Here is a 72,089-nt window from a genome sequence, read left to right as displayed (position 1 = left end):
TGACGCTAAGGGGAAAATCAAATAGTGACTTCTAGAGGAATCTTGCTAATTTAACACAGTCAATCAACTAAACAGGTTTTATAGGGGAAACTTATAAATTTAAAATATATTCAAGGAGGAAATGTACAATGGTGTTACAAGGTAAATGCAGGGTCCTCAATGTCATGTTTTGTTTATAATTCAGGGAGTAGCATTTGCAGACGGAAACTGACAAGTTTGCAGGGGTGCTTAACCCTTCTCCCACCTATCAAATCCATATCCTCCAACATTTCCCCCTTGAAAATAGGGACATCCCATTCCATAATGATAATTTTACTATTTATACCCCACATCTCTTTCTGGGTTGCCCCAGCCTCTCTAGGCAGCTTCCGAAATATATAAAAACATAATAAAACATTAAACATTAAAAAAAACTTCCCTATACAATGGTACCTTGGTTCTTGAACTTAATCCATTCCAAGAGTCCGTTCGATTCTCGAAATGTTTGAAAACCAAGGTGTGGCTTCCAGTTGGCTGCAGGAGCTTCCTGCACTCAGGTGGAAGCCGTGTCGGATGTTCGACTTCCGAAAAATCTTCACAAACCAGAACACTTACTTCTGGGTTTGCGGCGTTCAGAAGCCGATTTGTTTGGGAGTCAAGTCATTCGAGTACCAAGGTACCACTGTACAGGATTGCCTTCAGATGGCTTGGGGGGGGGGTCAGATAACTCCATACCCTCCAGTGAAAATAGGGGCATCCAACCATACCCTCCAAGGGATGCGGGTGGCGCTGTGGGTTAAACCACAGAGCCTAGGGCTTGCTGATCAGAAGGTCGGTGGTTCGAATCCCCACGACAGGGGGAGTTCCCGTTGCTCGGTCCCTGCTCCTGCCAACCTAGCAGTTTGAAAGCATGCAGTGCAAGTAGATAAATAGGTACCACTCCAGCAGGAAGGTAAATGGTGTTTCCGTGCACTGCTCTGGTTCGCCAGAAGTGGTTTAGTCATGCTGGCAACATGACCCGGAAGCTGTCTGCGGACAAACGCCGGCTCCCTCAGCCAGTAAAGCGAGATGAGCGCCGCAACCCGAGAGCCAGCCACGACTGGACCTAACGGTCAGGGGTCCTTTTACCTTTACCATACCCTCCAGCATTTCTGCAATGGAAATAGGGACATCCTATGGAAAACCGGGATATTCCAGGATCAAATCAGAAACCAGGATGGCTTCTCTAAATCAGCGACGTTCCTGGAAAATAGGGACACTCGGAGGATCTGCAAATCTCCCCTGTAAATGTTGTTTCAAAACCAGGAAGGGGGACCTGTGCCCTTCCCTGTGTTGCTGGACTACAACTCCCATCATCCCTGACTCTTGGCCATGCTGGCTAAGACTGATGGGAGTTCGAGTCCAACAACATAGGGAAGGGCACAGCTTCCCCATCTCTTTTTCAAAAGTTTGGCTCCTCAGTTGAGCTCCAAAAATTGAAGTGAGTGCAACTAAGGGTGGAAAACATATCACAGGGTGGAGGGCACGGACATGCACACTGTCATGGAAAGCTAGGAGGATTTTGTAAGGGAAGCAAGTCTTGTTTGCTCACTGTAACCAAAGGAGAGACACTTCTGTACGGAGAGAGGAGATCAAAATGTGAAGGGGGTGGAGGAAACCATTCTTGAGTGTGTACATTTCTGGAGGAGGTGGGGGAATGCTGGGTGGAGGACTAAAAAATGTGCTTCAGATAGAAAACATCTGTTCGCAGGCAGCACCAAAAGTGCAGGGAAGTTGAAATGCAGTTGTAAATTTACTTTCCTGCATCACCATCAATCACTGGTAAAGAAGGCTATTTAAAATGGCGTATCTGTCTTTCACACATGCACACCAATAGCGGGAGAAAGGCTTGAAAGCTTTTAAAGTGGCACATATGAAATTGATCCCAGCCTATGTTATATCTGTGGGAATGTTCAGGGATGCAGGAGAGGATATATTGTTCGATTATAGCCTTTCCAACTTGTGTTAACAAGTTCACAATTTAGCAGAGTAACATTCCCCTTTTTAAACTTGCAGTGGATGCGTTTGCTCAGGCTCGCTAAAGCCTCTATAATAACTGTTCTGGTATTTTCCCCTTATTTCCTCATAAAAGATAAGACACGACACATTCTTCTATAAAAGTATAAAAAGGTTTACTCACACATCATTCTGTTCACAATAGGATCCCAGAAGGCAGACTTAGCTTAGAAAAGTAACATATACCTAGAAACTATCTCATAAGAAGACAGTCCCTTTGTCCTCACTTGGCTGAAAGCCAAGAGAGCATCTTTGGCTAAGGAGATGTTGCTTCTTCCATGCAAGTAGTCATAGAGAGAGAGAGAGATGGCTGCCCTGCCCTGTGCTTTTGTCATTACCTGCACAGGTGAGGCCACACCCACCTCTAGTCACATGCAGAGGAAGTCTTTCCCAGCCCTGAAGGAAACAAGAAATTTACCTGCTGGCTGGACAAACATTCCTCCCCATGTGTAAACATGTTCACTCTAGGAATGTTGTGCTTGACTGCTCTTGTGTTTCACCTCCCACAATATCCATTGGAACTGGAGGCCCCTCGACTGTCCTCGGGTCCAGTATTGGACCACTTTGACTGGATATCCCCAGCCAATGTGGACAGACTCCTCCGAGCTGGAAAGCCCACCACCTGTCCTCTTGACCCATGCCCGTCTTGGCTGATTAGAGCGTGTCCAGACGAGGTGCGGGCCCCCCTGGGTGATATCATCAATTTGTCCCTTGGCACCGGGATATTCCCAGGGGAACTGAAGGAGGCAGTGGTGCGTCCGCTCTTAAAGAAAACATCATTAGATCCCTTAGATCTATCCAATTACCGCCCGGTTTCGAATCTTCCATTCCTGGGTAAGGTGATTGAGAGAGCGGTTGCTGAACAGCTTGGTAGGTTTCTGGATGAAACATCAGCTCTCGATCCATTCCAGTCCGGCTTCCGCGCTGGTCATGGGACCGAGACAGCTCTGGTCACCCTAACAGATGATCTCCGCAGGCAGCTGGATCAAGGCGGGTCAGGGCTGCTGATTCTTCTAGACCTGTCAGCAGCCTTCAACATGGTCAATCACGAACTCCTAGACCACCGCCTTGCCGACGTGGGGATCCAGGGCACAGTCCTCCAATGGCTGCGCTCGTTTCTCTCTGGTCGGGGACAGAGGGTGGCGCTTGGGGGGAATTGTCATCGCGCCACTCCTTGGTGTGTGGAGTGCCTCAGGGTGCGATTCTCTCCCCGATGCTTTTTAACATCTTTATGCGCCCCCTCGCCCAGCTTGTCCGGAGTTTTGGGCTGGGTTGCCATCAGTATGCCGATGACACCCAACTCTATATGTTGATGGATGGCCATCCTGACTCGGCCCCAGACACACTGACCAGATGCCTGGAGGCTGTGGCTGGATGGTTACGTGGGAGCCGGTTGAAATTAAATCCTTCGAAGACAGAGGTCCTCTGGCTGGGACGGAGCGATATGGGATTGAGGGGGCAACTCCCATCTCTTGCGGGGGTGCAATTAGTGCCAGCATCGTCCGTTAAGAGTTTGGGTGTAATCTTCGATACCTCCCTCTCTATGGAGGTGCAGATTACAGCTATAACAAAGGCGGCATTTTTTCATCTCTGCCAAGCTAAGTAGTTGGCTCCTTACCTCTCTCACCCTGACCTAGCCACTGTGATCCACGCGACGGTCACCTCCAGTCTGGATTATTGTAACTCGCTCTACGTGGGGCTGCCCTTGAGACTGACCCAGAAACTCCAGTGGGTGCAGAATGCTACGGCGAGACTCCTTATGGGGTCTTCGCTGCGAGACCACATTCATCCGGTGCTATATCAGCTGCACTGGCTCCCGGTGGAGTACAGGATCAGGTTTAAGGTGCTGGTTTTAACCTTTAAAGCCCTATATGGCCTAGGACCCTCGTACCTACGGGACCGCCTCTCCTCGTATGTCCCACAGAGAAATTTACGGTCTGCAAATAAAAACATCCTGAAGATCCCAGGCCACAGAGAGGTTAGGCTGGCCTCAACTAGAGCCAGGGCTTTCTCGGCCGCGGCTCCAATCTGGTGGAACGCTCTGTCACAAGAGACTAGGGCCCTGCGGGACCTGACATCTTTCCACAGGGCCTGCAAGACAGAGCTGTTCCACCAGGCCTTTGGTCAGGGCGCAGCCTGACCCCCTCCTCTGGCAATCTGCACAGAATTTTGCTTAATGGTTGCCATCAATTTGATTTTAATTTGATTTTAATTAATTTTATAATGAATGTTTTTAGAATGTTGGATTATTTTGACTGTTGTTAGCCGCCCTGAGCCCAGCTTCGGCTGGGGAGGGCGGGATATAAATAAAATTTATTTTTTATTATTATTATATAGATGATTCAGATTCATTTATTCGTACCTACTCATCAGACCATAACAAAACAAAACAAAGTTTATAACAGTGTGAAAGTAGTACAAGGTGGCATCAGTTGATAGAGCATGAGACTTTTAATCTCAAGGTCGTGAGTTCGAGCCCCATGCTGGGTCATTTAGTCCAACCCCCTGCAATGCGGAAATCTTTTGCCCAATGTGGGGCTTGAACCCACAATTCTGAGCTTAAGAGTCTCATGCTTTACCAGTTGAGCTATTCCAGATGTTGTGTCCAGCTTCTTTAATAATAATAATAATAATAATAATAATAATAATAATAATAATTTATTATTTATACCCCGCCCATCTGGCCGGGTTTCCCCAGCCACTCTGGGTGGCTTCCAATAAAACATTAAAAGCTTCCCTAAACAGGGCTGCCTTCAGGTGTCTTCTAAAAGTCTGGTAGTTGTTTTTCTCTTTGACATCTGGTGGGAGGGCGTTCCACAGGGCAGGTGCCACCACCGAGAAGGCCCTCTGCCTGGTTCCCTGTAACTTGGCTTCTCGCCGCGAGGGAACCACCAGAAGGCCCTCGACACTATGAGACCCCCCCAAAAAAGCCTGTATTTCTCTCTCTCTGCCGCCACCACCATATCAGCTTCTCTCAATCAGACACCAAAGTCACACTGTGTAGGCCTTCCTATCTTACCACAAAGTTTAGGATAGTTCCCTTCATCACACCCTTAAAAATGCCAGTGTTTGCTTTTAAATGATGCAAGCTCCCCACCTTTCTGCTTAAGTGAGTGGTTGGGGCCGCTTGCCTTCATGGCCTCCCCTTCAGTAACATTGTGACATAACATGGTGACATATCCCACCACTTCTTTATGACTCATGGTGAGTCCTGTTGCTACGATAGCCAGGTGTCCTGCTTTGAAGAGGACAGCCTCCTGTTTTGATGGACTATCAGAGAACAGTTCTCTGAAGGTGTCCTCTGTTGGAGAGCTATTTATCCAGTCCAAGTCTGGTTTAGAGATAAAGAACCATTAAAAAAAGGAGAACGGGCTCCCACCGACAGTGAGTAGCACCTGGTGAGCACAAGGTCCAGGCAGAACTGGTCGCTAGGGCTGGGCAGTATCTGGTTTTCAACTTCATGATCAGGGCCGGATTTAGGTTTGATGAGGCCCTAAGCAACTGAAGGTAATGGGGCCCTTTATATGTGACATTTTAGGGAGCAGGCTAGCAGGCAGGGCCCATGACTTACATCATAGGAGCCTACACAACACAAAACGCTGTATGCAGGTTTTATTTTGTTTGTTTTGGGGTTTTTTGAAATGTACATCCAGTTTCTTTTTCCCTTTAAATTTTTTGGGGGCTCCCAAGAGAGTGGGGACCTAAGCTATAGCTTGTTTAGCTTATACGTAAATCCGGCACTGTTCATGACAGATCACCAGCTCAACATCCTGATATACTGATATATCACCATGTCTGAAATAAGGATGGAGATATGCAGATGGAGCTATGGATTGGCTGGCTTCAGTTTTTCACACATTGTGATTTTTGCATAGCGCGCGCACACACAGAGAGAGAGAGAGAGAGAGAGAGAGAGAGAGAGAGAGAGAGAGAGAGAACAGACATAGATTGATTCACAATATATTTCCAGGTCAAAAATTATTAAATTAATATCATGATATGGACTTGAAACTAGTTTTGGGTGATATATCGCCCAGCCCTCACACACCTCATGATTTGTGATATACAGTGGTACCTTGGGTTACATACACTTCAGGTTACATACGCTTCAGGTTGCAGACTCCGCTAACCCATAAATAGAACCTTGGGTTAAGAACTTTGCTTCAGGATGAGAACAGAAATTGTGCTCCGGCGGCGCGGCAGCAGTAGGAGGCCCCATTAGCTAAAGTGGTGCTTCAGGTTAAGAACAGTTTCAGGTTAAGAACGGACCTCCGGAACGAATTAAGTATTTAACCCGAGGTACCACTGTATTGCCAGGTCAAAATCTATGAAACCAATATCACAATATGGACTTTAAACCTGTTTTACTGGTCGCTTGGTGTTTTCTCCATTATGCTTTGCATTTATTTTTAAATTATTATACTTTTTTAAAATGTGTGTCCTTCCATGTAAATTACCACATGCAAATTGACCTCTTTTTTTGGCCACAGCCCCTACCTCTTGCTCCTCCTCCTTGCCTGTCCCACTCTGTAGCCATGAAGTCAGAGAACTGACTCCATCTCATGGTCTTAAATAAATGGTTCCCATTTGCTGTTTGCCATGATTGGCAAATTATTTCATTAGATTAAATTACAAAAAATACTGGCCTCCTGCAATTTGTATAATTTAACATGCTTGCTGCCAATTTGCTGAATGTAACCAATTAATTAAGCCTGACCGTTCAGCCTGATCTCGATGTTTCAAGGTGGGTTAGTACACAGAGAAGGAGGTATAAAGAACTTCTGGGAGGTAAGGAGTGTTGTAAGTCAGTGGGAAACCTAAATGTGAGTAGCCGGGGATGCTTAAAATTGTTTCATTTATTACATAACTATAAAGAAGTTTAATTAAATGACCAATACTTGACAGTAATAATCAGTCTGGATCTTGGAAGCCAGTAGCAGGTTTATTTCTTATCAAACAGCTGGATCAAAAACAACTTGCATGATTACACCCCACCCACCATCCATCTTCTGTCTTATCACGCTTTAAGTAAGAGGGCCATGCCTTGCTTTTCTTTTAATGGAAACTGAAAATGGAGGGAAGTGGAAGATCATTGCAAGTGTGAGGACAGCCCACATTCATCCATGCATGTGTGGAATTTCAGGGTTGGGTTAAAACTTTCCTACCCAAGGGAAAAGGGATGCAGGTGGCGCTGTGGGTTAAACCACAGAGCCTAGGACTTGCCGATCAGAAGGTCGGCGGTTTGAATCCCCGTGATGGGGTGAGCTCCCGTTGCTCAGTCCCTGCTCCTGCCAACCTAGCAGTTGAAAAGCACATCAAAGTGCAAGTAGATAAATAGCGGGAAGGTAAACGGCGTTTCGGTGCGCTGCTCTGGTTCGCCAGAAGCGGCTTAGTCATGCTGGCCACGTGACCCAGAAGCTGTACGCCAGCTCCCTCGGCCAATACACCAAGATGAGCACCGCAACCCCAGAGTCGGCCACGACTGGACCTAATGGTCAGGGGTCCCTTTACCTTTACCCAAGGGAAGTTCAGCTCCAATGATGGGGAGATTTGGGATGAAACTGCCTTTTGTCTTTGGCCTTTCAGGTGAGAGACCTTTGAATTTTGGTGGATACTAAAATGAGGTGCTCTCTGTGGGAATGTTCAGGGAGGCAGGAGAGGATATATTGTTTAATCATATCCTTTCCAACTTGCGTTAGCAAGTTCTATAATTTAGCAGAGTAACATTCCCCTTTTTAAATTTACACAGCGGATAAGTTTGCCAGACTTGTTAAGCCTCTAAAGTAAGTTTCCTGGTAATTCCCCTTTTATTCCCTCTTAAAAAGAATAGACACAACACAGTCTTGTATAAAAGTATAAAATACAGTGGTACCTCAAGTCAAGTACTTAATTCGTTTTGGAGGTCCGTTCTTAACCTGAAACTGTTCTTAATCTGAAACACCACTTTAGCTAATGGATGCTCCAGCTGCTGCCGTGCTGCTGGAGAACGATTTCTGTTTTCATCCTGAAGCAAAGTTCTTAAGCCGAGGTACTATTTCTGGGTTAGCGGAGTCTTTAACCTAAAGTGTATGTAACCTGAAGCGTATGTAACCCGAGGTACCACTGTAGTTTACTCACTCATTCTGTTCACAGATGGATCCCAGAAGGCAGACTTAAGTTACAAAATCTATACACCTGGAATCTATCCCAGAAGGAGATAGTTCCTTTGTCCTCTCTTGGCTGGAAGCCAAGAGCACATCTCAGGCTGATGCTTCTTCTACTAAAGCAAAATGGAGAAGAGAGAGATGTGGTGGCCAGTCCTGTGCTTTCGTTACCTGCACAGGTGAGGTCACGCCCACCTCTGGTCACATGTAGAGGAAGTTTGTCCCAGCACAGGAGGAAACAGGAAGTTTATCTACTGGCCTAACAAACACCCCTCTTCATGTCTAAACATGTCCACTCTAGGAATGTTGTATTTGACTGCTCGGTGTTTCATACCCTACACTCTCTACCCTTGTTTAGCTTAATAACTGTCTGTTCATCAAACTTAGAGGTGGGGAACTTTTTTCACTCTGAGGGCCGTATTCCATTCTGAGCAATGTTCTGGGGGCCACTGGGCAGTGATGAGTAAAGCCAGAAGGAAAATAGGATGGAGCCATGAGCATAAATTTGAGCATGTAGCACCAATACTGGCACAATTGCACTGACTGCCAATTAGTTTCCAGGCCCAATTCAAAGTGCTGGTATTGACCTATAAAGCCTTACATGGCTCAGGACCACAATACCTCAAGGATTGCCTCTCCCCATATGAACCAACCCAGACTCTGCATTTGTTATCTGAGGGCCTTCTCTATGTCCCTCATCCCAGAGAGGTTCGGAGGGTGGCAACAAGAGAACTGGCCTTTTCTGTGGTGTCTCCCTGATTGTGGAATGTTCTCCCCAGAGAGGCTCACCTGGTGCTACATATCTTTAGGCACCAGGCAAAAACATTCCTCTTTACCCTATGGCTGTTTAAATAATCTATGACCTGTGAAAATGTTGGGGAGAGGACAGTTAATATGATAACTACAGTGGTACCTCGGTTTTCAAACGTAATGCATTCCAGAAGACCCTTCGACTTCCAAAATATTTGAAAACCGAAGCATTTACTTACAAAACCTCAATACGGAAGCCATGTGGCACTTTCAACTTCTGAAAAGCAATTGAAAACCGAAGCAATTACTTCTGGGTTTTTGGCATTCGAAAACTGAAACATTCAACTTGCAAGTCATTCAAAAACTGAGGTAAAGGTAAAGGGACCCCTGACCATTAGGTCCAGTCGTGACCGACTCTGGGGTTGCAGCGCTCATCTCGCTTTATTGGCCAAGGGAGCCGGCATATAGCTTCAGGGTCATGTGGCCAGCATGACTAAGCCGCTTCTGGCGAACCAGAACAGCACACGGAAACAACGTTTACCTTACCACCAGAGCGGTACCTATTTATCTACTTGCACTTTGACGTGCTTTCAAACTGCTAGGTTGGCAGGAGCAGGGACTGAGCAACAAGAGCTCACCCCGTTGCAGGGATTCAAACCGCGGTACCACTGTATTTAATTATTAGGCTGTCAGTCAGTCAGCTTTTTATTATGTTTTCATTGTGTTTTTATTAATGATGTTCTGTAATGTGTTTTTAATGTTGTACGCCGCCTTGGGATCTTTTGATAAAGGGTGGTATATAAATTGAAATAATAGTAATAGAAATAGAAATTTTTACCTGTGTACGGTAAGCTAGTTTCTACCCACACTCACACACCCTTCTCCGTCCTCCATCTAGATGAGGAAGATCAGAGCTCCAGGACACAATTCAGGTAAGCAAAAACGCACGGCAAGAGTGCAAATCAGGGTTGGTGAGGTGTGTGGCTAGAGGAGAAGGGGTGTGGCTCGGGAGTGGATGTGGTCTGGGGAGAGTCCTGAGGGCCAGACTAAGAGGTAAAGTTCCTAACCAAATCATTACCTATGTGGGTTGGTGCCAGCAGCCAATTAGGTGAGGCAAGGGATGGAGAACACACAGAGTGATTATGTCACATCAAATGTTGTCTTATACAGAACCACACCAGGGGTAGGCAAACTAAGGCCCGGGGGCCAGATGCAGCCCAATCACCTTCTCAATCTGGCCCACGGACGGTCCAGGAATCAGTATGTTTTTACATGAGTAGAATGTGTCCTTTTATTTAAAATGTTATTTGTGGGGCATAGGAATTCGTTCATTTTTCCACCCAAAATATATTCCGGCCCACCACATGGTCTGAGGGACAGTGGACCGGCCCACAGCTGAAAAAGGTTGCTGACCCCTGAACCACACTTTACCTGAGAGAACAAATCTGGGAGCAGCGCTGGCTCCATGTTTGTTGGTAACATCTTTAGTTATGTCCTTAGATGTCAGGGTTATTTACCATAGCTCTCAACTTTTCCCTTTTCTTGCGAGGAATCCTATTCAGAATAAGGGAGTTTCCCTTAAAAAAAGGGAAACGTTGACAGCTATGTTATTTTCTAGTATTTGATTTATTTTCAAAAAATTCAGGTCGCCTTTGCCAAAGCGGCACACAATATTAAAACCATTCAAATAACAGGCCGTGAAACTAGAAAAACATAATCTAAAACACATTCGTATGCTGAAAAGGAATTAAAGCAATAGCACATAACACAGTAGCACCATAAAACAACATACATGTAAAACAAGAAGCAGATTTATTTATTTTTAAACCCAGCAGCAGTAAATCACCAGCGTAAATACAACTTGAACAAAGTTTGGAACAAAGTTTGGAACAAAGAGTTTACATAGCTCATTTCAAAACCAGGAGCAGGGTCCTCAAGGTATTGGACTCCAACTCCCATCTGCCCCAACCAGACTGGCCAATGGTCAGGGATTATGGGAGTTGTAGTCCAACAACAGACAAAGGGCTATAGGATGATGCCTGGCTGGCACAATTTGAACAGTTGAAGCCTTTTATAGTATGGAAACACAACTATGGGGAAAGTTTCACTTGTTAACAGTCTGTCTGTCAGACATCTTATTACTTGTGTGTGGCCCCTTGTTTACTTTTAAGCCCTATACTTTGACACAGCAGATTGTACCATTCCGAATACTGGTTTTTCATTTTTTATTGAAAGGATCAACTTTTTATGAACTAAAATGTTCATTTGCATGAACGTGAACTCATAGTTTGTTTTGGTAAGGGATGAACTCAAACTAGTTCCTTTTCAACAAACATTTCAAGCAGCAGAGGAAAGCCAAACTGATAACTGGGACATTTCAAGAGCACAAGGAACAACTGTAATTCAGAAATGGCTTCCAATGTGTTTTGATCCCTTTGTTGGGATGAATTGTTCAATGCATCTCCTTCTACTACTTATCCAGGCCTGAGTCTCCAAACATGCCTTTACAAACATGTAATTTAGGAGAAATTTGCAGTAAAATGCTGGTGAATTTTCAGGAGGACTTTTTAAAAAGATTGCCAAGTGACATGGAAACATGGAGAGTGAAAAATTTGGAAAATAAGAAATGGACAGCGGCTAGGTTCTACCGTACTTGCACTGTTGCAAGCAGCATGCCTCTGAACGTCAGTTGCCAGAAATCGCAAGCAGAGAGAGCACTGTTGCATCCAGAGTGCAGGTGGCGCTGTGGTCTAAACCACTGAGCCTCCTAGGCTTGCCAATTGGAAGGTCAGCAGTTTGAATCCCCACAACGGGGTGAGCTCCCGATGCTCTGTCCCAGCTCCTGCCAACCTAGCAGTTCGAAAGCACACCAGTGCAAGTAGATAAAGAGGTACCACTGTGGCGGGAAGGTAAACAGCATTTCCATGTGCTTTGGTTCCCGTCACACGAGAAGCGGTTTAGTCCTGCTGGTCACATGACCCGGAAAGCTGTCTGTGGACAAACAGCGCCTCCCTCTGCCTGAAAGCAAGATGAGCGCCACAACTCCATAGTCACCTTTGACCGGACTTAACTGTCCAGGGGTCCTTTACCTTTACCTTTCCCACCCTCTGGTGAAGATATCAGCTTCCCCGTCCCTTCCATCTCTGGACAAACAGCTTTCTTAATATTGGGAGCAAGGGCAGAATGCCGCAGCTGCAGCAACAAAAATAAAGATGGAAGAACCTTCATTAATTGCATAAGAGTGCCTGCAAGAATCTCCAGATGGGCTAGATGACGTGAGACCTGCCTGTGTGCTTTTTGCCCCACAGTATATAACACCACCATACTATGAACCCTTTGCCAGCACTAGGAAACCATGTTCTCCAACCTTAGGGCATTGGGAGTCAACCATGGGATTCGGCCCGTATGCGATCGTGTTTCTTTAACCAAAAAAAACCTTCCCATAGCTCATGCTATCCGCTTCTCTGGTCTATTTTACTCAATGAGCCAAGTTTCGTCAAGTTCTGAATGTGTACATCTTTGTGATAGGCCCCTGGAGCTCATTTTACATGAAGGCAACACAGGTTGATGTATTTTTAAATGGCTTGATTTTTATCACCTTGCTTAATGATTTGTCACATTATTTATTAGACGGTGGGATATCCGGAGGGATCCATCGCATTAACGTATAAATAATGTGGCAAATAGTTCAATAGAGCCATAAAAAAGTGATTTCAAAATAAATTGACCTATGTTAAGCTACATGTAAACTAAGGCTGTGAATGATAATGCATCCCATGCCCTTAAGTCTGAAAAATGGGGTCCAGGGAGGAAGGCAGCTAAAAAGTCCTCTAGAGAACAAAGGCTTTGGGCAAGCCACTAGTACTTAAATGGGGTGTAGAGAACCCTTAGCCTTACAGATGTTGCTCCAATGGGCCAGGGATGGTGGAAATTGTAGATCAGTAACATCTGGAAGGCCAAAGGTTCCCCAAGCCTGCACTAAAGCTTTCACTTCCTAACTGTGATAGGGAAATAGTAATATTGGCCAACCTTGCAGGGCTGTTGTCAGGATAAAATCATGAGAACATAAGAGCATCTATGGAATAATTAACAACAAGATCCACCCCTTCGCCTACCTCCTGCTTTTCCAAAATCAGTTTGGTCAAGACTATCCGGTGTTGTGTAGATCATCTCATACCTGACCAGCTGGGTTGCCCTTTTTTAACCTGACCAAGGTATGGCAACCCAGCCAGTCACCACATCAGTGGAGAAAAAATAAGCATTGTATCAAGATGCTTAATGTAACCAAGTACCTAATAACATTGTTTTATTTCAGTTATTAAGTGTGGAGCTGTGGAAACAGGTCCCTGACAGGTTGTTATAGCCCTTTATTGTTCTACATATCAATTTCAGTTCAGTGCATTATGCCCTTATTAGTCCATTCGACCAGCTGCCGCTGGGCCCTCCCTCGCCTTCCGCCTTCCAGACTCCACCAGCAGCTGAAGAAAGCTGCAGAAGAAGAAGCAGAGAAGCACTTTCTGAGGTTGCTGCTGTTCCTTTGACCCGTCTGTATTCTACACTTCTGTTACCTGCCTTTCCATTTCCTCCCTAGGAAAAGAGAGCCACTATGGTGTAGTGGTGAGAGTGCCTGATTAGGAGCTGGGAGACTGGGGTTCAAATCCCCACTGGTGGGGAAGCGGTGCTGGCATCCGTGCCAATTCTGGCAAGATCTTGCCGAAATTGCACAAGATACTGCAGAGCACTTTTATATGCCTGTTGTCTTTGTCCATGGAGTTTTCTTGGCAGGGATACTGGAGTGGCTTGCCGGTTCCTGCTCCAGGTGGATCACGTTTGGTCAAAACTCTCCACTATGACCTGTCCGTCCTGGGTGGCCCTGCACGGCATAGCTCATAGCTTCTCTGAGTTATTCAAGCCCCTTCGTCACGGCAAGGCAGTGATCCATGATCTGCTTAAAAAGCAGAGACATCACCTTGCCGACAAAGGTCCATATAGTTAAAGCTATGGTTTTCTCAGTAGTGATGTATGGAAGTGAGAGCTGGACCATAAAGAAGGCTGATCGCCAAAGAATTGATGCTTTTGAATTATGGTGTTGGAGGAGACTCTTAAGAGTCCCATGGACTGCAAGAAGATCAAACCTATCCATTCTGAAGGAAATCAGCCCTGAGTGCTCACTGGAAGGACAGATCCTGAAGCTGAGGCTCCAAGACTTTGGCCACTTCATGAGAAGAGAAGCATCCCTGGAAAAGACCCTGATGTTGGGAAAGATGGAGGGCACAAGGAGAAGGGGATGACAGAGGATGAGATGGTTGGACAGTGTTCTTGAAGCTACCAACATGAGTTTGACCCAACTGCGGGAGGCAGTGGAAGACAGGAATGCCAGGCATGCTCTGGTCCATGGGGTCACGAAGAGTCGGACACGACTAAACGACTAAACAAGAACAACTGCAGAGCACATGAGATTTAAGCTTGATCTTGCCTGGCACCACTTCTCCACCAGAGACGGAGACGGTGGGGTGCGGGTGGCACAGGCAGCAGCAGCAGCGACAAAGCAGTGAAACGGGACATGGTGAACCTTCCGCTTGACCATGAAGCTCAGTGGGTGACCTTGGGCCAGTCATTGCCTCTCAGGCTAACCTACCTCATAGGGTTGTTGTGGGGGTTCCATGAGGAGGGGGGAAGAACCTTGTGTTCCTTGGAGGAAAAGGTAAGATATAAATGCAATAAATAAGTAATAGCTAAAGGTGGGCTATACATACAAAAAAACAAGTACATGGATGGAGGAGTAGATGCCCTTTCAGGTGTTCATCCCTGCAGACTCCACCCCCAATCTTTGCACATTAAGGCAGACGGTCGGAAGGGAAATTCTTTGCACAAATTCTTAGAGTCCTCCCTGCAGTCAGGTATCCTGAGCACAGTTCCCGCACACGGGAAGGATTCTAAGCACTCTCAGGTGAACATTCTTTGAATCTCCCTCAGTGCTTCACAGATGAGTAGGAAATAATTATAATAATTCAGTAATAATAATAATAATAATAATAATAATAATAATAATAATAATACTTATACCCTGTCCATCTATCCCCAGCCACTCTGGGCGGCTTCCAACAGGATATTAAAAACACAATAAAACACCAAACATTAAAAACTTCCCTAAACAGGGTTGCCTTCAGATGTCTTCTAAAAGTCAGATACAGTGGTACCTCTGGATGTGAACGGGATCCGTTCTGGAGCCTCGTTCGCATCCTGAAGCGAACACAATCTGTGTCTGTGCGTGCACAGGTTGTGATTTGCCGCTTCTGAGCATGCGCATGACGTCATTTTGAGCATCTGCGCATGCACAAGTAGTGAAACCCAGAAGTAACGCGTTCCGTTACTTCCGGGTCGCCACAGAGCATAACCTGAAAACGCTCAAGCTGAAGCGACTTCAACCTGAGGTATGACTGTAGTTGTTTATTTCCTTGACATCTGATGGGAGGGCCTTCCACAGGGCGGGCGCCATTACCAAAAAGGCCCTCTGCCTGGTTCCCTGTAACCTCACTTCTCGCAGTTAGGGAGGGAATCGCCAGAAGGCCCTCAGAGCTGGACCTCAGTGTCCGGGTTGAACAATGGGGGTGGAGACACTCCTTCAGGTATACTGGGCCGAGGCCGTTTAGGGCTTTAAAGGTCAGCACCAACACTTTGAATTGTGCTCGGAAACATACTGAGAGCCAATGAAGGTCTTTCAGGACAGGTGTTATATGGTCTCGGCGGCCGCTCCCTGTCCCCAGTCTAGCTGCCGCTTTCTGGATTAATTGTAGTTTCTGGGTCACCTTCAAAGGTAGCCCCACATAGAGTGCATTGCAATAGTCCAAGTGGGAGATAACTAGTGTCTGTAACCCAAGGTACCACTGTATTTATTCACACATTGTGTGACATTTTATTCACACATTTTTTCATTACCTGAATAGGGATCGATAGATGGATGGACCAATAGATTCAGATTACAGTGGTACCTTGGGTTACATACGCTTCAGGTTACAGACGCTTCAGGTTACAGACTCCACTAACCCAGAAATATTACCTCAGGTTAAGAACTTTGCTTCAGGATGAGAACAGAAATCATGCTCCGGTGGTGTGGCGGCAGCAGGAGGCCCCATTAGCTAAAGTGGTGCTTCAGGTTAAGAACAGTTTCAGGTTAAGAACGGACCTCCGGAACGAATTAAGTACTTAACCCAAGGTACCACTGTACTATAGTGTGATTCCTGCTGTTATTTTATTCCTTTTTTTAAAAAAAAGAAACTAAAAAATGAATGACAATTTCTTCACATCCGAAGTGCTTTCATAAGAAAACAGGACGGGGGACCCAGAGAGCTCTTTAATGCTGACCTTTCATAGGAAGAAGCCATCGAGGAAGATTGAGAAATGACTATTCCAAAGAGGCTCTAGCCATCGCAATGGATATCAGCTCATCCTGCGCCTCCTTCTGCTCATGCCAGATATTTGATCTCCTCCAATGTTGCCAAATGATCTTATCCTCCAGCTGTAAGATGCATCTTGCATCTTTCTTTCTTTTTAGCTTTTACTATGTGCTACAGCTTAATTATTTAACACCACCGGGTTATGCAAGTTGATGCATATGTTTCCAAGGGACAGAGTGGGAGTGATTGATTGGCTGACTGACAGATGGAAATAAACAGCAGAGATGGGGAGGGCAGGGGGAGGAAAGAGGATGCTCCATTTTTATTGCAAGTGTCAAAGGGACACAGCAGAGAGGAAAGTTAAAAACCGGCTGCCTCGCAGTCTCAAAGCCCTCTTGGGTACTCATGCCAATGCACTCACTCCTTCCGCTCACTTGTCATTTGCTCAGAAATCATCCCTGCTCTGAAAATGATCTTACCAAGTCACGGACCGTCAGAAGACCAAGAACACGTTGCAGGAACCTATGTGCACGCCTGTCCAATTCTGCATTCAGGCTTTGCTTTGCTCAGGTTAAATGTTGAAGACAGAAGAAACCTGTGCAGCTCAAAACAGTGGGGTATTTTTCTTGTGGAAGTTGTAGAATCCCTATTATTGCAAGCATCTAAAAAACACCATTTGCATAATAGATAAGCAGCTACCCTGAGGTCCGCACACACACGGGATAAATTAATCCTGCCTCCCTTCAAAAGAAGGAATGAGATATCATACCTCTCAACTGCCCCAGTTAAATTGGGACATCCTGTTTTTGGGCGCTGTGGCCCTGAAAGACTTGGGGTTTGAGCTCAAGGTGCAATCTTGCATGGGTCATGTGACTTGTGCAGGAGCATGTCCCAGTTTTTCACAGTGACATCTTGGAGCATATAATAAGAATATAATAATAACAAATAATAAATTTTATTTATACACCGTCCTCCCTGGCCAGAGCCGGGCTCAGGGTGGCTAACAGTAAAAACATAATAAGAAAAAAACCAACACCAATTTAAAATACAGGTTAAAATGCAATTTAAAATGCAGCCTCATTTTAAAGTAGCCCATAGATCAAAGCCATAAGGGGAGGGAAACATAAGGGTCAGACTGAGTCCAAACCAAAGGCCAGGCGGAACAGCTCTGTCTTGCAGGCCCTGAGGAAAGATGTCAAGTCCCACAGGGCCCTAGTCTTTGTATGAGACATATTTCGTGATTCTTATCCTCACCTCTACAGGTTAAGCATAATGATTGTTGGTTGCTCAACTGTCTCAAGCATAGATATGACAAATGCAAAACTATCACCTTGTGTTGTTGAGCACCCTGTACAACATGGGTCGGCAAACCAAGGTCCACAGGCCAGATCAGGCCCAATTGCCTTCTAGATCCGGCCTGTGGACAGTCCAGGAATCGCTGCATGGATCGGCAGGGCGCACGTTCTTTCCCTCTCCCTCACATGGCAGCGCTTTTCTCCTCAGGGATGGAGCAATCTTGTCCCACGCCAGGCACCATCAACGGTGAGAGTCGGCTCACCCACCTGCCCACATCAACAGGGCGGCGCTGTGAAAGCGGCATGTGATGCAGGCTGCCGGCAGCTGCTGCTTTTTCCTCCTGCTCCTGCTCCTGCTCCTGCTCCTGCTCCTGCTCCTGCTCCTGCTCGCTCTCCCTCAGTCCGCCCTTCCTTCCTTCTCCACGCCCCTTTTCTGTGCCGCTTCCTCGTGCACTTTCTTCGTCGCCACCTGCCTCCTTCATTCCTCCCATGGCATTCAGGTGGGTTGTTGCAGTGGCCATGGCTGCCGCTTGCAGGTTGGTGGGCAGCTCTGTCTTCTCCACGGTGCCTCACGGGAAGCAGCAGCAGCAGGTGGTGGCTAAAAGCTCTGGTGACACCCTGGTTCCCCTACCTCCATCCATGGCTCCTCCGCCAGGGCTGCTGCATCTGTCTTCGCTGGCCAACACAGCCTCCTACCCCGCCTGGCTGGCTGGAGAAGCCCAACTGCGGCTATTGGGACGACAACTGGGACAGGTAAAGCGAAGCATCTTCAGGCCTCTTTGCGGGCGGGCGAAAATTGTTCATTATTTTTATTCTCAAAATATAGTCCGGCCCCCCACAAGGTCTGAGGTACAGTGGGCCGGCCCCCTGCTGTACAACATGGTGAGAAGAGGAATGGTGCACAATAAGGCAACACAATATGTGCTTGAGAGCTGGACCATAAAGAAGGCTGATCGCTGAAGAATCGATGCTTTTGAATTATGGTGCTGGAGGAGACTCTTGAGAGTCCCATGGACTGCAAGAAGATCAAACCTATCCATTCTTAAGGAAATCAGCCCTGAGTGCTCACTGGAAGGACAGATTGTGAAGCTGAGGCTCCAAGACTTTGGCCACCTCATGAGAAGAGAAGACTCCCTGGAAAAGACCCTGATGTTGGGAAAGATGGAGGGCATAAGGAGAAGGGGACGACAGAGGACGAGATGGTTGGACAGTGTTCTCAAAGCTACCAGCATGAGTTTGACCAAACTGCGGGAGGAAGTGGAAGACAGGAGTGCCTGGCGTGCTCTGGTCCATGGGGTCACGAAGAGTCGGACACAACTAAACGACTAAACAGCAACAACATAAAAGCACAACTGACCCTTTTGGAAGAAGTACTGTATAACAGGTCCTCTAGCACACAGGGAAACAGCAATCTCTGGGCTTAGATGCGTGGTGCAATTTCAATTGTGGTTTTGTAAATAGAAATCCAAAGGTAATTCACACAGAGAAAACAACGGGCTCAAGCTTGAGACTGCAATCCAGCAGGACTATTTAGCAAATATTTGAACGTGCAAACTAAAGAAGAACTTGCTGGATCAGGCCAGTGCTCATCTACTGCAGCATCCTGTTATTTGGCAATTCTTTGTGCCAAATGATTATTATTAACCTATTATATACCAGCCAGTGTGGTGCAGTGGTTAGAACTTGGCAGACCAGGGTTCAGGTCTAACCTGCTGATTTAGACCAGATCACTCCATGCATAATCCAACCTAACCCAGACCTGCTCCAAGTCCTGAACAACACACTTACTCCTGACAGCTTCCGTTCAAAAGTATCCGTGTTGGAGGGAGGATATGGAAGAAGTTATCTGCCTGAATAATCTCCTTCTCTTCCCCGTCCATGCCTCACTGCCTGGTGCTAGGTGTCTGCAAGGTTCAGTCAAGCAAATCGAGCTCAATCACAGCAAACAGCAACCCACTGAAAATTCAAATTGACGCTTGCTCCAATTGAGCACTAAAGAGTGGGTATTCACAGGGAAATCTATGGAGCAAGAAAACCCCACACTCAGACACTCAGCTTTTAGGTGCAAACCTGTGCCTGGAAAGAGTGGGTGTGGAAAAGGTAAGTGTGGATATGTTTTTAGTTACATTAGGTCATGTGGACTAGGGGGTTGTGCTGATAGCTATTCAGAAAAGATGTGTGTTGAGGGAGGAATTGAAGGATATAACATAACTTTCAGTGTGTTGAAGAAGGAAACCAGGATACCTGTCTTCCAGCTCCTGCTCCCATGTGAGTCACATGACCTGCATGAGAGCACAGCACCCAAAAACACGTGTGTCTTTTGGGGGCCGCAATCTCTCACGTTTTTGGACACCATACTCTCACACAATTATAATTTATTATTTATATCCTGCCCATCTGACTGGGTTCCCCCAGCCATTCTGGGTGGCTTCCAACAAAATATTTAAAATGCAATAAAACATCAAACATTAAAAACTTACCCTAAACAGGGCTGCCTTCAGATGTCTTGTAAAAGTCAGATAGTTGTTTATTTCCTTGACATCTGATGGGAGGGTGCCATTACTGAGAAGGCCCTCTACCTGGTTTCCTGTAACCTCACTGCTCACAGTGAGGGAACCGCCAGAAGGCCCTCGGAGCTGGACCTCAGTGTCCGGGCTGAACGATGGGGGTGGAGACGCTCCTTCAGGGATCTTGGGCCAGGGATTTAAAGGCCAGCACCAACACTTTGAACTGTGCTTGGAAACATACGGGAGACAACAGTATAGGTCCCCCCAAATGGGATGTCTCAATTTAATTGAGACAGTTATAAGAGTTGTGGCCTTTTGGAGACAATTTGGGAAACAGTGCCAGGTATCAGGGGCAGGAGAAAGTGGTCTGAGAATCCAGGAACAGAGGCCCTAGACCAGACATGTCCAACTTTCAGATCTACTCCCGCTATAAAAATATATTTGAAATTATAATAATAATAATAATTTATTATTTATACCCCGCCCATCTGGCTGAGTTTCCCCAGCCACTCTGGGCGGCTCCCAATCAGTGTTAAAAACAGTACAGCGTTACATATTAAAAACTTCCCTGAATGACAGGTAATTATTTATCTCTTTGACATCTGATGGGAGGGCGTTCCACAGGGCGGGCGCCACTACCGAGAAGGCCCTCTGTCTGGTTCCCTGTAGCCTCACTTCTCGCAATGAGGGAACCGCCAGAAGGCCCTCGGCGCTGGATCTCAGTGTCCGGGCTGAACAATGGGGGTGGAGACGCTCCTTCAGGTATATAAATGAACACATGTCTGTCAATCTTTCAATCTGTCAATCTTTGAAAGTCTGTAGAAGTATAATAAGTCTATAGTTGAAACAAAGTAATAGATGCTATCCTGTGGGCTAAGCAGTAAAACTTTTTACTGGTCATTCAAATATAGTAGAGAATTTACAAGTGTACACAATTTGTTTCTGTTTTTGTTGTACTAAATTACGTATATTATGCAATAAGAATTGCAGTGCTATCTAGTATACTGGTCATTGTGTTGCTTGTGTTGTTTGTTGTGTTAAGTTTGCAACACAGGGGTTTGTTGTTCTGTAACAGACACTATTTTCAACAGACAAATCCCGGCTATGTCCGGGAAATTCTGGCTGTATGGCAGCCCTAGCTTGCATCCAATATTGTTAAAAACAGAGCTGGGGTGGGGAAGACCATTCTGCCTCCTACCCCTCTGCATTTATATATATTTCCTAGCACTCCCAGCACCTGCCCTGCTATGGAAGACATTTCCCAGTGCTCCTGTACTGAGAAAGAGTGGGAAACAGAGTCGACTCTTGCTCCATCTGCAATAACCAGAGAAACAAGCTAAGTAAGCTGGTGAAAGCAGGTGGCGCTGTGGATTAAACCACAGAGCCTAGGACTTGCCGATCAGAAGGTCAGTGGTTCGAATCCCCGCCACGGGGTGAGCTCCCGTTGCTCGGTCCCTGCTCCTGCCAACCTAGCAGTTCGAAAGCACATCAAAGTGCAAGTAGATAAATAGGTACTGCTCCGGCGGGAAGGTAAACGGCATTTCCGTGTGCTTCTCTGGTTCGTCAGAATCGGCTTAGTCATGCTGGCCACATGACCCGGAAGCTGTACGCCGGCTCCCTTGGCCAATAAAGCGAGATGAGCACCGTAACCCCAAAGTCGGCCACGACTGGATCTAATGGTCAGGGGTCCCCTTTACCTTTAAGCTGGTGGAGGGGACGGGGTAGGGCAGGCATGTCCAAAATCTGTTTGGGGGGCCTAATCCAGCCTGCCAATCGGTTTAAGTTTGGACACCACTGGGGGTAGGGATTTGGGTGGAATGGGAGCAGGTAGATAGGGAGGAGGGAGGGATGGACACTGTGCGGCATTTGAGAGAAGGATTAGACCTTGTTGAGGTCTCTGCTGAGATCATGAGAGGCACAATGGAGTCTGGTTGGGCTTGGCATAAACTGAGCTATTTTCTATGTATGTGTGGTAGAAATCAATTTGCTCAATCCAGTTCAGTGCCTGACCAAGGGGTTTGTGGCATCCCTCTTCCCCACGCTGCAATGTGATTAGGAGAAACTTTAGGTAGGTTTTGAGAAAAGCCTACAGAGAGGCAGGGATATTTAGAGAAGGACCTCTATTTCCAGACATAATAATAATTACTATTATTTAGAAGCCGCAATGTGACTGGGCTGTCCAGAGAGCCACGTTTTAGACTTTCATGTATATATTGCCCAGTATTTTCACTGATTTTATATCTACTGCTTTTTGTATTTTTACTGTTGCTATGATAATTGCTTTTGTTTCTGATGTTTTTAATCTGTTTTATGCAGTGGATCCTCGGGTTACAGATGCTTCAGGTTACAGAGGCTTCAGGTTACAGACTCCGCTAACCCAGAAATGGTACCTCAGGTTAAGAACTTTGCTTCAGGATGAGAACAGAAATCGTACAGCGGCGGCGGCAGCTGGAGGCCCCATTAGCTAAAGTGGTGTTTCAGGTTAAGAACAGTTTCAGGTTAAGAACGGACCTCCAGAATGAATTAAGTTCTTAACCAGAGGTACCACTGTATTTGTTTTCTGGTTCTCTTTTGTAGGCTATCTTCAAAATCTAGATGAATAAACACATAGATTAAAAAACTAATTAACACATTAGCACTTAGATCCTAGTAGCAAGAATTAGAGCTGTAGAATCCCGAAATAATCCTCCGGGTTTTAAACTGTAAGTCCCATATAGGGGGAAGGAAATTGTGAGTGTTCTTATTTAGACAATGGCTCCATTTACAACATTCCAGCGGCATGAAGAAACTGTACAAAAGATGTAGGTTAGGTTACATGTAGGTTAGGCTAGAACAGTCTCCTCCTGTTTATTTTTTGACTCCTACACAACAGACTTTCCTTCTTCTCTCAAGGGTGTCCTCTCAAATGCAAATGGTTGAAAGAAAAGCAGTTTCCATATTCAGAGGAAGCAAGCGGCAGAACCCTCCTGGAATCGTATTTCATAGGCAGCATGAATATCATCCGTATAAAGTGCATTGCACCCCTGCTCCCAAGAATCCTGTGAAATGTAGTTTGCTACCCCTCACACAGCTACCATTCCTAGCACCCTTAATAAAGTAGAGTTCCCAGGATGCCTTGGGGAAAGTCATGTGCTTTAAATGTACAGTTAGAATGGCAGTGGGAAATTACATCTTGGAATTCTCCCTCCTTGAAACACATACCCTGCATGTAGAAAACTAGTCATTCTGGACTCACAGCTGTCCATGGAGGCACAGGTTAATTCTATGTCCAGGGTGGCTGTCTACCAGCTCCATCTGGTACTCAGGCTGAGACCCTACCTGCCTGCGGACTGTATTGCCAGAGAGGTGCATGCTGTAGTTATCTCCTGCTTGGACTACTGCAATGCACTCTGTGTGGGGCTACCTTTGAAGGTGACCTGGAAACTGCAATTAATCTAGAATGCGGCAGCTAGACTGGTGACTGGGAGCGGCTGCCGGGACCACATAACACAGGTCCTGAGAGATCTGCATTGGCTCCCAGTATGTTTCTGAGCACAATTCAAAGTGTTGGTGCTGACCTTTAAAGACCTAAACAGCCTCGGTCCTGTATACCTGAAGGAGCGTCTCCACTCCCATCGTTCAGCCCGGACACTGAGGTCCAGCGCCGAGGGCCTTCTGGCGGTTCCCTCCCTGCGAGAAGTGAGGCTACAGGGAACCAGGCAGAGGGCCTTCTTGGTAGTGGCGCCCGCCCTGTGCAACGCCCTCCCTTCAGACGTGAAGGAAATAAGCAGCTATCTTATCTTTAAAAGACATCTGAAGGCAGCCCTGTTTAGGGAAGTTTTCAATATTTAATGCTGTATTGTTTTTAACACTCGATTAGGAGCCGCCCAGAGTGGCTGGGGAAACTCAGCCAGATGGGCGGGGTATAAATAATAAATTATTATTATTGTATTCAGTGGTGGAAGAACCCTCTCCGTCACCCAGACGGGACGCCGAGGGGCGGGGCGAACCACTCGGTGACAAATGCGCGACGTCCGCATGGAGTGCGCATGTGCAGTATCCCGTACGGACTGTGCATGTTTGCATCCCATACTGGGTGACTTGTGGGCATCCCATACTGAAGTGGCTTGGTCCATTCTACCACCTTGTGAATCTCATTCTCCTGCATGAGTAGATGACACAGCTTGGAGGTTCATTTTCTTGGGACGCTGAAAGGCAGCAGAACTAGCACGACCTCTGAAGGCTTCCACGAGAACCCAAACAGTTGTTGTTGTGGAGTCGTTTAGTCATGTCCGACTCTTCGTGACTCCATGGACCAGAGCATGCCAGGCACTCCTGTCTTCCACTGCCTCCCACAGTTTGGTCAAACTCATGCTGGTAGCTTCGAGAACACTGTCCAACCATCTTGTCCTCTGTCATCCCCTTCTCCTTGTGCCCTCAATCTTTCCCAACATCAGGGTCTTTTCTTCTCATGAGGTGGCCAAAGTATTGGAGCCTCAGCTTCAGGATCTGTCCTTCCAGTGAGTACTCAGGGCTGATTTCCTTAAGAATGGAGAGGTTTGATCTTCTTGCAGTCCATGGGACTCTCAAGAGTCCCCTTCAGCACCATAATTCAAAAGCATCGATTCTTCAGCAATCAGCTTTCTTTATGGTCCAGCTCTCACTTCCATACATCACTACTGGGAAAACCATGGCTTTAACTATATGGACCTTTGTTGGCAAGTTTATGTCTCTGCTTTATAAGACCACTTTAAATTGTAGACCACTTTAAACAGGCATGGTTTCCCCCAAGGAATGCTGGGAACTGTGGCTTGTTATAGGTGCTAGGAATTGTTGGGAGAGGCCTATCACCTTCACAGAACTACAATTCCCAGAGTTCCCTAGGAAGTGGAATTGACTGTGAAACCAGTTTAGGTCTGTAGCGTGAATGTGCCCACAGTCCCTTCCTTCCTTCCTTCCTTCCTTCCTTCCTTCCTTCCATTTTGCTTTATCTTCTAGGCCTTTATATAGCTTGCTCTGCAAAATCATTTTTCCAGCATACAAGTTCATCCTGTGCCTGTTGGTTTTTTAATTTCCCCCCAGTGGGAAGAAGAACCAAAATATGAGCAAGGATAGCTGCTGCTGCTGTGCCGGTGAATGAACGAAGACCCCGCAGCTTCCCACGTAAGCGACATTTCCCTCTCTCTCTCTCTCTCTCTCTCTCTCTCTCTCTCTCTCCTTTTTTTTTAAAGGAGCCAATTTGATTCACTTTTCAAGGAACAGGTTTTCATGCTTTGTGCATTTATTTCCTAATTTTATTATGCCATTTAATTAGATCATGCACATTGGTTTTATTGTTAAAACATGTCCTTGTTTTCTTTATAACTGGGTTTCATGGCACTACAGGGACGTTTAGGAAAATATCACATGAGCTGCATTCCAGCATCCACTCTCGAAGATGGGCCTGAATCGGAGAAGGGGGCTGCCGCTGGGCCATAAATCTAGTCACAGATGGAAAAAGCAGAATATTATTTGCAGCATGCAGAGCTCTGGCAATCCCAGCAAGGGACTCGGACCCCATGGAGCACTTAAATTACAACACTGGGAGGAATGGTGCTGTGCGGTAACCCGTCTTGGAAGGACACTGAAAAGTTGTTTGCAAGATTCCATTTTATGGGCTGACAACACTGAGCAGGGCTCCCCGGAGACGCCGTATTTCATGTTTGCCTACAATGAAGGAGAGCTTGTGCTTTCCCCGCTTCCGATCTTGATTCAGGTCAAGGGATGCTTTGCGGCCTTGTGGGGGTGTTAGCGCAGAGGCCCTCCCACTTCCACTCCTGCCAGCAGCGTTTCCCTTGAAATATCATCGCTGAGATCCTGTCCTGTAGGGGAGCCGTTTCCCACATCCTGTGCGAAACTGGGAGTCGTGCGGTCCGATTCACAGCCATTTTCCGGGCGGGCGTTCTCGGGCTGAACAAAATGGAAGGCTGGCAGGGTGGGTCTGGAAAGTTTTGCGGGAGGCAATTGGTAGAGAGAAAGAGCTCCCTTTGTGAGATTTCCTTCCCCCGGGGGGGGGGGGTATTTTAATGGCTGTTGGAGTGGTGTGGACCACAAACATTTGGCCAGCTGTTTCTTGGGTGTTGTCCGGAAAAGAGGGTTTGAAACTACACGGATGATTCACACAGGGATTGGATTCTAGCAGGAGTCCAGAAAGTTTGATACCTGAGCCGATGAGTGATCGACGAGCATCAGGTGGAAGGGGAGGGGGGAAGCTTAGAGGAGACGTAATAAAACTCGTTTTGAGAACTTCTGGGTTTAGTCCACTGAAGGTGTGTGATTTACGTGGCCCTCTCTGTTGCGCTATGGAGGATATAGCCTCCAATGGCCTGGCTTGTAAAAGCCATAGAAGGCCTAGAGAGCTGGCTCCCAGTGGGAGCTCATCTGAAGTTTGTATTTGATGAGTTTCAGATGTTTGGGTTAGAGGGAATAATTCATAGATTGTAGTTTATCAGGGTTTTTGGTTTTTTAAAGTCATCTTGATTTCATGGAGGAGGAGGGCAAGATTTTCAGCAAAACCAGAACAATGTGCCATTTTAGGACTGTAGAGTTTCTTACTATGGTTTGCTGTCTGGAAATCTAAGGGATGTGGACCATTTTTTAACTGAACTGAGGCCAGGATCAGATCTGGGAATACCAGAAAAGGGATACAAGTCAACAAAGCGGGATTTGAAAGAAATAGGTGCAGGACAGGTTCACAGAAGGGGGTGGTAAGGCAAAGCAGGAATGGTGCTTTGAGCAAATGATAAACAAGCAAGCAAATAAGGGGCAAGGAGAGAGAAAGAACCAAGAATCAATAGGTTTATCCCTATATTCGTGAAGCACTTCCTACAAAAAAAAAAACCTCGAAGCAATTTCACAATACAATAAAAACATAGATTTTTTTAATTTAAAAAATGTATATATAAAAACAATTTAAAGCAGTCATATACCTATATTAAAACAGTTAAAACGATTTCATATGTAAAAACTATCCAGTACAGATACCGGTTGGGATAAAAATCTCCTGCTCAGAAGGAATGAAAATGGACGTCAACAGGCACTCGAAACGGTTGGTCTCGCCACATGAAAAGCCCAATTCTGACATTGTATAGAATAAGATGGTACTTGCGGTATAGCCTCTCATGCAGAGCACAATGATTGGTTGGGTTTACAGGTGCAGAACATCAACTCCAGCTACAACGGCAACTTCTGCTATTCAGGATGAGCTTTGGTTGTTAAGGGGTTCAAGATTTCATTTTGGAGGTGCATTCTTTTTTCTGGATAATGTTCTTGGTTTTTTATTGTTAGACTTTATTATGAACTATCAGTGGGTTGTTTAATTTTATGCATTTATCTCATTGATGCTATCATTTGTTTAATCCTTAAATGTTGTTATGCCTTGAAACTTAGTGAATTATGTGAAGCTATTGATGCTGTGAGCTGGCTTGAGCACGGCAACAAACAAATGGCGATTGTGATTAGGAGGCTCCCAAGAAAGAGCTGACACAAGGCAAGAGAAGTATGAAGATCCACCACCCCAACCACAATAGTTATTTATAAAATTGATGGATATGCATATCCATGGGCATGTTGTTGTCGTTGTTTAGTCGTTTTAGTCGTGTCCGACTCTTCGTGACCCCCTGGACCAGAGCATGCCAGGCACTCCTGTCTTCCACTGCCTCCCGCAGTTTGGTCAAACTCATGCTGGTAGCTTCGAGAACACTGTCCAGCCATCTCGTCCTCTGTCGTCCCCTTCTCCTTGTGCCCTCCATCTTTCCCAACATCAGGGTCTTTTCCAGGGAGTCTTCTCTTCTCATGAGGTGGCCAAAGTATTGGAGCCTCAGCTTCAGGACCTGTCCTTCCAGTGAGCACCCAGGGCTGATTTCCTTCAGAATAGATAAGTTTGATCTTCTTGCAGTCCATGGGCATAGCCGGGGTTTATTGGGGGGGAGGCAGAACCGAGTTATCTGGGACACAGTGGTCAGTTAGTTAAGTATTTTTATGTATTTGCTTGATTTAGGGGGGCAGCTGCCCCCCCTGCACCTCTGGCTACACCCATGTGCATATCTCACATTTTTGAGTGTTCGAATCCCTGCGACGGGGTGAGCTCCCATTGCTCAGTCCCTGCTCCTGCCAACCTAGCAGTTCGAAACCATGTCAAAGTGCAAGTAGATAAATAGGTACCGCTCCGGCGGGAAGGTAAACGGTGTTTCCGTGCACTGCTCTGGTTCGCCAGAAGCGGCTTAGTCATGCTGGCCACATGACCCAGAAGCTGTACGCCGGCTCCTTCGGCCAATAAAGTGAGATGAGCGCCGCAACCCGGTCCCTTTACCTTTACTAGCACTTCAAGTACAGTGGTACCTTGGTTTTTGAACATCTCTGTTGATGAACATTTCATTTGATTTGAACCAGGGAATTTGCAGATCCATATACATATCAACTGAAGGCAGAGAGGCCAGCAATTCTCTTTCCTCTTGCAGTTAGCCAGAGTTGCCACTGCTGTACAAAGGAGTCTAGTGCTCCACCAGGGGGCTCACAAGCCACTTCCATTTGACACCGTTCATTGCTTTCCTGTTAATATTACCGATTCAGAATGGGAGTTGTGATTTTTATGGAGGAGGTAGAAATCTAGGCCTGCGCAGGATTCCATTGCAGTGCTGGCTGCTGGTTTTCCCACTCCCCTTCTTGTTCCCCTGGCGCTCCCTTCCCAAAACTCAGGAAGCTTCTTCCTGGCTTAGGGAGGGAGACATGGTACTCCAACGGGGTCCAAGAGCCCTTCAGCCACCTTCCCAAAGCCTACCCATCCTGTCAGAGGCTGGTGCCTTCTTCCAGAAGCCAGGGAAACTTCTGCTCAGCTTAGAAAGTGAGGAGCAATGCTTACACATGTGACGTTGTGACTCTCCCCTCTCCCAATTGCCCTTGCAAGCTGGAGCCTCTGGCCCTAACTGTTCGTCTACGAAAAATTTCACCACACGCCACTGGCACATACCCACGCTTCTGGGAACTCAGTTGGTGTGGTATGATACTTTCATCTCCACGCATCATTATGCTGCAAGAGAGAGGGTGATGCCTGCTGGAACAAGAAGGGGAGTGGGAAAACCAGCAGCCAGCACTGCAATGGAATCCTGCGCAGGCCTAGATTTCTACCTCCTCCATAAAAATCACAACTCCCATTCTGAATCGGTAATATTAACAGGAAAGCAATGAACGGTGTCAAATGGAAGTGGCTTGTAGTGATAAAGCGGGATATCAAATCCAAACTCCTCTTCTTCTTCTTCTTCTTCTTCTTCTTCTTCTTCTTCTTCTTCTTCTTCTTCACCACTACACCACAAGGCCCCATCAGAATAGGAGGGGGCCTTGAAGTTGCCCATCAGTAGTTAGCCACACCTGAATAGTAGACTGAGGAAACACACAGGTGACATCACCACCTTCCTCACTATGGTGAGATGGATTATATTTCATAGCTGCTCTTTCAAAAAGCTGATCTGTAAATTGAGATGAACATACGTAGTTTTCTGTTTATTTTCTTCCCTCTTTTTTGATGGCGATGGTGCATTTCCTCTTTTCCACAACGCATCACTGGCCACCCGAGGTGGAGTGGCAGTCTTGGGGTCTCATATTTTAGTGATACCCTGTGTGATGCCAAAATTCCTCCCCTGCCTTAAATCGCAAAAGGAGATCAAAGATTATTTATGTACTCCACGATGGCGGCAAGAACTTTATTAGCCCCAAAGTGCAAATTGCAGGGATTGCCAGCGATGGAGAAGTGGCACGTGAAGATGATGGAACATGCGGAATTAGCCAAGCAGACTGGTAGAATCCAGAACCAAGATGTCCAAAAGTTTCAAAGAGGCTGGAGTAAATTTATTGGGTATATGAATAATTATTGTAAAAAATATGAAGACACTAGCAGGATTGAAATAAATCCTGCAACGAAAACATTTTTTTTATATATAACTTTCTAGACTAAAGAGACGCGGGTGGGACGCAGGTGGCGCTGTGGGTTAAAGCCTCAGCGCCTAGGACTTGCCGATCGAAAGGTCGGCGGTTTGAATCCCCGCGGCGGGGTGCGCTCCCGTTGCTTGGTCCCAGCGCCTGCCAACCTAGCAGTTCGAAAGCACCCCCGGGTGCAAGTAGATAAATAGGGACCGCTTACTAGCGGGAAGGTAAACGGTGTTTCCGTGTGCTGCGCTGGCTCGCCAGATGCAGCTTGTCACGCTGGCCACGTGACCCGGAAGTGTCTGCGGACAGCGCTGGCTCCCCCCCGGCCTATAAAGTGAGATGGGCGCACAACCCTAGAGTCTGGCAAGACTGGCCTGTACGGGCAGGGGTACCTTTACCTTTACCTTTAGACTAAAGAGACAGAGTTGATTATAAGGACATAAAGGTCAGAAGTTGAGGTTTTAAAGACTTGAAAACACAAAACCGGTTGAAGGGATGGAGGGAAGTCACGAGCTCGGCAGAGCAAGGAGTTTATTGTAATGTTGGAAATATTGTGTTAAAAAAGAAATTAATAAAAATTATATGGAAAAAAACCAACAAAATTCCTCCCGCGCCTCTCGCCTTTCCTTCTACTTCACAGTTGTGCCACTCCCTGTGGTTCCTCTAAGGCTCTGCACCCAGTGCGACCCTAAATTCACTTCTGCTAGGTCCCCGACCGATGTTTGAAGCCAACTCTGTAAATCCCATTCATTTTGTTAACAAAATATAATACCAAGAGCGGCATATAGAGGATGTCTTCAGATAGAGAACTGCCCTCTCAAACCCATTCAAATAAAGGACTTTGCTCTATAAAGGAGGAAACATGGACACCCTACTTTCATCTGAAGCTAATGAGGTGATGAAATTAGATTGCAGAAGGGAATGTGAATCAGGATATATGGAGAGTGACAGTTACGGGTAGACACTGGCCACAATATTTGGTTTATGCCCCAGTTCAGCACTTAAGAAAAGAGCCCATCATGGTCCAAGGCACTCTGTAGGTGTCCTACAAAAAACAATAATAATAACTTTCCCCCTTTTGACCTAAGTGGATATTATTTGCAGGCAGAGTAGCTGCTGCTACTTCTATCTTCTTGCAAGCACTGGAGTCTATTCTATTTTACTGGGCCTTTGCTGACTCCTGCATTTAAATAATATTTGACTGCTCCTGCTAGCCTTTTGGTTATTGATTTTAAAATTATTATTGTGATGTGCTGCTGTTGCTGCTTTGTTGCATATTTATGGACCGTTTGGTGTTCTTTCATTCATTTTTATTGGAAAGTGGAGATGAAATAAATAAGCCAAAAACTCAGGATGAGATTTCTCAGGCAGAGAGACTTTCCCATCCCCAAATCTGATACATGTACAGCAAAATCATTTCCTCTGTGCCCCAGTGACTAAGCGCAAGGGTCATGTGGATTCTCGTCCTGGTTGCATAAATATGTAACGGGCTCCCTCCCTCCCTCCCTCCCCATTTCTAAAAGAAGGTTGTATGCGCATGCAAACATTTAGTCCAACCTGTTCAAAATTCCTTTCTCTGCTGAGAAAGCAATTTTCCCAGAAGTTTACCCTGAGGAGATTTATATATTCTTGTTAGTTCCTATAGCAGGCCGGAGCAAAGAGCCAGAGGTGCTAAATCCTACATTCCAACAGTTGTTGTGCCACACACAGGCATGTATCAAAACCATTAAACAGCCGATCATTTCCATCTTATAAAATCCTAGAATCCTAGAACTGGAAGGGATCCCAAGGGTCATCTAATCCAACCCCCTGCTATGCAGGAGTCTCAGCAAGATGACAGATGGCCATCCAACCTTTCCTTAAGAGCCTCTAAGGGAGGAGAGTCCACCACCTCTTGTGGGAGTCAGTTCCACTGTCAAACAGCTCTTACTGTCAGAAAGGTCTTCCTGACGTTTAGTTAAATTCTCCTTTCTTGTAACTTGAAGCCATTGGTTTGGGTACTAACCTCTGGAGCAAGAGAAAACAAGCTTGCTGCATCTTCCATGTGACAGCCACTTAGTTATTTGAAGCTGGTTGTCCTTTCTCCTCTCAATCTCCTCTTTACAAGGATAAAGGTAAAGGGACCCCTGGCCATTAGGTCCTGTTGTGGCCAACTCTGGGGTTGTGGCACTCATCTCGCTTTATTGGCCAAGGGAGCTGGTGTACAGCTTCTGGGTCATGTGGCCAGCATGACTAAGCCGCTTCTGGCGAAGCAGAGCAGCACACGGAAATGCCGTTTACCTTCCCACTGGAGCGGTACCTATTTATCTACTTGCACTTTGACGTGCTTTCGAACTGCTAGATTGGCAGGAGCAGGGACCAAGCAACGGGAGCTCACCCCATTGCGGGGATTTGAACCGCCGACCTTCTGATTGGCAAGCCCTAGGCTCTGTGGTTTAGACCACAGCACCACCTGTGTCCCTATCTTTACCAGGATAAACATACCCAATTCCCTCAAGTGTTTCTCATAGGCTTTCTAATTACCCTACAAACACAGTATGTCTCTGATAGAAAAGCAGGCCGTTCCTTTGCATCTTAAAGAAAGGAGCCAGAATTTTCAAGTTTCTATTGCTCCCCTTCATTCAAAAATTTGTGTCCCAGCCAAAGGAGGGGAGATTTTATTTATTTATCTAATGCATTTATACCCCACCTTTTTCTCCAGGTTGCTCAAGGTGGTGGTGTATAGGGGTTCTTTTCCTCTCATCATTTAAAGCCCCAAGGAAAGAAGGCTCAGAGGCCAGGGAGTTGTGGTGAGACAATAATGGGTGGTCAGAGCGAGAACTGGGAGGAGTAGGTATCAAAAGCTGAAGCGGTAACAGGGTTTAGTGAGCAGGGAGAGTCTGTGGCAGAGAGCAGTCTAGAATCAGAGGCAGAAGTGGAGACTGGAGAGCGGGGGGAGGGCAAGAGACAAAGATCAGACAGGGAGTCTCCTACTCCTGCTGCAACTGGCTGCCCTCTCCCTGGTCTCACAGAGCCTGAAGAGGTATGAACAGGGCGGAGCAAAGACAGGCAAGCCAAAGACCTCACAACTGCCTCATTGGGGCAGTTGCTGTGCTCACTAGGTCAGAGCTGTTTTGTTTCTATGGATAAAGAGCTGACTTCAATGGCACCTTGTGTATTATTGTTGCCCTGCACCCGACTCCTGCCTTGACAACAGCATATACAGTATGCCAAACTGGCATCGAAGTGATTTGCAACTATGAAATGTATCCCTAATTAAAATACACAGTAACAAATGTGTTCAGGCATTAAAGCGTCCTGAATTAAAATAAACAGCAAAACAAACTATTAAGAAGCATAATAATTTAAATGAAAAACAGTTAAGACAATAAAACCACAAGTTCAGTTCAGGGGAAGTCTTGCAGAAACAGGTGTGCCTTCAGGAGTCGGCAGAATGCCAGCACTGATGGGGCCTCTCATATTTCAGCAGGGAAGACATTCCACAACACTGGTGCCAGTTCTCAGTCTCCACCCTTTGCACAAGGGAATGGGATTTTATCCTGTATTCTATATGATCATGTTTATTACTTACTTGCTAAAGTTCCCAGAGCAGTGTACAGCTTGATCACAAAACCACAACAGGAGAACATTTAGTTCAACAGTCTCTTCACATGGTAGCCAGCCAGTTGCCCCTATGGAAAGCCTGCAAGCAGGACAGAACGCTCTCCTCTCCTGCGGGTTCCAGCAATTGGTAAAGATTCCGACCGAGGAGGTTGGAGCATAGCTGCCATGACTAATAGCCACTGGTAGTCTTTCTCACCATGAATTTCTCTGATCCCCTTTTAAAGTATACAATTGATAAAAAGTGCAGAGATTTAAAATCACAAAGCGTGCAGCAAAGTAAAGCAAGGACATAGAGGCTGTTAGATCTTTAAAATATCACCTTCTACGTTTCTTCCAAAGTTTGCCATTTCCCTTAGCACAGAAGGAGACCACACATTTGGTAAGTTAAAAATAGTTTACTTACAAATTCTTCAAAGGTCAGATTCAGGTGCTTTTCCATACAGCAGCAAGAAAAGACTGGAAGTTTAATTTAGTTTCAAAATGGTTAGAGTTTCTAAATTATTTGCATAGAAACACAAAAACAGCTTGCTACAGCCATGCGATCTGAGCTTGGAGCAGCCAGCTTAGACATCCTTACTGGTCAGGTTCACATGGTAGAAAAAGAGAGAGAACAAATAAGAAGAAGAGGGGGAGGAGGAGGAGGAGGAGGAGTTTGGACTTGATATCCCACCTTTCACTCCCCTTAAGGAGTCTCAAAGCAGCTAACATTCTCCTTTCCCTTCCTCCCCCACAACAAACACTCTGTGAGGTGAGTGAGGCTGAGAGACTTCAGAGAAGTGTGACTACCCCAAGGTCACCCAGCAGCTGCATGTGGAGGAGCGGGGAAGTGAACCCGGTTCACCAGATTACGAGTCCACCGCTCTTAACCACTACACCATGCTGGCTCAACAAAGAGTTGAGTTGAGTTAAGCCAGTTGGATATACGAGGCTGAAGCATCTAGATCAAGGGAAGTAATAGTGCCACTGTATTCTGCTCTGGTCAGACCTCACCTGGAGTACTGTGTCCAGTTCTGGGCGCCACAGTTCAAGAAGGACACTGACAAACTGGAACGTGTCCAGAGGAGGGCAACCAAAATGGTCAAAGGCCTGGAAACGATGCCTTATGAGGAACGGCTAAGGGAGCTGGGCATGTTTAGCCTGGAGAAGAGGAGGTTAAGGGGTGATATGATAGCCATGTTCAAATATATAAAAGGATGTCACATAGAGGAGGGAGAAAGGTTGTTTTCTGCTGCTCCAGAGAAGCGGACACGGAGCAATGGATCCAAACTGCAGGAAAGAAGATTCCACCTAAACATTAGGAAGAACTTCCTGACAGTAAGAGCTGTTCGACAGTGGAATTTGCTGCCAAGGAGTGTGGTGGAGTCTCCTTCTTTGGAGGTCTTTAAGCAGAGGCTTGACAACCATATGTCAGGAGTGCTCTGATGGTGTTTCCTGCTTGGCAGGGGGTTGGACTCGATGGCCCTTGTGGTCTCTTCCAACTCTATGATTCTATGAAGACAGCCCTATTAAACATGTGGACAGGAAGTGAGAGAAGTAGTGTATCCTGTCCCTTATTATGGGCATAGCCAGGGGGCAGGGGGTAGCTGCCCCACTTAAATCAAGTAAAACAATAGAAATACTTAACTAACTGACCAATCATGTCGGTTCTGCCCCCCTAACAATGTCCTCCCACCCCCAACAAAAATCCTGACTATGCCCATGTCCCTTATCCCCCTTCCAACTGCATGTTTCATCAGTTTGTGGGTAGGAAGGGGGCAGGAGATGTAGATGCCATACCTTCTTCCTGTTCCCGCTCTCCACATGAGCACATTGCAAAGCGCAGGATTGAACCTTCCATTCACCATCTGGCCCTTGTGTTGCAATTCTCAAGTGTATCGCAACTAGCTGGCTGTCAAGAGCTTGGGAAGTGCTGTGCAAGGGGCTTTGAAATATGGGTGGGTCAAGCCACTTTTTCGATCTGTCGTCATAATGTCAGGTGACTGACAGATTGGTTGACCCACCAATCAGTCACGGTTGGTTCATGGGGGTGGAGACAGATCGCAATCTGGCCCAATGGGGCCAACCTTAATCTAGGATTCCCCCCACCCCTGTTCTATGGCATCAGATCAGAAGCCATTCCCTCTCCAATTCCACATCTGACCATTTTGAATGAAATCCTCTCCTGTATTTCCCCCACCCCCTGAACTCTCCCTGCACCTTAAAAGCACTTCTTTTTCAAGACGAGATCATGGCACAAAATCATGTGATATCACAGTGCCCAAAATGGCCACAGTCCTCTCACGAGGGGAAATGGGATATTCCCCTTTTTCCTGGGACACTTGTAGGGTATGTTATCAGAGAGCTGTCTAAACCTGCCACAGAAGGATGAATCCCTTGGCTCCATTTCTACCTTTCCTTGGTGCTAAGTGCAAATCTCTCCTTGCCTTTTTTTAAAATGCATTCCAGATGAAACACATACAGTACTTCCCTGCTACAGTGGTACCTTGAGTTACATACGCTTCAGGTTACATACGCTTCAGGTTACAGACTCCGTGAACCCAGAAATAGTACCTCGGGTTAAGAACTTTGCTTCAGGATGAGAACAGAAATCGCGCAGAGGCGGCAGCAGGAGGTCTCATTAGCTAAAATGGTGCTTCAGGTTAAGAACAGTTTGAGGTTAAGAACGGACCTCCGGAACGAATGAAGTACTTAACTAGAGGTACCACTGTATTTGATAAGACAATGACATAGGAACATATGCATACCTCATTCCACCTTTTCTACTCTTTCTGTGTCAGAAAGTATGACAATCATCATTGCTGAAAAATATGACTTTTCTATAGCTTTCTTTCTTTCTTTCTTTCTTTCTTTCTTTCTTTCTTTCTTTCTTTCTTTCTTTCTTTCTCACCAGCTGCATCTATCCAGCCTCCTATCTGAAGCCCTCACAGCCCTCTGTGGCATCTCAAGCGGTTGCCATGGAAACGATAATATCACAAACAGTGGATTATGACTCGGAGCGGGAAGGGGGGAACAGCAGGAAATGGGTTTCATGCAAATATCTTTAGCAATAAAGAGAGAGGGAGATGCATATATATATTTGGTGGCAAGTGATAGGTAGCAAATGAAAAAAGCTGACGGAGGAAGCTTTGGGAAAAGAAATATCTTGATCATGGCCCATCTACTGCCATTCACGCTCTTGATTCATAATATACATATTTTAAAGAAAAAGAAAAGGAAGCCCCTTTTCTGCACTGATCAATCATCAGCGCCACGCAGAGTATGCTCTTTCCATCCAGCAACTCTTGAGTTAAGGCCATTCAACGTGAATGAGTAGGAATTAATTAGAACACCAGATGCTTGCTGAGTTTGTCTTGACTTAGAAGCTCAATTAAAGGGGAGATATTTCTGTGCTATCCGAAGTATTTGTTATGTCCCGCCTTGCATCCTGTGGTGAAGACAAGGGTGGAAGGGATCTCTTTCTCAGCTCATGATTCAGGTCTGGCAGCTGCCACGCAAGGGAGGATGGCTGTAATGGAGTGCACTGGCTGTGTGTCCGCCACAGAGGAAGGCATATACAGTGGTACCTCGGGTTAAGTACTTAATTCCTTCTGGAGGTCCGTTCTTAATCTGAAACTGTTCTTAACCTGAAGCACCATTTTAGCTAATGGGGCCTCCTCCTGATGCTGCGCCACCAGAGCACGTTTTCTGTTCTCATCCTGAAGCAAAGTTCTTAACCCGAGGTACTATTTCTGGGTTAGCGGAGTCTGTAACCTGAAGTGTCTATAACCTGAAGCATATGTAACCCGAGGTACCACTGTAATCCATACCTGCAGCCCGAGGGAGTTTTAGGGCAGCACGACCCATGCGGCCACGCTGCTGGGGGTGCCACAACAGTGCTGTAGAACAGAGCACGAGAAGTGGGGGGTGCTTAATTTTAGCGTCACACAGGGCGCCACTGAAATTTGAGAACCAAAAAAACTGCTGCAGGAGGCTCCACTTTTGTGCATGGCCATGCATGCCAAACAGTGTTTCACAATCTAGAGCAGGGATAATAATATTATTTATTTATTTATTTATTTATTTATTCATACATACATACATACATACATACATACCCTGCCCATCCAGCTGGGTTTCCCCAGCCACTCTGGGCAGCTTCCAACAAAACATTAAAAATACATTAAAACATCAGTCATTAAAAACCTCCCTAAACAGAGCTGCCTTCAGATGTCGTCTAAACATCAGATGGTTGTTTATTTCTTTGACATCTGGTGGGAGGGCGTTCCACAGGGTGGGCGCCACTACCGAGAAGGCCCTCTGCCTGGTTCCCTGTAATTTTCCCTTCTCGCAGTGAGGGAACCACCAGAAGGCCCTTGGCGCTGGACCTCAGGCTGAACGATGGGGGTGGAGACGCTCCTTCAAGTGTTGTTGGGCTGCAATTTCCTTTTTTTAAAAAAATATTTATTAAAATTTTCCATTGTAATACATTAAAAAATCAAAAAAGAAAAAACAAAAAAGTTTAAAAACACTTAGAATTCACAATCCTTATTTTCAATAACATATTTCCCTGACTTCCCCACACCTCCCCCTCTTGTATTCCAATTCAAATTGTTGGTTCAACAAGTTCTTATCCCTAATTTTTAACCTTTTTATATTTAGTTCATTTTAAAAAACCACTTTTGCCTTATAAACATCAATAGTAATACATCAGTGCTTATTCTTAAAACCTTTTTCTAAAGTCGGCCTAAATTCCCTTCCACGATTTCCTCAATTCTCAAACAGATAACAAAAATAAAAACAAAACAGATTATAATTATACACCCTTTGGATTCCCAAACTCCCCCCCCCTTTCCCGGTTTCAATCCCCAACAAACGTCCATCAATCAATCTACTATCAGCCTGGAGATCTCACGTCCGAGGCTCTTAATTCTCTCTCAGTTCCTCTCTGCCGGTTTTTTTGATAGTCCTTGGTATTAAACACCAAATCTTGGAGAAGCACTAGTCCAATAGGGTCCATGTTTCTTCCAGCCAGACCTCCATACTTAAAAGTGGAGCCTGAATCTTGTTTCTTATGGGGCTGCAATTTCCATCATCCCTGACCATTGGTCGTGTTGGCTGGGACTGATGGGAGCTAGAGTTTGAAAACATTGGGGTGAGGGGCATCACATTGGCCTCCATGGATGTAGGACTTGGGCTGAATTATGCTAGTATCTATCAACTTTCCAGACTGCTCTGTCCCTGTTCTTTGTAGCCTTTGAAACTCCCTGGATCACCTTGAAATTTCCTTGGAATAATTCTGAATATGACGACATGTTCTCTTACCATGTCATGGTTGTGTACACTCTATGATCTCACTAGGCAATCCAATTCTAGAACAGGGCTAGCCAGTGCAGTGCTCTCCAAGGGCTGTTGGGACTATAACTCCTATCTCCCATGACCATTGGCCATGTTCACTGGGACTGATGTGAGCTGGAGTCTAACAGCATCTGAAGGGTGCGTGGACTTAGAACTCTGAGGTGGTTCTAAATAAGTGGAGCATCTTCTGTTTACATGACTGTCATCAAGGTGAGTCCTCTAATGTAAGGTTACCAGATTTTTTTCAATGAATCTGGGGACACTTTTCAACTTCAATAGGAATGATAGGATTTTGAATGCGGACTGATTTGTAAATCCGGGGACTGTCCCCAGGAAACGGGGACGTCTGGTAAGGTAAAGGTAAAGGGACCCCTGACCATTAGGTCCAGTCGTGACTGACTCTGGGGTTGCGGTGTTCATCTCGCTTTATTGGCCGAGGGAGCCGGCGTACAGCTTCCAGGTCATGTGGCCAGCATGACTAAGCCACTTCTGGCGAACCAGAGCAGCGCACGGAAACGCCGTTTACCTTCCCGCCGGAGCGGTACCTATTTATCTAATTGCACTTTGTGCTTTCGAACTGCTAGGTTGGCAGGAGCTGGGACTGAGCAACGGGAGCTCAGCCCGTTGCGGGGAATCGAACCACCGACCTTCTGATCAGCAAGTCCTAGGCTCTGTGGTTTAACCCCCAGCGCCACCCGCGTTACTACTATAATGCCCAGCGGTACGAGGAAGCCCAACCATGGCACCAGTAAGAGCTGGCCAGAGAGCACAGAAAAGCTTCCTTGGTGCAACTTTTCAAAGTGCAAAAGGACAAATATGGCGAAGAGCAAATAATGAGTTGACTCCAGAGAAGCGCTCCACTCACACAATGGGGCCTTTCTGGCTTACCCCTGCTTCACAGCTCCCAGCATCTCTCAAATGCTGCTCTTTGAGGGTCAAGGGAACGTCTGGAACACTGTGGGGAGGGGCATATGAGAAGCAGTGGAATGGGAAGAATGAAGCAAGGCAGCCTTATGAAAGCACCTTTCCACTCATGCAAGACACCTTTGGATCCAAGCCATTGTAGAAGTTGTTGAACTTCAGCTTTCATCAGCCCCAGTCAGCACGGCCAAAGGTCAGGAAAGATAAGACCTGAGGCCCAGCAACGTATGAATGGTACCATGTTGGCTACTCCTGTCCATAGATTTAGGAACTTGGGAAGGTGCCATTGGTCCATCTAACTCAGCTTTGTCTACACATAATGGCAGTGACTCTTCTGGGTTTCAGACAGAAGTATCTCCTAGCCCTACCTGGAGATGGTAGGGATTAGAACTCAGACCCTCTACACGCAAAGCAGATGCTCTACCAATAGTCTATGCCCCTTCTCCCTGTTGCCTCTTCTAAGGATGAGCAGAAGCGGCTTAGTCATGCTGGCCACATGACCCGGAAGCTGTACGCCAGCTCCCTCGGTCAATAAAGCGAGATGAGCACCGCAACCCCAGAGTTGTCTACGACTGGACCTAATGGTCAGGGGTCCCTTTAAGGATGACTCAACATTCTGCAATATTTTCACATTCAGATATTGACCTCCAAATTTGACCCCCAAAACTTGCCATTTGTATTCTGGAATTGAAAGTTGACATTGCAAATCACCTGTCTTGATGAGCTAACCTGAAATGAATGGATATAGAATCTACTACGTTCTACTGCAGTGCATGGTGATTAATGTTAAATGGTTTTTACTTAATGTTGTTGCTGCTGCTTCATTGTTTTGATTTTTATTGTTATTTAAACTTGTGGAATTTATTGCTCCCTCCCCCCCCCATGTGAGCTGTCTTGAGATTTTGAAGTCAAATTTGCTCAAAAAAAAGACTGCAGACAAATCATTTAAATAATTAAAATAAAATGCTGACTGCTGCTGCATGTTTGCTGACAGATACTGTCAGCTGCTAAGTGCTGCTTGTTGGACAGCAATGAATTCCAAATTATACTGAAACAAATCCTTGCAGTTCAGTGGGTAGACCATGAGACTCTTAATCTCAGGGTGGTGGGTTTGTGCCCCACACTGGGCAAAAAAAAATACTCCATAGCAGGGGGTTGGACTAGCTGACCCTTGTGGCCCCTTCATACTGTAACAATTCAATGATGCTATCTTTGTTGAAGGTTCAGCCATGCAAAGGAAATTTGAGAATTACATACTACTACTACTACTACTACTACTTCCTCCTCCTGCTCCTCCTCTACAAGCTGTGAAACAGACCTGAGCTGAAACTGACCAGAAGGAATGGGTAATTCCCAGGACAGTAGCATATCCCTATCCCTGGAATACTCTCACTTGGCAAGTCTGAGCGCAGCTTTTCTCTCCTGATGGAATGCTGTGATGGGACATGGATCAAACATGGAAAGGGAAGAACATGGATGTGTTTCCGCCTTGTTTGTTGAGTGTATATGTATATGTATATGTATATGTATATGAGCCCGGTTCTTAGCATGCCGTCACTTCCTACTTATCCTTTTTCTGAGAGGAGGAGAGGAAGGGTTTCTGTGCTGGGAGTGGCCGCCAAGACCATATAACACCATTCCTGAAAGACCTACATTGGCTCCCAGTACGTTTCCGAGCACAATTCAAAGTGTTGGTGCTGACCTTTAAAGCCCTAAATGGCCTCGGCCCAGTAGACCTGAAGGAGAGTCTCCACCCCCATCATTCAACCCAGACACTGAGGTCCAACCCCAAGGGCCTTCTGGTGGTTCCCTCACTGCGAGAAGTGAAGGTACAGGGAATTAGGCAGAGGGCCTTCTCGGTAGTGGCGCCCGCCCTGTGGAACGCCCTCCCAGCACATGTCAAGGAAATAACAACTATCTCACTTTTAGAAGACATCTGAAGGCGGCCCTGTTTAGGGAAGTTTTTAACGCTTGATGTTTTATCGCTTTTTTATTATGAATATTCTGTTGGGAGCCACCCAGAGTGGCTGGGGAAACCCAGCAGATGGGCGGGGTATAAATCATAAGTTGTTGTTGTTGTTTCTGTCCTCCCTCCTCTCACTATTCACAGGGTAAGGGAGGACACCTTAAAGGCTGAGAGTAGACACCTAAGAATAATCCCTACTCATTCAAGCCAATGGTCCATCTACTCCAGCATCTTCTTCTCACAGTGGCCAATCAGAGAAAGAGCATCAGGAGCTTCCCATTCTCTCATTTGACCCTGAAGCTCTCCCCTCTGCAGAAGGCACAACACAACTTCTCTAGCTGGGTAAGATGCTGAGTGAAAATAAATGCAGCTGCTTGTTTTGTTTAGTTGAAACTGAATGATTCTTATCTATCTCTGAGGCAAATTTCATCTTAATCTATTTTTAATTTGATCCAAATACAAATGGCCTGTGACTAAGTTCTAATTTATGCACGCACACAACACACACACACACACACACACACACACACATTTCATTTTCATTGTATATTATTGTGGAATTAAAGAGAGCGGGCACCCCAAGCCAGGTTGAGGCCCGTAGATAAACAGAAGCATGACTCAGCACGCTTCTACCTGCATGCCCCTTGGTGGATGAACAACTGCATGCACAAACAGGTGTCTGTCACACACACACACACACACTTCCCCAGTCACACCCAGGAGATGGGGCTCTGTCCCCATCAGGCTAGGACCCAAAGTGGTGCTACCTGAGGCATCTCCAAGGGCTTGAGCATCCCCAGTGGTCCATTTAAGGATGTCCCCCTACCATTACACAGCAGATCTCCATGTTGTATCCCAACAACCGACTTCTGAAAAGTGGTCACTAACGATGGGCATTTTAGTCCAGCTACATCTGGGGTGTCACTGCTGAACTGTGAAATTATAATGTTGTGCACGGAACACTTCTAGGAAGGTCAAAGTGCAAGAAGAAGCTAAGAAAGCTTTTGATCAGATAACTAGGCAGGGCCAGCCCACACATGAAGTAAGGCAAGGTGATTGCCTCAGGTGGCAGGATCCCCAGGGACAGCAGATCCCAATATATATATTTATTTTCCTCCCTTGTTCCTGATGTCAATTTTCACTCATTCCTTCTTCCCTGGCAAGGAAGGGGGCACCATTTTGTCATTTGCCTCAGGTGTCAAAATGTATTGGGCCGGCCCTCTGACTGGGATTTGGGATAGATAATTGTGCAGCACCAGTACATGTCACACCCTTGTTGCTTGAGCTCTTCTCTGCCTTGCCCAAAACCTGAGCTCTATTACCCTTTGCTGGCAATCACTGAAAGGCCTGGGTGTCACTCACCACTTATTTCAGACACTTGCTCTGGCAAGTAAAGGCATGATGTGGAGTTGTGTGAGCATGCAAAGATTACTGAGTCCTGTGACTTTTTTTAAAAAAAATGCTCTACTTAAGAAATAGGAGGTATCTGTGCCACTTATGGCAATCATGTGACTCGTGACTGAAGCAAAGGTGGAGGAAATTTTGGAAGTATGAATGCGGGCAAGCCAAGTCAGTCTCCCTCTCTGTGTCTAGCAAAATGGAAAGGCATGTTAATTATAAACTGTCTGCTCTATACTTTGCATGTTTCATCATGGGACTGAAACTGCCTTGGTGGTGCTGGTCGATGATCTCCGGTGAGCTAGGGACAGGTGGAAGCTGTTTCCTGGTCCTGCTGGATCTCTCGGCGGCCTTTGACACCATCAACCATAACATCCTTCTGAACCGTCTACAGGAGTTGGGAGCTGGGGGCACTGTTGTGCAGTGGTCTGATCCTTTCTCCTGGGCCCTGTCCAGAAAGTGGTGTTGGGGGATGAGTATTCAGAACTCTGGGCTCTCACTTGTGGGATGCCTTAGGGTTCCATCTTCTCCCTAATGCTTTTCAACATCTATATGGGAGAGATCATCAGGGGGTTTAGGCTGGGTGTTCATTTGCATGAAGATGATACCCAGCTCTACCTCTCCTTTAAATCAGAACCAGTGAAGGAAGTGCAAGTCCTGTGTGAGTGTCTGGAGGCAGTTGGAGGATGGATGGCAGCTAACAGCTTGAGGCTGAATCCTGACAAGACAGAAGTACTGTTGTGGGGGGACAGGGAACAGGGAGGTGTGGTGAATGGGTAACTGTGCCCTTGAAGGACCAGGTGCACAGCCTGGGAGTCATTTTGGACTCACAACTGTCCATGGAGGTACAGGTTAATTCTGTGTCCAGGGCAGCTGTCTACCAGCTCCATCGGTACTCTGGCTGAGACTCCACCTGCCCACAGAATGTCTCGCCAGAGTGGCGCATGCCCTGGTTATCTCCTGCTTGGACTACTACAATGTGTTCTACATGGGGCTACCTTTGAAGATGACCCGGAAACTACAGTACAACTAATCCAGAATGCGGCAGCTAGACTGGTGACTGGGAACGGGCGCCGAGACCACCGGTTTTGAAAGACCTACCTTGGCTCCCACTACGTTTCCGAGCACATTTCAAAGTACTGATGCTGACTTTTAAAGCCCTAAATAGCCTCGGCCCAGTATACCTGAAGGAGCATCTCCACCCCCATCGCTCAGCCCAGACACTGAGGTTCGGCTCTGAGGGCCTTCTGGCAGTTCCCTCACTGTGAGAAGCAAAGTTACAGGAAACCAGGCAAAGGGCCTTCTCGGTGGTGGCATTCTCCCTGTGGAACACCCTCCCTTCAGATGTCAAGGAGATAAAGAACTATAAAACTTTTAGAAGACATCTGAAGGCAGCCCTGTATCGGGAAGTGGGTTTTTTATGTTTGATGCTTTATTATGTTTTATATATTCTATAAGCCTCCCAGTGGCTGGGGATACCCAGCCAGATGGGCAAGGTATAAATATTATTATTATTATTATTATTATTATTATTATTATTATTATTTACTTCCCTCTGACCTGACTTCATAAATCCGATGACGTTGACATTAGTCCACAAAAGCTTAGGCCATAATGTTAGGTCACACCAACTCCATACATTTAAGGCACTCTTATACCACTTAAACAGTTATGGCTTCTCCCCCTAAAGAATCCTGGGAATTGTCATTTGTTAAAGGTGGTGCTGGGAATTGCAGCCATGCAAGGGGTAAACTACAGCTCCCATGATTCTTTGGGGAAAGTCATGACTCTTTGTTCTCCTCTCCCCACCACCCAACCCAGAAACCATGGTATATCATATGATAATAAAAAATCAGATGCATGCAGGCACAATGTCAGGAAAGGGCAATTTTGTGGGGGGGAGTAGATGGTGTGTATGGATAATGCATCTTTGCTACATGCTCCCCACTTCCCTGAGTGATAAGAAGTTCCATGGCTTCTGTAATGATTTAGTCCATTCATTTATTTTAAAAAATATTTTATTAGAAGAATTTCATTTATAAAAAGAAAGAAAGAAAGAAAGAAAGAAAGAAGGAAGGAAGGAAGGAAGGAAGGAAGGAAGGAAGGAAGGAAGGAAGGAAAGAAAGAAAGAAAGAAAGAAAGAAAGAAAGAAAGAAAGAAAGGAAGGAAGGAAGGAAGGAAGAAAGGAAGGAAGGAAGGAGTGAGATTGGAAAAAAGAAAATATACTGTCACATTACCATACATTAATACACAGATGTGTATATTCTTATTACCCTAATACACATATAATTGTCAATAACCTAATATATTCTGTGTAAACTCATTCCGAATATCACTGTAATTATCCAAAGAAAGTCTGCATCTATAAGCTGTCCGTTCATATGTTGCCAGTGTTGTCGTGTTGTCAAGCCATTGATCAAGGGGAATCGTATCTCTGTTCTTCCAATTCATCAGTATCAGTCTCTTGGCCACCACTACAGTGTGTAGAATCCATTTTTACTGTCCATTCATTAGCAGTTTACTGAACAAAAGAAAGTGGTCAGTTAGCAACCATAACAGAATGGCATGTCCGCAACAGAAAATAAAGGGAGAATACACATGGGATGTTGTCACTGTGTGCATGCATATTGGAGCAGACTGAAGCAGACCGGTCTGATCCAGGATTTTGTTCCTAACAGTGGACAACCAAAAGCCTCTTAGGAAGCTGTGACGTTAACATATGAGAGTGCTGGAGATGAAATAGTTAAACACATTACCCAATCAGGACCCAGGGGGTGGAGTTAGAGGGACTATAAAACCAGCTCTGGGAGAGGCGAAGGGAGGAGTTCTTTGGGAGTTGGGTGGTTGGTTGGAGTGAATTGGGCTAGAGTTTGTTAGTAGGTTGAGTGAGTGTGACAAAATAAGCTGAGTCAGGAACAGTTAGGGGCTAAGAAGACAAGTAAATATCTGAGAGGTGGTTTAGTGAGTGAGAGCAGGTAGCGGAAGTTATAAGTCTGGATAGTCACCCCATGATTGTAATTGACCGATACCGTTTATGAAACCACACGCTTGTCAAACTGCAATAAATAAACAAAAGTTTATGTTCCAGTTTAACCCTGACTGAACTCAGTATTGTACCAGGTAGGGCCTGGGTGGTGGCAGCGGGAAATAAAGTGGTGGCACAGGGATCAGTAGATGGTGAAACGTCCGGGGACCCTGTGTGATCGCCACAGAAGCCCACAAGGACAATACCCTTGCTCCCCACCAACTGGCATTCAGAAACATGCAGCCTCTGCTAGTGAAAGCAGCGGCAGAGCATATGCCAGCGCTGCCCAGGGTGGGCGCACTCCCGAGGGAGGCGTGGCACGGAGGGTGCTCTCCTACGTGCCACAGTTCAGGGTAGGAGAGGGGTGGGGAAGCTGCTGTTCACTCTCCTCCTGCTTTCTGCAGCCAGGTCAGACATGACCCAGCAATGGAGCTACTGCGGCTGAGTGCGCCTTGCACAAGGGGGAATTAAGGTAAAGGTAAAGGGACCCCTGACCATTAGGTCCAGTCGTGACTGACTCTGGGGTTGTGGCGCTCATCTCGCTTTATTGGCCGAGGGAGCTGGCGTACAGCTTCCGGGCCATGTGGCCAGCATGACTAAGCCCCTTCTGGCGAACCAGAGCAGCGCACGGAAGCTGTACGCCGGTTCCCTCAGAAGCAGGAGCGGTACCTATTTATCTACTTGCACTTTGACGTGCTTTTGAACTGCTAGGTTGGCAGGAGCAGGGACCGAGCAACGGGAGCTCACCTCGTTGCAGGGATTTAAACCGCCGACCTTCTGATTGGCAAGTCCTAGGCTCTGTGGTTTAACCCACAGCGCCACCCACGTCCCCAAGGGGGTATTAAATAAATAAATAAATAAATGGATGTACCGTGCCATATTAGAAGCAAAAAAACCCCAAACAAACTTGTTTTGATGAATTGGAAGAGCCGCAAAAAGATTCCATTGAGCACATGGATTGGCAATATGGACGAATTGCATGTCGACGCAATTTAAAAATGGATAAATATGAAGAAATCTGGAAGGAATACTTAAGCGATAAGGCGGACAGTGGTGGAAAGTAGGGGGGGGGAGAGGTGGGGAAATATTGTTTAAAAGGTGTAGTTATAGATATATCAGTAGTCAAATCTGAATTGTTAAATTGTGTTATTAGAGTTATTGTGGTTTTTGTTGCATGTGTTTTTTGTGGTTGTTGTTTGTATTGAAAAAATGATTAAATAATTTTTTTTAAAGGGGGATGGGGAGAAGAGCTGCTGCCACCGGGCACGAGGTGTGCCGCCCACTCGCCTGCCATTTTGTTGCACACACCCCTCAGTCATGACACCCGGGGCCGGCCGCACCCACCACATACCCCTTCCTACGCCTCTGAGTGAAAGGGGCATATAGCCGTTTGATAGCCCCATCTACGGTGGCTTGTATCCAACTAGTGATTTGTACACACTATGTTTTCAAAACATATTCTTTCCCTCACAGAAGGCTGGGCACTCCAGTTTGTTAAGGGATTCTGGAGAAGAGGAGACTGAGAGGAGCTATGATGGCCATCTTCAAATATCCCAAGGGCACAGTCACATGGAAGCGGAAACCATTTGCCAGCTCTGCATATTCCAACATTCCTTTTGGATTTCACTGTCTAGTATCCCCAGCAGGAAGAATTCCGGCCTCTTGGGAAAAGTCACTTCAATCCCCCCCCCTTAATTTAATTATATAGCATGTTCCAAAAGGCCTTTGCCTTCCTGCAGGTCCATCACATATGATCACCCACATTTCCCTCTAGCCCCGGCCAATACTGGCATGTAGTCCTCCAAAAGTTGAATAAAGGGGGAAAGGGCTTTCAAACCCTTCCTCAGCGCCTTGTAATTGAATATCATATGTTATGTACTGAGGTTCTCACCCTGGGCCAGCAGGGGGATACTGTAGATAGTTTTCACTCAGGTCCACATATGCAAATAAGGAATTGAAAGTGACGTTCAGTGATTAGATAGTTACAGAAAGTTGTTACTGTTGCGTTGTAGTGGAGCTCTATATAAGCAGGCTGGCTGAACCCTTCAGTTCAGTTAAGTTCTGGGTCTGTGAATAAACAAGAGCTGTTTGAGGAATCGCTGTGTCGTCTGATATGTTCACCCACAACTTAACATCATACATGGAGGAGCCATGAATACAGTGCGCTGCAATCTCCACTGTATTGTTGAGCAGTCACTATGTGCACATTTCAGTTTCATCATATGGCATCTTGTCGCAACCTATCCAACCACCCCAGCAATACTTCTGGCTAATCTACTTTTTGTCTTGATTTTATGCATAGTTAATGCAATCACATGATTAGTTGCATCATGCAGGTTAATCAATATGTCCTCATGTGATCGTTTACTCGCAAGCACAGTTAAGCAAGCCTAGAAACCTGTTAAGAGGTGCATTGTAGACAAGACCTCAGAAGTCCACAGAAGTCCTGTCTTTGAACTGTCTGGACTCCAGCTGGACATGATGTAACTTTAAAATTGGGCACCTGATTTTCCTTGCTTTCCTCTTCCCTCCTCATCACACCCTTTTTTACAACTTTGTGTCATCCCTTTTTAGATTGCAAGTCTGCACACAACTACTGTTATGTTTTGATTAATCTTATCTGCTCACTTCAATATGAATGAATTCTGCCTCATTCTGTGTTCTTCTGCACACCCATGGCAGCCATTTTAAGACTGGTGCTCCCAGCACTCTCTCAAAATGTGCCACTGTCCACAAAATGGTTATCAACCCATACTTTGCAGGGAGAAAAGTAGCCGAGGATGAGCGATTTTAAGTGAGGGGGGGGATGGTTGACAGATGAAGGGGCTAAGCACCTCCTCCTGACATACTGGTTCTCTACTCAAAATTGTAGCCAATGACTTCTTTCCTTTTAAAAAAGTTGAAGCTGTACAGAACTCTATGAAATATGCAGTTTGGACCTGGGGATCTCATTGGGTTCAAAAGAATTTAGCTCTGATTTTTCCTAGATTGGACAGTCACTCCTATTTCAAATTAATGTTATCATCTAGATCTAGTGCTAGAAGTGAAAAACCTCTGGAAGCCATGCAGAGCTTTCTCCCTGACATGTTCCTTTTTGTTGTACAGGGAATTCATTGTGAGGTTAGGAACTGGAACAATCCCCACAGCAATGCACCAGGAACACTGAGAACTAGAGATACACCCCAAGTTTGGACAGATGGGGCTGGGCCTCCCCAGGAATGAGTTCATTACCAACAACATTACCAAGAAATTCAGCCTTGCTGTCATTTGAAGTATGCCCTGCTAGCATGATTGACTCCAGAAATCTCTAGAAGGTCTGAGAAGGAGTGTGAAATAAACACTTAGGCACCCAGGTTATGATCGTCATTTGTATTTGCTGATTTAGATTGATCCACAAGATACTCTCATTAGGTATGCAAAGCAACTGTGAGAACTCTGGAAAATGCCATGCCTGACTTCTAACCCGATTAAACAATTCCAGACACATAATAATTTGGCTATCCTGGAGCCCTGAGGGAGGGTTCCCCGTGCCTGAGGTACCACCACCCAGGGCTGACACACTCCTGAGACAAGGTGAGGCGACAGCCTCAGGCAGCAGAATCACAGGGGCAGCAGATTCTGCCTCCAATAAATGCATTGCACACACCTTGGAGGGCGGATCTGTTGCCACCTCAACAGCCCCTCCATTTCCACAGCAGCCTTGGTGAAAAGGAGGCTCTGGTGGTCTTCTCCTGCAGGAAGTTTAAGAAACCTGTAGGCTCCCCTTGCCCCAGTTCCCCTGTGACAGATCTTCCAAGGAAACCTAGATAACTTGGCCCCGATGACTACAAGCGTCTCCCCTTGAAGAAGAAGCTTCCTTCTTTCCCTTTCCCTTCAGGACACAGGTGGGGAAGCTTTCTAAGCCAGAGGACCTCATTCCCTCATGAGGAACCTTCCATGGGCCACAGGCCAGTGTTGGGCAAAGGTGGGTGGAGCAATAGATGTGACTCCCTTGTGCCCTGGGCTCCATTCCAGTCATGTGAAAGATAAGATATTCTACGCCCACATCTCTCCATCCTCCATCCAGGCAAGCCAGAGCCATGGTCACAGTTTAAGCTAGGGGTAGGCAAACTAAGGCCTGGGGGCTGGATCTTGCCCAATCGCGTCCGGGAATCAGTGTGTTTTTGCATGAGAAGAATGTGTCCTTTTATTTAAAATGCATCTCTGGGTTATTTGTGGGGGCTGCCTGGTGTTTTTACATGAGTAGAATGTGTTCTTTTATTTAAAATGCATCTCTGGGTTATTTGTGGGGCATAGGAATTCATTCATAATTTATTTTTTCCAAAATATAGTCCTGCCTCCCACAAGGTCTGAGGGATAGTGGACAGGCCCCCTGCTGAAAAAGTTTGCTGACCCCTGGTTTAAGCACTCAGTGAGGGTGCAGAGCAGAGCTGGTGAGGTGGGGGGGAGGGTGGCCTGAGGAGAGCCCTGAGGACCAGACAGAGAGGCCTTGGGAGGGAGGCACATTTGGCTCCCAGGGCTGATTCCCCAGTCCTTCTCTAGGAGAGAGAATGCATGTGCTCTGGTTTTCTTGTTCTTCCTCCACTTCTGCTTTTCCAGCTCCTCAGTTTCCCAAGAAGGTTGCCAGCAGTCACGGATTCTAATGCAGCTTCTCTCTCCAATCTCATTCAGCTCTATGCATTCCTGTCTGGTGCCTTATTGTCGCCATATGTGGTATTAGATACCTCCCATCTCTGCCGCCTCCTAGATTTAACTCCAAGGTTACTGGCCCAATTCGAATGGAGAGCAAGTCTTTATTTCTGTAATTCTTCCTGGTATATTAATCAATCTAGCGCAGTGGTGGCCAAACTTGGCCCTCCAGCTGTTTTGGGACTACAACTCCCATCATCCCTAGCTAAGAGGACCAGTGGTCAGGGATGATGGGAACTGTAGTCCCCAAACAGCTGGAGAGCCAAGTTTGGCCATCACTGAATTCTAGCTCTTTTGTAACAAGCCACAGATTGTTTGATTCTAAACTTTGGTCTGCTGTTCTCTGATTGCTAATTCCCCCTGATATCAGTGCACTTTGCCCCATGACACGCCCTGGCTCCCTGAGCCACAAGTGGAGATTCCTTACCCTCCAATATTTCTCCAATGAACATAGGGACATGCTATTCGATGTCAGGAATTTGATCTCGCTGAAGACATGGACGCCATATACCCAACCACACTGGTCACCTTGAGCCAACTACAATCTCTCCACCGAGCCTACCTTACAGGATTGTTGTAAAGGAAAGAATATGCGAGGGAAGGAATTGTGCACAGCACCTTCCACAGATACAGAAAATGAAATAAAATTTTAGCTGTAAGCTACTTTCAGTTCATGTCAAGGAAAAAGGCAGGCTATAGTGATGATGACGATGATGGAAACTGTGAGAATGCTCAGGAGCATAAATGGTAAAGGTAAAGGGACCCCTGACCATTAGGGCCAGTCACGGATGACTCTGGGGTTGCGGCGCTCATCTCGCTTTATTGGGCGAGGGAGCCGGTGTACAGCTTCCAGGTCATGTGGCCAGTATGACTAAGCCGCTGCTGGCAAACCAGAGCAGTGCATGGAAACTCTGTTTACCTTCCCGCCGGAGCAGTACCTATTTATCTACTTGCACTTTGAGGTGCTTTCGAACTGCTAGGTTGGCAGGAGCAGGGACCGAGCAATGGGAGCTCACCCTGTTGTGGGGATTCGAACCACCAACCTTCTGATCGGCAAGCCCTAGGCTCTGTGGTTTAACCCACAGCGCCACCCGTGTCCCTCAGGAGCATACCAGAGAGTAAATCCTATTGAACTCAGTGGGACCTATTTCTGAGTAGACAGTGTAAGGCTCCATTTTGTAATAAAGGAATCAACACTCTGTGTTTCCTAAGGAGTAGCTGGCTGTTGAAGCATTGCAATTAAAGAATTTAAAGTGGATTAGTGACCTTTTCCTTCAACATTACAGGAAGGGCTTTGTATACCAGCATCACCATTTCCTTCATTTGGTGCAGGTAGTTTATTTTCAGGATAAACAGGACTCCGTTTGTGCACCTACACACACACACACACACACAAACAGATCACTTTTAATTTTCTCTGAGACGTGGAGGAGAGGAAAACTGGGAAATTCCAGGTTCAAATGAGAAACCGGGGCAGCTTCTGTAATTCCGGGACTGTCCTTGGAAAATTGGGGCACTTGGGGGGATATGGGATTCAGCTTGAGGGTGGATTTCTCCCAAGGGCAATCTTTGAGACCTCAAAGGGTGGGGTGGGAGGCAAAAAGTAGGTGGAGCCTGTGGCAATGGTGGGTGGAGCAACAGGTGTGACTTTTAATTCTGTACAGCAGGCGACATTTCAGCTATGCAAACATCAGACTGCCGCATTTCACAGATATATTCCCGCTGGGTGGTGATGGGGGGGGGGACGGACACACGAGAGTGAAGATCAGGGACTATGAGTGATGAGCAGAGGGGGAATGGCCTATGGGAGCCTCCAAGGCCAGACAGAGAGGCCTGAAAGACCACATTCAGTCATGGGCTTGACATTTCCCCTTCCCTTCTTTAAGTGAATAACCTGGGATTACAGACATGTCGGCTGGGTACATCGTAAGCAGCCTAAACTTCCATTTTGCAGAATGGGGGGGGGGGACATTTGTCTACTTCACAGGATCATTGTGAAGGGAAACATGACAAGGGTTGTTAAGTGTTTTCAAAGTTAAAATGTGATGTAAATCACAGGGGTAATGGTGGTTTTTTAAAAAAAACCCAGCAAATGTCTAAGAAATGTTGATCGTACAGCTCGTGGTATTTTTTAAAAAGCATTTTGTCCCATATATCTTTGTCGGGTATGGGGAGGGAGAGTAAGCAACCCCCTATGTTTCACAGACCTTGAGGCTTTTCAAATTTCCCTTTGAATTAAAAAAACCAAAAACCATTAAGTTTATACAACTGCATTAAGTGTCTCCTGATGGACAAGAAAGGACATGAAACAAACCCCACTTTGCTCCTGTCTCCACATAAATCCAGACAAAGTTCTTTTGTGCCTGAACGCATTGAGACACCTTAACGTCTCTCTCCCTGCTAGCCAGCTTGGAGGGTATTTATTATTATTACTATTTTTTTCCTTCTTTTGCTCACAATATATTTCCTTTGACAGTTTGTGCAGATAGTTACGGCACCATGTAATTATCGTCACAGCTAAAAGGCAAGAAATGATTTATTCCTGACAAACATCACCTTTTCAAGACAACGGCATTAACACTTACACTGCTTGTACGACTCTCTTGTCTTCTTTCCTTTTTTTTCCAAGGGAAGGAGGAGGAGAATTAACCCTGACAAATGCTCTTTCATTTGTGCTAAAGTATTTTGCGTGGGAATGAAGGAAGGCTGGAAAAAGTACCTAGCCTTTGAATGGAAAGGGGTTTCCTCATTCTGACGATCTCCACACAAACACACACACACACACACACACACCATCTTCCAAACCTACCTTGGGGTTTTTCTGGGCCTCTTTGCCTTCTGGAGAGAAAAGAATGTGCAAGCTTATCTCAGCACATAGCTGGTGCCCAGCTTACACACCCTGAAACGTCTGATTATAGCTTTTGGAGCCAGTGTGATGTATCATCTCAGAGAACCAGATGTGCCAAACAGACTCACTTTGGTGGGGAGGGGGGTGGAGAGAGAGAGAGAGCACCTTTTTGCAGAAGGGTTGAGTTGCATGGGTTGTTGTTGAGTTGCTTCCCTCCTCCCCCTTCCTTCTTTCTCCCAGAAGCCGTGTTCATAATTGCTCTAATATCGCTTGTAGCAAGGGAAGGGCTTGCAGTGAAACAATCAACATTCAAGCAATTTGCCAGCAATTTTTGTCTTCGGGGAATGGGCCCCTCTGAACTCATTCACTCCTTAGTGTTCTCTCTCTCTCTTTCTCATTGAACAATTTTTTTTTGGGGGGGGAGGCAAAACAAGTCCTCCTCCTCCCTTCATCTTCTTAAATCCTCCTGAATCATCTTACTGAATCTAGCTCGATAACAAAAGCCAGCCTCCTCCAACTTGGTGCCTGCCAGATGTTGCTGGTTTCTGAACTCCTATCATTCCTGATCATTGGCCATGCTAGCTGGGGTGGATGGGAGCTGGAATCCACAGCAAGTGGAGGGGTTGTGTAGCTCCTTCCTAGAAATCATGATGCCACCCAATTAACTCTGCTACACTTCCTTGCTACTGCCACTGCTGGTGTTTCTCAACTGGGTTTATCTGTGTGTTTTGGAGGCCATTGTGGGGTTTTTTTAATGTATGTTCTGTGTTGATGGACTACACAGCTCTCATCATCCTGACCATTGATTATGTTGGATGGGGCTTGAAGGGAGCAGGAGTCCAAGAACATCTCAAGGGCTACAGGTTCCCCGCCATTGCTTTAGGTGTGAAGCAAATTCTCTCAGGCTGCAGCTTTTAGTGGCGTCTGAAGCTTTCCAATGGTGTTGTACTTTCTGGTTGTATATATTATCTAGCTGGTTAGAGAACTGCAGTTAAGGTGTAATGGTGTTTTATTGTTGTACATTGCCTTGAAGCTGCAGGATAGAAATTGCTTAAACAATCAAGCAAATTGGATTTACCAAAGATTTACCATCAATTACATTGAATACTAACTTTTACATATCACTGAATGACAAGGCCACATGCCAAATAGGCAGCAAATACTGGAATAACCAAAGAATATTCAACATCGGCATTCGAAGAACATTTTGCAAGAAGTGTTTCATATCTTCTGTGAATATCTGCATAATTATCTGAGTGGGCATCCACTCTTGTCAATGTGTTGTGTAGGCATTTCATTATATGCCATGACTGATGTCAAATCAAGGTTTGTGCCATCTAGGATAACGGTGTTGCTCACAAACAGCTTGGCAGGTTTGATGAAGTTCCAGGTTTTATTTTTAAAGTGGAAATTTCAATTCCTGTTTAAAACTGTACATATACAGAAATGTAAGACTTGTCACTGACCAATGATGGCTTTTCCAAACATCTAGGCTGAAATCCATGCAATTTACATAAGAGAAAACCTATTGAACACAGTTCAATATTCACTTGAGATTTTATTTGGTTTTGCCCTTGTTAACTACTGGATAAAAGAGTTACTTATGCATATTATTTAAATTCCACAGCATAAAATAATTAATGGATCAAGTACCTGAATGACATCAGTTACAGAGCATATAGAATATTAATTTGCAAATGGGAGCCTTGGCTTCAGTCCTGATTCCTCTGAAGTCAATAGCAAAAAGCACTGTTGGATTGATTGGGCTTGTACTTAATAATTTTAAGTGAAGTGTGAGGCATTGTGCAAGCACAGTTTAACTAGACTGAGATAGTTCTGGAGCTTGAAAGGAGCTCAAATGCTGAGAACTGAACAGTCATATCATAATAACTTGTAAGGAGTAGGGCTGGGTGACTGTCGATTTCAGTTTCTCATTTTTTTCAATCAAGTTCAGTTCTCACCATTTCTGCATCAGTTTGTGGGGCTTTTTTAAGTTCTCGTGAAAATGCATTAGACTTCTAGTGTGAATTTGTTCAATCGTTTTATCCGCATGCTTCTTCTCCGTACATGTACTCAAAGCGGCTGACAACAGAGAAAAGGGAAATGCGTTTCAAACAAGAACTACAAAACAATCTCATCATATTTTAATTGTATTTATTAAATTTATATACCAACCTTCATCCGTAGATCTCAAGGCAGTTGACAACATAGCAGAACAATAGCATAATAACAATTTCATGGTAACATAGCAAAACAATAGCAAATATAATAACATACAAAAAAGACACAGGTCAATACTATAAATGCAACAAGGTTGCATAAAAAAAACAACATTCAGCATCCAATAGCAAAAATAACAAGAAAGCTTCACAGTTTCACCTGGATTTAAGTTTGATGAGGCCCTAAACCAGGGGTTAGCAGGGGGCCGGTCAACTGTCCCTCAGACCATGTGGGGGGCCAGACTATATTTTGGAAAATAATATGAACGAATTCCTATGCCCCACAAATAACCCAGAGATGCATTTTAAATAAAAGGACACATTCTACTCGTGTAAAAACACGCTGATTCCCGGACCATCCGCGGGCCGGATTGAGAAGGCGAATGGGCCGCATCTGGCCTTAGGTTGCCTACCCCTGCCCTAAGCTACTGAAGGTAATGGGGCCCTTTATACGTCCAGCTGTCAACAATAAACTGTTGCTGTTTTTGTGCTGAATGCAACCAGTCCATGCAGAACGTAGGCACCCTATATATAGAAATGAGTGAACCAGTGATATTTTAGGGAGCAGGCTAGCAGGCGGGGCCCCTTACTTACATCATAGGAGCCTACACAACGCAAAACACTGTTGCTGTATGTAGGTTTTATTTTATTTGGTTTTTTTTATCTTATATTTTGGAAATGTACATCCAGGTTTTTTTTCCTTTAAATTTTTTTGGGGCCCCCAAGAGAGTGGGGCCCTAAGCTATAGCTTGTTTAGCTTATACGTAAATCTGGCACTGGGAACACCCCTCACAGTCCCTCTTCTGCAGCCACTTGCAAAGGTTCGAAGGGCAAGGCGTGGGGAACTGGAAGCACCTCTCTCATGATGGTTACTATTTTCTTTTAATATACAGTGGTACCTCAGGTTAAGAACTTAATTCGTTTTGGAGGTCCGTTCTTAACCTGAAACTGTTCTTAACCTGAGGCACCACTTTAGCTAATGGGGCCTCCCACTGCCGCTGCGCAATTTCTGTTCTCATCCTGAAGCAAAGTTCTTAACCCAAGGTACTATTTCTGGGTTAGCGGAGTCTGTAACCTAAAGCGTACGTAACCCGAGGTACCACTGTACAGATATTTTGTATGCAGTTTTGCCTAATAGACACCTTTACGTAAAGCAACTTCCCCTAATATAATGCGTTTGGGAATACTTTTTTTTTACTAAGCACATGCACACTTTATGGTAGCACATGCATTTTCGTAACACATGGCTGGAGAACTGCACTGCAAAATTCAGAGAAGTGTGGATTTCAAAGGATGGTGGTGTTTGGGGTCACATCTTGTGAATCCGGCAAGTTTGCCTTTAAACGCGAAGTGGATTTAATCTCTTGCCAATCCCTAATGCAAAGTCAGGCCATTGGTCTTGCCTAGCTAAGTATTGTCTACCCCAGTGGGGGCGGGGAGGGAGTCTCAGGCATGAGGGCTGAATGCCTCTCTGGCCTGTGGAGCTTTCCCCAGTCCACACCCTTCACCTGCCCTGCTGTGTCCTTGAATTTTGATAATGCCTCTTCTTGCCTAGACAGAGGATAGGCATGTGGATGTGTGTCAAAACTAGCCAACTGCACAAGGTGAAATTTATATTCGCTGCCCTGCATCCTGGTGAACTGCTTGGTCTACAATTACCATAATTGCTTACCACTGGCAATGCTAGCTAAGTAGTTAACATTATAATCAATCTCGGACACGGGTGGCGCTGTGGGTTAAACCACAGAGCCTAGGACTTGTCGATCAGAAGGTCGGCAGTTCAAATCCCCGCGACGGGGTAAGCTCCCGTTGCTCGGTCCCTGCTCCTGCCCACCTAGCAGTTCGAAAGCATGTCAAAGTGCAAGTAGATAAATAGGTACCACTCCAGCGGGAAGGTAAATGGCGTTTCCGTGCGCTGCTCTGGTTCGCCAGAAGCGGCTTAGTCATGCCGGCCACATGACCCGGAAGCTGTACGCCAGCTCCCTCGGCCAATAGAGCGAGATGAGCACCGCAACTCCAGAGTCCGCACCTAATCGTCAGGGGTCCCTTTACCTTTACCTATAATCAATCTCAGTGTTGTTTTCACTAGGGGTATCCATCATGGTGCCCCCTGGAGGTTGGTAGACTCCAACTCCCATCATCCCAAACCAACGTGGTCAGTGGTCAGGGCTGATGGGAACTGTGGTCCACATTGGGCAGCACATGGAGGGTACTGTGATGACTGCCCCTAGTCTATACGGACTGTGGCTCACAGTCAGGATTTCAGACAGTGAGTTCTTTCCCAGACCTATATGGAGATGCCATAGACTGAATCTAGGGGGACCTTCTGAATGCAAAACATTCTGTCACTGAGCTGCAGACTTCCCCCTAATTAAATGGAGGCTTAAGAATGATGAAATTCCCCTTGTGATTCACGCTCGCTTTAAACCTGCCTTGTTCTGATTTACCTTAGCTTTAATTCCTTACAGCTTTACACTGGGCTGTAATTTGCAGTAAGGACTCGGGTTTTACGTGCTTTTCAGTAATTAGTTATCTTCAGAGGCCTTTAATCTGGTAGAGGAAAACACAGCAAGAAAATGATTGCTGGAAGCAAAAACTGGACAAATTGAAAGTAAATGCTAAGCTCACTCTGTCGGACTGATTACACACAAGTAGTGCTGTAACTTTCAGTTAATTACTTAGTTGGATTAACAGCACAATACTAACCATGCCTAATCAGAAATAAGCCCTATTGAATTCCATAGGGTTTACTCCCAGGTAAGTGGGGTTAATATCACAGCCTTGGTTGTTAAAAAACTGATCAGCTAAAAATGTGCTTTCTGATTAATAAGGCAACACATCCCCAAGCTATATACAATGGTACCTCGGGTTACATACGCTTCAGGTTACATACGCTTCAGGTTACAGACTCCGCTAACCCAGAAATAGTGCTTCAGGTTAAGAACTTTGCTTCAGGGTGAGAACAGAAATCGTGCTCCGGCGGTGCGGCAGCAGCAGGAGGCCCCATTAGCTAAAGTGGTGCTTCAGGTTAAGAACAGTTTCAGGTTAAGAACGGACCTCCGGAACGAATTAAGTACTTAGCCTGAGGTACCACTGTATTAGCTTTTTAATCAAATTGTACCATATTGGTCTGCATATATGCCACAAAAAACTGGATTGTACAAAACCTCAGTGTAGCCTATAATCAAGCTCATATGTGGAGAAGGTGTGATTTATGAGATCTCATTTTAGGCGTGCAACCTATATTTCTGGATGTCTTGTATCTGGACCAATGAGGTAGGTAGGAAAATGCCATTTCAGAAGAGGTGAGTTTCCCCTTCTCTTTGGAACAGTGGGAAACACCTCTTGTAACATACTGTCTGCTGAAGTAATAATAATAATAAAATTAATAATAACATTTATACCCCACCCATCTGACTGGGTTTCCCTTACAGACATAATCTAAACAACAAGAGACTGTGCTCTTATGCACACCCACAAAATATTAATATGTATATTTTCCCCAGATTTAATTAACTGATTAAAACTCATTTGATTGTGAACCTGCCACCACCGCCACCAGCGTGGGTCCAGAGGCAAAAGTGGGAGGAACAACAAATATGACTCTTACTTTTGTATAGTAAGCATCACTCCAGCCATGCAAAAGTCAGCATTTTCCTCACACACACACACATCTGTTCTGCATACAGGCAGGCAAGAAGCATTATCATAGTCCAGGGTTACATTCCTCTGCCTGTGCTATGCCTTTTGCCTCTCTTTTTTCTTCTGGCTTGGCAGGAAATGGTTCAGGAAATGCACTGACACACAAAAATAACAAGTGAAGCATTACTTGTGAAGCGGTGGCTTTGTGTTATGGGACAACCACTGATAATTCATCCATTGGGGGAGAGTTCTGGAGATTGTTGACCTCGCTGCACACTTAACCTCTAAGTGAGAATGAGGCCAACTACTGTCCCACTACAGAAGCATGCATTGACCATAGAGCTCTGACAGATACCTCATTCGCCCAACGCCTGAATGGCTCTGTGTGTGTGTGTGTGTGTGTGTGTGTGACATGTACAGTGAGGATGCAAAGAGGATCCAGACAGAATCCTGATAAGGCCCTTTCAAGGGACTGTACTTTTGCAGAGCACAGCCCTCCCTTTGAAGAGCAGTCAGTGGGCATTCTTCTGTTTGAAGATGTTTTCTCATTCGAAGTGTCTGATTTAAAGATACAGAAACTTAAGAATGGAGGAAAGCAGGAGCAGGTGCTTGAAATGGTCCGTCAACTTTTAGCAGCACCGGGGGGGGGGGGCAGCCAGCAGAGCAGGTGTGAGGCACAGGTCATACTTCTCCACCCCCCCCGCCAGAAATATAGTGTATTTCTGTTTCAATTATAGTAATCATATCTGAATTTGTTCAGATAAATCAGCATGTGCAGCTTTGAGGCAAATCTCAACCACATGCAGGAACGGCAGACCCTCCAAGTGCCCTGTGGAACGCCCTCCCCTCAGATGTCAAGGAAATAAACAACTATGACTTTTAGAAGACATCTGTAAGCAGCCCTGTTTAGGGAAGTTTTTTATGTTTGATCTTTAATCGTGTTTTTAATATTCTGTTGGGAGCCACCCAGAGTGGCTGGGGAAACCCAACCAGATGGGAAGGGTATAAATAAATTGTTGTTGTTGTTGTTGTTGTTGTTGTTGTTGTTGTTGTTGTTATTATTATTATTATTATTATTATTATTATTATTATTATTATTATATTAAACATTTTTTAAAAACTTCCCTATACAGTGGTACCTCGGGTTAAGAACTTAATTCATTCTGGAGGTCCATTCTTAACCTGAAACTGTTCTTAACCTGAGGTACCACTTTAGCTAATGGGGCCTCCCACTGCCGCCGCATCACCGCTGCATTGCCGCTGCGCAATTTCTGTTCTCATTCTGAAGCAAAGTTCTTAACCTGAGGGACTATTTCTGGGTTAGCAGCGTCTGTAACCTGAAGCGTCTATAACCTGAGGTACCACTATACAGGATTGCCTTCAGACAGCTCGGGAGGTGGATAACTCCATACCCTCCAACATTTCTCAAATGAAGATAGGGACATCCTAAGGAAAAGTGAGGGGCGCAGGTGGCGCTGTGGGTTAAACCACTGAGCCTAGGACTTACCAATCAGAAGGTCAGCAGTTCAAATCCCTGCGACGGGGTGAGCTCCCATTGCTCAGTCCCTGCTCCTGCCAACCTAGCAGTTCAAAAGCATGTCAAAGTGCAAGTAGATAAATAGGTACTGCTCCAGCGGGAAGGTGGACGGCATTTCCGTGTGCTGCTCTGGTTCTCCAGAAGCGGCTTAGTCATGCTGGCCACATGACCCGGAAGCTGTACACCGGCTCCCTCTGCCAATAAAGCGAGATGAGCACCACAACCCCAGATTCGGCCGCGACTGGACCTAATGGTCAGGGGTCCCTTTGCCTTTTAAGGAAAAGTGGGACATTCTGGGATCAAATCATAAATCAGGATGGCTTCTCTAAATCAGGGACGTCCCTGGAAAATTGGGAAACTTGGAGGGTCTGCTGTTCCTGCATGTGGTTGGGAATAATCAAGTACCGAGCAATCAAACAACGAGAAATCAACTGATGTCCAGACATGCAGGAAGCACCTCTCCTTGTCGATCAGGCATAGGCAAACTCTGGCCCTCCAGATGTTTGGGACTACAATTCCCATCATCCCTAGCTAACAGGACCAGTGGTCAGGGATGATGGGAACTGTAGTCCTAAACATCTGGAGGGCTGGAGTTTGCTTATGCCTGTTGTAGATGCTTTGGCCCCAATGCTTGTTCAACTTGTTAGGGCCAATAACAAGGCATGACTGAATTGAACTGAAAGATGAAATGAATGGGAGAGAATGGAATGGACATTCCTTCCACGTTAAAGGCCCATTATTGATCTGAATAGCAGCAGGAGGAGGAGCTCAAGGATGCTCTTGATACAATGGAGACACATGTGCTCCGTACACAGGCCATTTCCCACCGCTCCTTGCACAATGGCTCCTTTATCACCCATCCCGAAACCAAGAGAGAAGACCTTGGGTGGTAAAGCCACATATTTATAGCCCTCGAGTCTTGCTGGAATGTCAGCTGCTGCTGGGCTTTCTTTCTTTTCCCTCCTCCCTCTGTCTCCCACCCAAGGCCTTATCTGGAAATGAGCTAAACACAAGCCCAGCGAAGACGAGCAACTTGTCACGGCAGCACCTTTTTCCCAGTTTGCCTGGCTCCTCGCTGGCTGTGTTTCTGCTCACAGCCTCTCCTTGCACAGATAGAAAGACAGAGAATGCTGCAGAAGACATTGCTGATTTTGTGAGCCCGCAAGCACAGGTTGGAACACTAAGACTCGGAGGCCACAATAAGACTGATTCATGACATCGGATTTCTTTCTCTCCCACATCTCTTCTTAATGACTATGGCAACCAACCGCAAGCCTGCGAATTCCAGCAAGGTACTGAATCTCTGGAGGAAAAAAGATGAATGGGGGTGGGTGGTCTCCATCCATGCAACTTACACACACAGGTTTGTTTGATGTGGGTTCTTTTCTGTCAGGACCAGAAGGAACAAGGGACTGTGTTTAAACTCAAGAGTTCTGCTAAGAAGAATATGCAAGACTTCACTCTCTACCAGGGCCATAGTCCATGGGACTTACAATAGGGCAGGCATAGGCAAACTCACCCCTCCAGATTTTATTTATTTATTTATTTACGGCTATTAGCCCATAAAGTATGTACAGACATAAAAACACAGAGACATAAAGACCGATATATCCGACAACAGAAGGTGAACACCACGATGCAAGGGTGGGTCCTTGAGCAGAGCCAAATGACAGCTTGGGGCCAGGAGAGCTCCAAGGGACGGTTCACAGAAAAAGAAAAACTGAAGACGAGATCTGACATGCACTCTCATCATAACAGTCCGATTAGTTTTGGTGTTTTTGTTGTTGTTGTTTTTTTTGTTTTTGTGTGAGAGATAACCGCATTCAGGAATCTCGCCACCTGCAGAGTTACAGAAGGATCTGTATCCTGCAAAAGCAGTGCGGCGTGTAACTCAACAGGCCTGCCAACCAAGCGCAGTAAAGCAGGACCTAGGAATTTAGTCCTGGCCATGCTATGTAGGGGACAGTTGAACATTATATGTGGAAGAGATTCAACAGTTTTCCCGTCACACACGCATAGCGGAGACACCAAACCCTTGGAAAATCTGTGGCTCAGCAGGTTCGATGGAAAGACATTGAACCTTGCACGAATAAATGCAAGTCGGTGTGGTACTGATGAAAGAGATGACATGTATGATGGAAGGCCAAGTGGTGGGGTTATTCCGTGATACCTGGGGGAGCAGACACCCCCACCACTGGCGAGGTTGTGTTGATTTTCAATGTCTGCTAATCTTTGCTCAATAAGGCTTTTGGCTGAGCGTAAGTTCATCTTTAAGGAGTCCGCTGGGGAAATTCCGATGCTCAGAAGTTTGGCTTGGATTTTTCCTACCCACGGATTGACAAAGACGTCCCGCCAGAGACACTGAAAAAGATAATGGTCGGGAAGCCTGTGCCAGCTGGACAGCCAATAGCCAAAGACTCGCTTCCAGATGACAGTCTCCAATGATGCAATCCTTAACTCCACCCCTCCAGATGTTTTGGGACTACAACTCCCATCATCCCTAGCTAACAGGACCAGTGGCCAGGGATGATGAGAATTGTAGTCTCAAAACATCTGGAAGGCCGAGTTTGCCCATGCCTGCAATAGGGCCTAGCCTGCTAAGAGAGATTCTTTACCTGCTCCCTGAATTTTCAGTTTTTTAAGGTCTTGTCTTGTTTGTCATCATTATCTGTTCCCAGAAGAACTAACTAGGGTAGCTTTCAACATGATTATGAAAACAAATCCTTTTATTTTTATTTTGTTTATTTTTTAGCATATTTTTATTAAAGATTTCTTGGTTGACAGAAGTATGTGCAATGTCTCTTTTTTCAAGTTACATTTTCTACAGATCAGTTTCATTCGTTGAGACATTAGTGTTACATTAGGAAGAAAAGAGGGGAAGAGGTGGAGGGGGGCATCCTTTTAGACAAGAGGGGGAAAGCACAGACTGAAACCTACTTTACTGCTCACTGAGAAGTAACTTCGCTTGCGTTCACCAGGACGCTGCCCAGGATTGCAAAGAACATCATCAGAGGGTCACAGGTACCCTACCCCTGACGTGTGTAGTACAGTGGTACCTTGGGTAACATGCGCTCCAGGTTACATATGCTTCAGGTTACAGACTCCGCTAACCCAGAAATAGTACCTCAGGTTAAGAACTTTGCTTCAGGATGAGAACAGAAATCGTGCAGCGGCGGCACAGCGGCAGCAGGAGGCCCCATTAGCTAAAGTGGTGCTTCAGGTTAAGAACAGTTTCAGGTTAAGAACAGTTTCAGGTTAAGAACAGACCTCCAGAACGAATTAAGTTCTTAACCCGAGGTACCACTGTATAGTCTAAAGCGCTAAGCATCACCATTACACTTCTAATTACTTTTCCTCTTCCACTCCCCACCCCCAGCAGTGCCTGTACAACGTCACAGCAGGGAGCCCACGATGTATTTCCCAACAGGAAGTGCCGGAAGGGGTAAAGCTTATCGTCATAATATTTATTGATTTAAGTAAGAAATGGGGAACCTATGGTCCACCAGAGATTGTTGGCAGTGGCGTAGCGTGGGTTGTCAGCACCCGGGGCAAGGCAAGTAATTTGCGCCCCCTAACCCGTGGATTTTAGCACTCGAGTGCGAGCGCCCCCCCCCCAGATGTTGCGGCCGGTGCGGCCGGCCCCCCTGCACCCCCCACGCTACGCCACTGGGGCTGGGGGCGAGCAAAGGAGCCAAGGACCCCCCCAAAGGCTCAGCAGGAATTTATTAAATTTATTATTTGCGGAGCCCCCGCAGGCCGAGGCAGCCAAAGCCCCCTCCCCTCGGGTGCCTCCCCGCCCCCTCCTCTCCTTGGGCTGTAGGTGGAGCCCACGCTCTGAGGCGCTCCAGATCCGGGCTTGGCGAGCGCCTCTCCTCCTCCCGGCCGGGTCCAGGGGCTTCCAGCCGCGCTCCGTCCTCGCCCCCCCCCCCGCGGCTGAGACTTGCGCTGAGAGCCGGAGCCAGCGGCGCCCCCTTCCGCTGGGAGACCCTCGCCCACCCGCCGGCTTCCTCTCGGAGGGTTTTGGGGAGGGCAGGGCGTGTCGAGGCCCCTCGGAGCTCTCCTCCCTTCCAGTCGGCAGAAGCAGCTGTGGCTGAGCCGAGGGGATGGCAGCGGTGTCGGCGGCGGGGTGCGGAGGCTGCCCGTGCCCGGCCAGGCGTCGGTGGCGGTGTCGGCGCTGCTGCAGCGGCTGTTCCTCCTGCGAGCAGTGAGTGGAGCGCAGCCACAGCGGCGGTGGCGGGGGGCGCGCGCGCGCTAGGGCGCAAGGCTGGCGGTAGCAGCGGGGAGCCCGGCGGAGGAAGGAACTTGTCCCTTCCCTCTGGACTCGCGCCCCCCCCCAGATGTTGCGCCCGGTGCGGCCGGCACCCCTGGCACCCCCACGCTACGCCACTGATTGTTGGACTCCAACTCCCATCATCTCTGACCATTGACCATGTTGGCTGAGTCCATGATCTAAATCAGGCGTCAGCAACCTAAGGCCCATGGCCCGGAAGCGGCTTGTTTGACCAGCCCACGAGCTGCCCCCGAACTGAGTTGCCCGCTCGCGCACTGTGCTAAACCGGCACAGCATGGCGCGGGGACTCGCTTCCGTGGCACCAGAAATCGCATCTGCGCAGGCACGTGCATGATCCGGCCCACAGAGGGATCTCCGCGGGAGTCCGATCCGGCCCAGGCAAGATAAACCTTGCTGACCCCTGATCTAAATTGTATAAATTGAATTGCCATAGCAACAAATGTTCTTTTTAAAAAACCTACCATATTTACTTGAATGCAATGTGCCATCAAATCTATTGTGCACCCTGGTTTTCACAATGTAACGTATTTTCCCGTGTATAACACGCCCCTTCGTATAAGACACCCCTTGTTTTAGGGGACTCCAAATTTGGAAAATGGGGGGAGATTGCACAGAGTTGCTGAGCTTTTTTGGGGGGGAAGTGGGCCACAGTTGTTGAGCTTTCTTTAAGGGGGGATTGCCGAAAATCACTCACCCGCATGCACCGTGAAAGCCATCTATCAGCTGTTCCCTCGCCGGCCGAAACCGCCAATCAGCAGCCAAATTGCCTCAGTGACAGCAAATCAAAACCAACCCTTGCCACAGCCACCAATAACACGCCAAATGCTGTTGTTGTTTAGTCGTTTAGTCGTGTCCGATTCTTCGTGACCCCATGGACCAGAGCACGCCAGGCACTCCTGTCTTCCACTGCCTCCCGCAGTTTGGTCAAACTCATGCTGGTAACTTCGAGAACACTGTCCAACCATCTCGCCCTCTGTCCTCCCCTTCTCCTTGTGCCCTCCATCTTTCCCAACATCAGGGTCTTTTCCAGGGAGTCTTCTCTTCTCATGAGGTGACCAAAGTATTGGATCCTCAGCTTCACGATCTGTCCTTCCAGTGAGCACTCAGGGCTGATTTCCTTAAGAATGGATAGGGTTGATCTTCTTGCAGTCCATGGGACTCTCAAGAGTCTCCTCCAGCACCATAATTCAAAAGCATCAATTCTTCGGCGATCAGCCTTCTTTATGGTCCAGCTCTCACTTCCATACATCACTACTGGGGAAACCATATCTTTAACTATACGGACCTTTGTTGGCAAGGTGATGTCTCTGCTTTTTAAGATTTTTAACACGCCAAATAGCCGAGGACAATCTCCAGCTTGCAGGAGCAACCGATCCTACATCCACCCAATGCACTCCCTGTGTATAAGATGCCCCCCCCAATTTTTAACATGCTTTTTTTAAGAAGGAAAAAGTTCATCTTGTACCCGGAAAAGTGCGGTAATTTGGGGGGGGAGGTATGCATTACATTTGAGTAAATACGGTACGTGGGGTGAGAGGAAGAAGGGATCTCATGTTTAATATATCTAAGAAGGGATCGTGGAAACCTGGCATGAATCATGATCTCCTCTTCTGATATATTTTCCCTGACATGCAGATGTGAGGGTGTGGCAACTGCAGAGCCCTTGTGAGCCATCCACATCTGCCACAGGAGGTGGCCTGGGATTTCTGCACTGTGAAAGTACAGTATCTGCTCTCACTTACTTCCTCTCTTCCTCGCCTCTTTCCTGTCCCCCACCCCAGCTCCAGTTCCTGTAGGTCCAAATATTAGAAAATATCGGGAAGCAATCTTATATAAGACAAAGGAAATGACAGGATGTCAATTATTATGTAATCCAAAAGCAATTCAGCTTGGAGAATGTAAAAACTGAGGCACTGGGAAAGGACGGTGAAAGTACAGTACTGATTTATTAACAGCAGTGAGAATTACAATCAGACAGGCAGACACACACACACCCCATGATTAAGAGATTGGATGAGCAGATTATGACACATAGTTTATATGTTGGCTGATACTATTAAATGCAGAGGAAGAAAACATGGAAAACATTTTACAGAAAATCTGTCATTATTTTATTATGATGTTTAGGAATGTTGTAATATTAGGTTCGGGGACGCGGATGGCGCTGTGGGTAAAACCACAGTGCCTAGGACTTGCCGATCGTATGGTCGGCGGTTCGAATCCCCGCGGCGGGGTGAGCTCCCATCGTTCGGTCCCAGCTCCTGCCCACCTAGCAGTTCGAAAGCACCCTTAAAGTGCAAGTAGATAAATAGGTACCGCTCTGGCGGGAAGGTAAACGGCGTTCCGTGTGCTGCGCTGCTGCAGGCTCGCCAGAGCAGCGATGTCACACTGGCCACGTGACATGGAAGTGTCTGCGGGCGGCGCCGGCTCCCGGCCTCTAGAGTGAGATGAGCGCACAACCCTAGAGTCTGACAAGACTGTCCTGTACGGGCAGGGGTACCTTTACCTTTACCTTTAATATTAGGTTATTATTTTACATCAATTTATACTTTCGTTTCCTCCACTTTATTTATATACTGAATATATATACAGTATTGAAACTCTCAGTAATAAGCATAAATGTATATAGAACAATGTATATAGATATCCATGAAGGTGCCTTGCTAGAAAGCTCTGTCACTTTATAGAATTCAAAGACCTTTGTGGGCATAATAGGAGGTACTGGCAGGCAAAATTGCAGTTGAGGTTCCATGATTATATATGGTCTACCATTCAATGATTATCACTTGTTCCTTTATTATCTGTTTTTCTTTCCTCTTTTTAATGATTGTATATTTATAATTTATAAAATTTTTAAAATAAAAATAAAAAAGAATATTTTAAGGTACATCTGTTACAGTAAAGTGAATGCCAACACGTTTTGTTTTTACCCTGGTCCCAAATGCTTGAACTCAAAAATCCATCTGGACTTAACAGACAACAGAAGAAAATTAATTTTTACATGATGGATGGGCCCAAGGATAGTGCATTATCCACTTGGAGTCTTTGAACCGAATTATATAATTTAGATAAAGTAGACCCCTACATGCTAAATTTGATGGTATGGTGATTTTCTATGGTGTTTCTTTCTGTCCTTGTAAGATGTTGTGTCTTTCTTTCCCCCGGTTGTTGCTGTTATCCATCATGCCTTGGGCAGAGGTAATATCCCAATGCTGTTCCAGAAAGTTCTCTATCGCTCCATCCTGTGCTTCATTGTTTTGCAACTTTAACAACAGCTGCAAAAGTCACTGTCCCAGTTAAATAACCTGTTGTCACCATTTTTCCTCTCAGCCTGGGAAGAAGAGCGGTCTGTCAAGCTGCAGATGACATCACAATTACAACAAAACTCATATCATATGATTAACAAATCAATATGGCATTTATAATCTATAAAACAATGTTAACAACATTAACAAAATAGCAACTAAACAAAGAAAGCTAAGTACTGTTAAGTTCCCAGATCCCAGAGGCAGGGAGGCAATCTAAATAATACTCATTCCTTAATCAAATATATAAGGCAGCTCGATACCTACAGGCCAATCACATCACATAATGTAGATTATAAGATTTTTAATACAACTCTAGCAAATAAACTCAATATAAGTATAACACATTATATTGACCTGCCTCAGTTCACTTTTCTGATGCATAAGTTCATAGCAGACCCTATCAGAAGATTACTGAACGTTATTCATTATTGCAAGAAAACTAACTCTAAATTAGATGTCTTAGATACCTCTGAAAGCCTTTGATTGCATAGAAAATACATTTATTGTACAAGTAATTCCATATATGATTCCTGAATTAAAAGCAGATCATACCATTAAACTTATTTATTATCCCACCTGAATTATTATTAGAATAAGTGACTATGATTCCAAATTTATAAAAATGTATTGAGGTACTAAGTAGGGACGCCTAGTACCTAGAAAGGGGAAGGAGAAGAAGAAGAAGAAGAAGAAGAAGAAGAAGAAGAAGAAGAAGAAGAAGAAGAGTCCCTTTCTAAAAACTACAGTTACAATTTTCAAAGCTAGTTGGAACCAGAAGATTATTACAGTGGTGCCTCGCAAGACGAAATTAATTCGTTCTGCGAGTTTCTTCGTCTTGCAGATTTTTTTGTCTTGCGAAGAACGGCTATTAACGGTACTGTACTTAGTGGCTTGCGGGGCAAGCAGCGGGGAGAAGCGCTCTTCTCCCTGCCGCCCGCCTTCAGATCAGGTCCGGGGACAGCGGGAAGGCGCGCTGCGCCTCCCAGCTGTCCCCGGAGCTTGCGGGGCAGGCAGTGGGGAGAAGCGCTCTTCTCGCTGCCGCCCGCCTTCGTCTTGCGAAGCAAGCCCATAGGGAAATTCGTCTTGCGGAACGACTCAAAAAACGGAAAACTCTTTCGTCTTGCGAGTTTTTCGTCTTGTGAGGCATTCGTCTTGCGAGGTACCACTGTATTCAGTTTCTTCTTACTCTCTTTTTAAACATCCACTTCTCTATAAAAAGGATAAAATCCAGATATATATATTTTTTTAATGGTCAGTAAAGGGATTGTATAGGATTAGAGATTTCCATAATAATGGCCAGCCTAAAACAGATCAAGAAATCGAAGAAATTTTAAATGAACAAGAGCACCCTTGATTTGAACTTAGACAAGTTAGTTCCTTTACAGCAAAATAAAGGAGAGTACAAGCAAGTAAAGATAAAAAGAAAAATAACATCATTTTAACACTTGATTGTGGCACATAATTTTAATGCCAAAGGACAGGTCACTCAAATTTATAGAACATTAGCAGAATTAAACCCCTTCATGGATCACTGCCTTGCCGTGGCGAAGGGGCTTGAAGAACTCAGAGAAGCTATGAACTACACCGAGCAGGGCACACAAGATGAACAGGTCATAGTGGAGAGTTTTGACCAAACGTGATCCACCTGGAGGAGGAACCGGCAAGCCACTCCAGTATCCTTGCCAAGAAAACTCCATGGACAAAGACAACAGGCATATAAAAGTTATGACGCTGGAAGATGAGCCCCTCAGGTCGGAAGGCGTCCAACATGCTACTGGGGAAGAGCGGAGGGCAAGTACAAGTAGATCCAGAGCTGATGAAGCGGCTGGGCCAAAGCCGAAAGGACGCTCAGTTGCGGATATGCCTGGAAGCGAAAGGAAAGTCCAATGCTGTAAAGAAAAATATTGCATAGGAACCTGGAATGTAAGAACCATGAACCTAGGTAAGTTGGAGGTGGTCAAAAATGAGATGGCAAGAATAAATATTGACATCTTGGGCATCAGTGAACTAAAATGGACGGGAATGGGCGAATTCAGTTCGGATGACCATCACATCTACTACTGTGGGCAAGAAACCCGTAAAAGAAATGGAGTGGCCCTCATAGTCAACAAAAGAGTGGCGAAAGCTGTACTGGGATGCAATCTCAAAAATGATAGAATGATCTCGATACGAATCCAAGGCAGACCTTTTAACATCACAGTAATCCAAGTTTATGCACCAACCACTGGTGCTGAAGAAACTGAAATAGACCAATTTTATGAAGACTTACAAGACCTTATAGAAGTGACACCAAAGAAGGATGTTCTTCTCATTATAGGGGATTGGAATGCTAAAGTAGGGAATCAAGAGATAAAAGGAACAACTGGCAAGTTTGGCCTTGGAGATCAAAACGAAGCAGGGCAAAGGCTAATAGAGTTCTGTCAAGAGAACAAGCTGGTCATCACAAACACGCTTTTCCAACAACACAAGAGACGTCTCTACACATGGACATCACCAGATGGGCAGTATCGAAATCAGATTGATTATATTCTCTGCAGCCAAAGATGGAGAAGCTCTATACAGTCAGCAAAAACAAGACCTGGAGCTGACTGTGGCTCAGATCATCAGCTTCTTATAGCAAAATTCAAGCTTAAACTGAAGAAAGTAGGAAAAACCACTGGGCCGGTAAGATACAATCTAAGTCAAATCCCTTATGAATACACAGTGGAAGTGAGGAACAGGTTTAAGGATTTAGATTTGCTGGACAGAGTGCCTGAAGAACTATGGATGGAGGCTCGCAACATTGTACAGGAGGCAGCAACGAAAACCATCCCAATGAAAAGGAAATGCAAGAAAGCAAAGTGGCTGTCCAACGAGGCCTTACAAATAGCGGAGGAGAGAAGGCAAACAAAATGCGAGGGAGATAGTGAAAGATACAGGAAATTGAATGCAGATTTCCAAAGAATAGCAAGGAGAGACAAGAAGGCCTTCTTAAACGAGCAGTGCAAACAAATAGAGGAAAACAACAGAATGGGAAGAACCAGAGATCTGTTCAAGAAAATTGGAGATATGAAAGGAACATTTCGTACAAAGATTACCATAATAAAAGACAAAAGTGGTAAGGACCTAACAGAAGCAGAAGACATCAAGAAGAGGTGGCAAGAATACACAGAGGAATTATACCAGAAAGATATGGATGTCTCGTACACCCCAGGTAGTGTGGTTGCTGACCTTGAGCCAGACATCCTGGAAAGTGAAGTCAAA

The 72,089-nt window shown here is 45.9% G+C and overlaps 1 long non-coding RNA gene across 1 annotated transcript; it reads right to left on the bottom strand.

Annotated features, from left to right (window-relative positions):
* Positions 1 to 29,548: 29,548 nt before the first annotated feature.
* On the bottom strand, positions 29,549 to 33,055 carry LOC128406506 (uncharacterized). The gene is made up of 2 exons (XR_008328515.1): positions 32,755 to 33,055; positions 29,549 to 29,783 (listed from the first exon to the last, which is right to left on the bottom strand). It is a non-coding gene; the product is annotated as an uncharacterized LOC128406506 (long non-coding RNA).
* Positions 33,056 to 72,089: the final 39,034 nt, after the last annotated feature.

Source organism: Podarcis raffonei, chromosome 2, assembly GCF_027172205.1.
Source record: "Podarcis raffonei isolate rPodRaf1 chromosome 2, rPodRaf1.pri, whole genome shotgun sequence".
NCBI lineage: Eukaryota > Metazoa > Chordata > Lepidosauria > Squamata > Lacertidae > Podarcis > Podarcis raffonei.
This window is presented reverse-complemented; position numbering and strand designations above follow the sequence as displayed.